The sequence below is a fragment of the Dromaius novaehollandiae genome, chromosome W, assembly GCF_036370855.1.
Source record: "Dromaius novaehollandiae isolate bDroNov1 chromosome W, bDroNov1.hap1, whole genome shotgun sequence".
Classification (NCBI taxonomy): domain Eukaryota; kingdom Metazoa; phylum Chordata; class Aves; order Casuariiformes; family Dromaiidae; genus Dromaius; species Dromaius novaehollandiae.
In genome coordinates this window covers 52,571,669-52,643,757 of record NC_088130.1, presented here as the reverse complement: position 1 = coordinate 52,643,757, position 72,089 = coordinate 52,571,669, and positions in this window count along the sequence as shown.

Genomic DNA, 72,089 nt, shown 5'->3' with positions numbered 1-72,089 from the left:
AAGGAGAAAAAGGTGGCTAATGGTCACCTGATGACCTAATGAGCTTGACAATAGATATTTCAAAGAAAGAAAAAAAAAAAAAAAGCAAGCAAACAAATTCTGTGATTGTAAGTTTTCCAGTCCAGCGTATCAAATTATTTGAAGGAATAGTTTTCTCCAGCTGTTTCTGCCTCATCTTAAAATGAGAAAAGAAACCTAAGAAAAAGAATTCAGTAACACTAACAGTATTTGAAATTCTGTGATATACTATGATCATAGCATAGTTCTCTTAGATATAACAATTGTGATCCCAAATGTTTCTCAGAAATAGAAAAACAGCGCTGCAAGCACTGAGTCTAGGCAAGTCTTCAACCTACTCCCTTCTTATTTCCCTGGACAAACCAGTTTATGCTGTTTTCCCTGGACAAACTAGTTCATGCTAGAAATGAATTAACATAATCAGATCTCCTATCGTTCCTTACATAACATCATTGTCACCTCTCAGAAGTCTGAACAAATGTAGAAAGAATGAGTAATTGAGCTGCTTCCAGGTTCTCATGGGTATTCCGTTCTTTGCTCTCAGCTACCAGTTTATCACCTTCAGGTAATGTTTTATCTGAGATGAACTCTCAGTTGATCTTCTGCACTCTGGTCTTAACCCAACAACAACAAAGTGTTTTGTACTGTTCCCTCACTCCTACAGTCCCTGTAAAAATACTCCGCTGTGATCAGTTTACTGCACACTCATCCAATATCAGGATTATAAGAGTCTTTCCAGGATTTCTGTCTCCTTCCATAGCCAATTAACTATTTATTGTCTTTATTTATGCTAATCTTTGTTCATTTGGGCTCCTTTCCTGATGTATTATTCATAAGCTGTACATTTCATTCACATAAACAACCAGGATAATCTCTGTCCTGCAGAAAGAATCTGGTGGCCTTTTCTACTTCCCTGAAATTAGCATTTACCTTGCCTGCAAGGTAAAAAAATGAGAAAGAAAACAACGCTAATTGTTTTTTAAAAAAATAGGTCAGAAAAGATTTGAATCTCCGGTGTTTAGAAAAGTTTACCTATCAGGTAGAAGACCTGTCCCTTCAGGAGTGTCAAGAAACCATAAAGGTATAAAGTATCTTGGATAAATAACTGAATTATTATCCAAATGGTAACAGAAAAGATAACATCCCCTCCAAAAATACACCTATTTTAAACTGCAAGCTCATGTTTAAGAATCCAGCTTTAATCAGGTTTGACACATAAATAAAAAATATTTAATTCTGCAAAGTTGGGGAAAACCCATCGTTTTTAATGTAAGAAATCAATCCCTGCAAATCTACAGTTGAAATAGAAGTGATTGAAGTCATGGGACCAACTTAAAAAAGGGGTAAAAATCATATAGAGAATAAAGCCAGAAAAAAATGTGAAAACCTATCTCTTTACATCAAAATAATATACTGGTCACATTTGTTGTTGATTTAGAATTACATTGTAACGGAAATAAATGGTATCTTACAAGCAGAGAGACGTATTTGATTTCTGTCCTTACCATTTGGAACACCACTCCTCTAAACATATACTTTTTGAATTAAAAGTGTCAATCCATTAGAAAGCTAATGGACTGACACTATTCATCCAAGTAAAAAAAAAGTGGCATTAAAATAAGCATATGGTTTTGCAAGTGCAAATGGGTTTGGAGCTAGAAGATAGCTATTCAGTGTGTAAATAGTACCATTAATGGACAGGTTCTATAACATCTTTGAAAGAAATTTCTACTTTGATAATTTGTTTCCACTATAAGTAATTTAACCAGATTTCTGAGGTTGGACCCTGGTCTGCTCCAGGTAAGAGCATTTCCAGGTGAAAACATTTCCTTTTCTTTAGTGATGAATTGCTGGCCAGTGAGGTCATGTCATCAGCTTAACTCGACAAAGTCCATGTACTGGGCATCTAAAGAAAGATGAGGGTCCTGTCAGAAAGATATAAACAAAACTTGAAGTTGTTTCAAAGCCAGGGGAAGTCTGATATGGTACTGAGGAAAGACAGAGAAATTGGTGTAATAATTCAGGATTAGGTAGGATGAGACCTTTCTTTCCCAGCAAAACTAGCAATCTTTCAAATGTGATTAAAAAAAATTCTTTTATTTCAAGCTCCAACCCTTAGACACTATATTTGCCTTCAGGAGCCCATCAGCTAAATGTTTGATTTCATTGTAGGAGCACAGATTAATGATGGCAAACCATACATACAATTTTATATAAATAAACATTCAAAGTTTAACTACCAAATGTTTACAGATTGCTAAATGTATCCCGGAAGATGTCATTCATATGAACTGCTCTCTCTTGTTCTCTCTTTTTTTAAAGGTTATATCAAGTTTAGTTAATGTTCTTTCTCCAAGTTCACAGATCTGTTTTATGTTGGCCTAACAAAATAATTCCTCCTTATTAAAACTAGTAAAAATCAGAAAACAGGTTCAATAAATTAAACGTGTTGTCTAAAAATATTATGAAAAATGCTACACAATCAATGAACAGCAAAAACAAAAGCCAAAAGTACAACTCGATTACAATTGACAACATCCTGCTTTGGTTATTTACATAAAATGCTTACATATTTTATATGGTACAACTGCTGATGTTTCTATTCAGCTTTAATAGTCTTTGCTTGTAATTTATATTTTGAATGATCTTTGAGTAAAGTTATATGTCAGCTATATTTGGGAAAGAAAACAGTTCTGAAAAGAACTAGATTTGTTCTTAGACAATTCTTGAAGGTAAAGAAAGGTCTTGAAAATACTGTGAATTATTTGTTCAGATTAGCTGTTATGAATGTATTTTCTGATGTTAATTATTTGAAATTTGATCCCCATCTACTAATTATTTTACATTCCTAATGGAGAAGCACTTAGTAGGTAGATATATTGACATGGACATTGCAAAAGCCTTAGGCTTATTCCATGGATGGAAATATCTGGGGAGTAGGGATGCTCAGTACAAAAATATAAATGATATTATATAATGTATAAGATAATACAAAAATAATTCACAGTGTAGAGTTAATTACATAAGTAGCTTTGTGGCCTTTTAAAGAGCATTATTGTCATCAAGCCTATTTCATTCACAGCGGGATCATGTCATACATCTCTTCTCAAGAAATGTAAAATTGGACATTTTTACATTCATAGGACTTTCAGAGGTGAATTCAAATAGCATGAGGGAATGGCAGACGATTGCCATACTCATGTGAATGCAGAGTAAATCTTTACTGAATAGCTGTATATCATTATGACTCAGGACAGAATTTAGGAATTGTGTATGTTCTATCTCACACAAAATTTCCTTAAAAAAAAAAGTAATTCTTTTCTACCTGCAATGTATTCTGATGATAACTCATACAGAAAAATGTATTCTGATCAGCCATTTGTCTTCTTATATTGTTAGGTTAAAACATTTTAATGTTAACACTGATATCTACATAATGATGAAATAGTTAAAGCAAAAAGTTTTAACCTCTTTCTCTGTGCATTCATAATTTATGCTGTTGTTCCAAAAATACATATATATTTCATGGTGTAATGCATTTAAGAAATAGATTGTTTGTGTAGCCAGTGCTCAAGAGTGATATGATCTGATAAACAGGCTTTAAAATGTCTGGTCCTGTAGCAATTTATTCCCGTTACTCCATAAATTGGACAAAGACATGAAATGAATAGTATAAATGTAGGAAAGAATAATTTGTCAGATAGGATAATTGTGTCATTAAACATTAAAATGTTAATAAGAAGGGCAATCAGCAGAGTGCAAATTCTTATACCACAGAGAGTGAACTCAGCTTACTTCCAAAAAAGCTTCTGAAATAATTCAGAGATTTGTCAGGACCAAATTTATATTGTTATTTTTCATTAAAAAGATTAAAGATTGGGGTCAAATTCAAGCCTACATTATACAATCATGTGGAAAAAACTTGCAGACATACCTGAACTTAAGAATGGCCTCCCTGAGTCCACTCCAGACCATGTCCAGTAGAATAATGAAGAAACAAGAATAAGAACAGGACAAGCAAAGTAGTCCCCTTCCCCTTCCCCTTTACTCCCTTTCCCTTCCCTTTTTTTCTCTTTCCTTTCCTTCTCTTTCCTTTCCTTTCCTTCTCTTTTTTTTCCCTATAATATAGTGAAGTTATTACCGTCCCAGCTACCAACACAGGCTGAATTTCTATCATAATATTTATCAGCTTTATATGCAGCTTTCTTCCATTAATTTGTCTAATTACTTTTTAAGCCTATTTATAATTCTGGCATGCAAGCAATTTGTGTCAATAAGGTCCACAATATAATTTTGCAGCTTATGAAAAAGTATTTCTTTTTGTTTATTTTAAACTTATGTGCCTGGCAATTTCAATACGTATCCCCTTTTTCTTGTTGCACAAAATTCAAGTTAATTATTTTCTGTTCAACTTCACTGATTTTATATTCTCTGTCATACTGTATCTGGATCCTAATTTTCCCCAACTTGAAGAACTTCATATTTAACCTTTCCAAATCTAGAAGCTGCCACATACCTCAGATCATCCAAGCCATTCTTCTTTTGAACTTTTTCTAGATTTAACATGTTATTTTGAGATTGTGAGGCAGAACTATATGAAACAGCCAATATGTAGACAGAAAATGGAGTAAAGTGATTTTTTTTTTTTTTGCTCTATGATCAGACTTCAAAGAAGTCCAGCAGATTTGCAAAGCATAATTTTACTCTACAAAAGCTTTGTGTTCCCTTTGCCATTATAGCACATTTCTATATGCATTTAGTAATCTTGTTTGTGGGGGAAATTTCTACTAATTTGCTCTGTATAGAACTCAGATTTTCTAGTTTGTAGTATCTTAAATCCTGCCTTAAACACTTACTGAAAATGCATACCATGTAGGACTATCTCTTTGATACTAGGCAATTATAAGAAATAGTTCATACTCTGTAGTATTTTATAAAACTCATAATTGAGTATTCATCATTTTTCATTCCATGGATTAGTTCTCAAGCTGGCACTTCAACTTCTGACAGTTAGATTCATAGGTCTCCTTAAGAGGGAACTTCCTTAAACTAATTAGTAATGAACTCATTTAGATTCTTTTGAAAGATTTTTCTGTATGCACATACACCCACATACTCACCACCCCTATTGGGCTGTGTGCCCCATACAAGACACAAAACAGAGTAGAGTTTTGGAATGTGTTATAAATAACCTCATGTTCAGATGACATAATTAATAGGAGTCCTGACAGGAAGGCAAAGAATTCAGGTTCACAGAAAACTTTTGTAATAATGAGGAAGAAGAAGGGGCAGAAAGTTAATGATATAGAAGAAAGTAGGAAAATGGGGGGTTTCAATTCCTTTTAACAGCAAAATTATGCAATGAATAAAGTTTGTAAAATGTTACTTTTCCACATGCTTGATATTAATGGAAAATATTATGTTAGCAGTGTTGAGAACAGTTCAACTTTATGTAAAAGATTGCCCACTTAGTTCTGTCAAAACTGGTATCTATGAAGATTATCTGATACTAATGCTGAGAGTCAGAAAAATAATTCTAACCAGATATGTAGTAGAAAAGCCTTAAGAATTTGTTTTATAAAGCAAATAAAACAAATAATGTTCTTATATTGTCTTTAGTACTCTATAACTTTTGACAACTGGAGGTTAATTAAAAAAAAGTCCTGTGGGGTGGGTATACAGTATCACTCTCATTTTCAGTGGCTGTGCCAGTAAATTATTTGGTCCAGCGACACACAGCAGGTCAGTAACAGAACTGAATGTAGAACCATCTCACAATTACCTAAACAAATGAAAAAGGCAAAAAGCCAGTTTTACAGAGGAAGTAAAACAATTGGATTAAAACATGGCTTACGGTTGATCACCTGTATCAAGTTGGTAGGCATGAAAAAAGATAGATAGGTGTTTTCTATATATGTAGTCTAACAACCAAGTTTTGTTATATTATTCATGCTTAACAGCAATCCATTCTACTGTGATTTCAGTTGTCCACCACACTGATGGGGTACAATACTATTCAACAGAAATAGGACTGTCATAATTTGTCCTTGGATATTAAACAATATACTTAATATATTAAGTAGTACACACAAATGTATTCATGAAGTATCCTGTGTGTATGTCACAGAATGTGTCTCTTCCTGCCTCTTCAAATTCCATGTGATAACAAGTTGCTCTACTAACTTAAAGCTCATCGCATATATATTCATTAAATGAGAATTCAGACTTTCTCCATGACATAGAAACATATAAACCCCAGATTTTTAGCTTAAAGTAAAAACGTTGCATCTATAGATCCTGAAAAATCTCTGGATTGGATACTGTAATCATTTGGGAAACTTGTAATAGCCAAGTAGCAAGCTATTTCCTCTCAATGTTTAGTGCTTGGTTGACCTCAGCATCTGAAGTGGTGCTAACAGCAATCTGTGATCTCACAGTTAGCCTTATTTTGCTTGAGTTTATCTGCATGATAAAGGTAATTCAGTTGCTTTAAAGGTCATTTGCATGTTTATAAATTATGACAGGAAACGTTGTGCCTTCTTTTGTTCTGTCGACACACTATGAATTTGTTTTAGAGAATAAGAGTTGCTGTTTGTTTCTCAGTACAAATACTAAGGTACAGTAAAACTTACAGTCTGCTGACTCATATTTCTGTGAATTTTGTATAGGATATAAAGTTTAACATTATAACATATTTAAAAATACATATATTCTTTTTTTAAAAAAATAATTATATAATTTTTCTTGCCTACCTTTTATGTCCTTTTCCATAGGACAGACAATGAAAATGAAGACCTTTTTCATTTAAAAGCATTATCTTTGTAATTCGCCTGCTTTTGCCAAAGTCATTACCTTGGAAGGATGATCTTTATGTGGCTGACAGGATTCTTTGTAGGGATTTGTGGCATGGCAGTTACTGGACAGGAGCCTTAAATGGTAGGAGATGAACTCTCCCAACTCCAGTAGCATCATCTCATCCTGCAGCCCAAGCTCACATTTTCCCTCTCCTCTTCTGTCCTATTCAGAATTCTAAACAAGCCAGTTAAGCACTTTCTAGTTATTTTATTGACAGACGTTCAATAACAAACTTAAACTCTGTGCAGTTTTGGTCCTCACTTTTGCTTCTATTTCACTGAACCTAGGTTTAACCAGTTAGTAAGAAACACCTGTCCACTTGGTTAGCTTTTGCGTAAAAGACAATTTTTGATATAGTATCTTTGGATGGACTATTGATCTCAAAGTAACAACGAGTAGTATTAATAGAGAGACCATAGGCCTTACATCCGTGGGTCTATCAAGAGTATCTTCCTAAAGACAATGAACCCGGGGATTACAGAGACACTATTTTAATAATTAAAGTATTATGCTATATGTAAATTCATTGCTACATCCACAGCTTATTCATCTGGCAATCCAAAGCCTACTACTTTCACATACAAATTTTTACTTTTTTTACTTTATGTGGTGGAGTTCCTGGCGTGCAATAAGACTGGTTGAAAGAAATGAGGTCTATTCTGTTGTTTTCTTGTTCTTATGTAATTTCGTTTGTCCTCTTCAGTGTGTAGTACCTAGTTGCTTGTAACGGGTGGGAAAGATTTCTCCTCATGACTTACACTTTACAGCACTATCACAGATACCTTTTTTTGCAAAAGGTGCGAAGTAAGTGATAACTATGGAAGTTCTCAGATTAAGACAAGACATATGCTGACAGGAGTCAAGGGATTCTTTGTCAGGTAAATGTCTTGAACTTCTGCCTCTACTCTCAATCTCTTTCTCTTATTCTTTTACTTTTGCAGGCAGCAGCTGGTACCTTTCATTCTACAGCTGAGTTACCAACTATTTAATGATTTTGCAGTCTATCAATTGTGGGCGATTCCATCTGCCTGCTGATTTTTCCTAATATTCCAGACCTCTCAGGACTGCCCTGTGACTATAGGACCATAAGAAATCTATCTGTCATCAGGTATAGAACTAACACACAAGTATATTTAAAAAATCTATAGATTTAAGGGTCAAATTCAATTCTAGTATAGGCAAGTATATTTACCACCAACTCTGCTGGGAACTTCATCTATTTCTGACAGGGTTGGGTACTACTATATTTTAATTATAGATATATTTGAAGATCTCTTAAACAGATCATGAAGTCAGGACTGGAAATGTCTCTCACTTATTTTCAGGAAAATTGTAGTTACTTAAAACACAAATTATTGAGAAAGAAGGGAAGAAAATTAGGATTTCAATTCCCACTGTTTAAAGACTCGTGCTTAAACACTTTTTTTAAAAAACTCTTTCCTTTCTATTTCCTTTTTCAGGGTTCCTTCCTGCCTAATCACTTTCTTAGTTACATCAAGTAGCTTCATCAGGCGGTCTGGTTCTGTTCCTTTGCATAAGATAGCATGCTTCTGTCATTGTTATCTGGACTGTCACAGCAACTCCAGCTTGTGTTTGAATTAGCCCATATATCTCTGATAGTAGCAGCACTTATTGGAAACAGCATCTCGAAGCACAGAAGAGAGTTTCATGGCCAAAACTTATTTTTGTTTTCTGTTAGATCTAATTGCACTTTTCTTGAAAAAATAAATCACAATTTTATTTACATAGCTACATGGATTTATCTTTCATATCAGAGGTCTGAAGAGCCCTGTTTTCATGAGGGTTAAGGAAATACCCATTAACCAAATTTTTACCTGTAAAAAGGGGCTACGGTGATAAAACATGTGGGTATCCAGAACCTTTTCAGGTTTATTTATTGCTGTATTGTTGTCAGTGAGAACAGTAGGTTCATGTTTAAGTGAGGCAGAGAATTCCCTGTGCTTTGAGAATGTGCTATGCTTCAGCATGAGAGTACAAGCAGGCTCATCCCTGCAATAGCTCCTTCTCTCTGTGAGAGGTTAGCCTAGAACATGACATAGTAACTGAAAGCGGATGTATCATATCTGTTTGGCCCATTATTCAGTTGGTGCCTTCTCCGCCAAGAAGGAAATAGACTGGAAAGGCGTCAGAAGTAGAAGGGAAAGTCAGGGTGCAGTTGCAGGAAGGTGAAAGAAAAGAAAGAAGGAAAGAATCTGGAGATATAATGTGGGGAGAGATTAATTCAGACAATTTTATTTCTAACTTTTCAGTGATTGAAGATTTTTCACCTCTAATTATTATTATTATTTATTATTAGCGTTACTTTGGTAGTGTGCACAGACTGAAATATTGCTAGTGCTCTTGATTTACCAATGGCAAAGTGTTTCATGAGAGCTTCATGCAGAAAATCTTTACTATAAAAACACGTGGGCTCTTTTATTAATATCACATTTCTTCCCTGTGACAGTCACTTATATTTTGCATATTTGAAGGGAGGCGCAGTTAGAACAGACTCTGGTGTGACTGTGCTGACAAGGTGGTATAACGGATTAAACAGATTCACCTCCCAGGTTTGTGGGGGTGGGAGATTCTTTGGGGGGAATTTTATATACATGACCTTCTACGTATTCTTAGAGACCACTATAAGCTTTTACATAGTCTGTGTATATGTGTCTGGATGTACGTACACAAATATTTAAACAACTAAATATCCAAACAACTAAAGAAATATCCAAACAACTAAAGAAATATGCTTATATTTATAGCTATGTGCACATACAAGTACACGTGCATTATCTATCTATCTATGCATTTGTTATTCATTATAACCGGTTGAAATTTAATTCTAAAAAAATAACGGCTTGTTGAAAGCCAGTGTAAAGTTAAGCAAGCAAACTACAGTCTAGAAAAAAGAAAGCAAGCAGAGTATCCATATCAGCCTTCTTCGGAGTCTGGCTCCTATTTCTTCTTCCATTTTGTTTTGCTACAATAATATCAGACCCTCAGGAAACAACAATTCTACTTAGCACAGTCCTTATTCAGAGAAATTCAGTCTGTGCTTTAGCTTTGAATGCTGTAATAGGAACGTTGGGATGAACTGTGGTCTTCTGTTCACCTTCTTTCAGTTCTTTAGCATTTTAACCTTTCCTTTTCCAAAGCCATTTTCTCAAATGTATCAGGCAATTAATGAGAGCAGCTTTTTCCAGCACCCAACAATCACGTGTTTCTCTTGCCCGTCTGTCCTTGCATAATTATTGTAGTGCTGCTCATGCCAATATTTAGGACTGTGTCAGCACTTCCATTACAAACCCCAATTTTCAGGGGTTTATAATAAGGCCGGTGCGCTTGGCATTTGGCTGGATTAAAGAGAGCTGAAAATCACACTAGTCAGGGCACTGAATCCAAAGTATGAGCAGTGATTTGTTTTGGGCTAGGCTCCATATTTGGCAAGAAAGAGTGGCTGACGGCAAGTGCAAGTGAAATAAAAGAGATCCAAGTGTCTGATAGTACAGCTGAGCTTTGCATAATGTCAGAGAACGGTGCAAGAGCAGGTCCAGCTAAGTAAGAAAGGCTTTCATAAGGCAGCCAAATAATATTCCATTTTTGGAAGGAGGCCAATGTGGAGAAAGAAAAAAGAAGAAGGACCCACAGCAGGGCTGAGTCTGTAGCTCTGTCAGGGCCAGCTCATTTATTCATGAAGAAATCCCTAACACAGAGCCATAAATACCTATGTACAGTTCTGCAAAGGAGGACAAATTAGTAGGGTATCTGAAGAAAAATGAGTACATTTTCAAAAGTGACTGGTGATTCTGAGAGCTGAACCTAAGACAGTGGAATAAGCTTGATTTTGTGTTGTGGTGTCTGGAACTTTCTAAAATCTAAGCTCCTTTGCACAGCTAGAGCTTGTCACTCAAACAGCACTTTGACTCTTAACAGTTGAAATCCAAATAACCCTAAGACACACTTTGTTATCCAGGATAACAATGAGTGGGGCAATCTAAATAAAGAAAGATACAGGTAAGGCAAAATATATGCAAATTAGACTGTAAGAGCATAGCATATTTAGTATTTTTTACCTTCAGAGAAGGAAGTTATGACATATAATGAGGGCAGAGACAAAGGAAAAAAGATCGATCTATATTAAAGAACTATCTACATGCTGAATAAAGTGCTCTTGGATAATCCAGAGCTGACTGCATAATAAACACAAAAAAAGAATTTCTAATCCCAAGTGCTTACAGAGATAGTTTGTATGTATTTTCATGGGTATAGGTGGTCACAAGTTTGTCTTTGCACAGAGTAGTTAATATTGTGCCACCTTTTGACTACTTGGCAGGGCTGAGGACTGATTACACTCCAAAATACCTCTGAGTATATACTAGTATAGCATCATTCTTTTTTTCTGTAGCAGTGACATTGGTAGGAAATCTGAGAAACAAATACAGTTTCACACCCATACAAAGCAGATCTATGCATGTGAACCAGCTAACAGTGAATAAAATACAGCCTGAAGTTACTATGTGTCAGCTGTTCCAATGGTGACTGCTTATGTTCACTATTCTTATTTTTTTGCCTGACACTTGCTGCATGTACAAGTAAAGAGTTACTGCGATCATCTGGTATTGTGTAATTTCTCCATGAGTTTATACTGTCATTCATTTTCATGTAGCAGCATATAGATCATAGACCATGATATTTTCTTGCATTTGAGCTACTGAATTTAAGTCCTGCTACAATGAATATTTACTTATACCAAACAAAACAGTTTTGCTCCATATTTTCAAATATAAATTAGGTTGATAGTCAAGTTTTATTCATTCTCTGGTGTAACAGAACTACCAAATGTAATAAATCCACCAAAACAGATTAATTTTTTTAATCAGTGAGAATATCAGTAAGCGTTTAGAAGCCCCCTTTATAGAAGTTTCACAATAAAGTAACTCTGTGTTTATCCATAGAATTTTTCTTGCTGTGCAGTGAGTCTGAGAGACCAAAGCCAGACTCTGTAAAGAGAATGGATGAGAGGGTAATTCTTCCCAACTAGAGTAATTCCTGAAGGAAGAAATAAATGGACACATAATTCTGTATCAGTGCTGCATACACAGGAGTATCTCCGCATTCTTGCATTCTTCAGTAAGCTTGAAGTAGTGGCACCAAGATCACCCTTGATAAAAATGGGAACATGGGTGTAAAATACGTGTTACACTGTCTGACGAGAAATAGGTTGAACCTTTGGACAAAACTGGCTTAAGGCACAGGAAGTGGGCATTAGCTTATGCCTGAGGAGGCTGGTTTCAGCTTTTCTAGGTGAAACCGACACCTGAAAAGCCTAAAGCACCCACTGTTGTTGTCAAGGAAGTCTTCTCACCTGTCCAAATCCCATGTCCTCTCATTTGCCTAGAAGCCTGCTGCTTCTGGACCTAGGAACCTGCTGGACCTGTTCCCAGGATCTCCCATGCCCCTCTTAGCCCCCATTCTCCTTCAGTCCTGCCACTGCCATGGAAAGTACTTTTGCAATCTAGAAGTCTCTTAGAGAACTTTGAATCTTTGAAGATTCAGAAAGGGCTGAAAATGACTTAAATTCTGGTTACAAAATACAAGTAAATTTTGAGTTTGCTTCTGTATTCTGGAAAATATACTTCCTACTGAACACATTTATGATGGAATTAAACTATACTTCAAAAGAAGGAAATAAGCAAGTCCTGAAATGTTTTGTGTAATTAGGAGTCCATGGCAAAAAAGAATTACTGATGTTTTCTCCATCAGTTTTATCACATCTTTATATAACTTTCATCTCATAATCATTATCAAAAGGCTACATTGTTCTCCTTATTTGAATATTTCCTTATTAATTGACTATTACTTCACAAAATCTCATGGAGATACACAAATCAGGAAGAGTTTGAATCTTACCTTCACCAAACCTTCCAAAGAGACATCCTTTAAGACCAGAAGTAGCACATATCAATGAAAAGTAGGCCCAACAGTTATATTACCAGAAATAATCTAGTCTTTGAATCACTAATACCACATGTGTTTTCTAAATTTCCCAAAGTCCTTGTTCTCCAGAATCATGTGCCAACATTTTAGTTGAACGCTTTGGAAGAAGTGGATTACAGTCTTTGTCCTTTATTCACAAAACAAAACAAAACAAACAAAAAACTGTAACCTGTTGAAAGAAAGAATAGGAATGGCTATTTACTCGTATAACCTGGTCTGACATCTGTTTATTGTCTACATTAATCGCTATTTCAGCATGTGAGTGCTTTCGTAGCCACAGAGAAACAAGTTGTATTACTAGGTTATAGCATTTCATCCCAGAAATGTAAGCTTTCTTACAAGCGGTCTGTGGGGAGCAGGCAGGAACTCTGAAGTCCACACTGTGTCAGCAGCATGATGTCCCATTGCTTTAGGATCGGGGAGCAGACAGCATTATGAAATGACCGTTTGGCTTTTGTTTTTCTCCTCTTGTAAACTGGCAAAAGCAGTCCTTTCAGGGATGACCTTACCTTTCCCTCTAGGGAATTTCGGCTACACTTCAGCTTCAGTTTTCCATCAGTCTCTTCCCTGATTCCCCACCTGGGATGGAGGAGGAGAAGGAGTGTTTTCTATGGAGCTTACCTGTGCAAAACTCCTTCTAACTCTATTTTGTAAAGCGAATGTGAGAGGGGAGACAGAAGAGGAAAAATGAGCACACTTGTTGCACTAGAAATGAAACTGAAATGAAGATAACGTAGAAAAACAGTGGTGAGAAATAGAAATAGCTTTTTTCCCTTCCAAATCTGCATGGTTTTAGAGAAGAGAATAGATTTTACTATAAATCAGGTGACTTTGTCATGTTGCTATATATTTTAATCCATTACTGTATAGTTGATGGGGTCTAAAAGGTTCTTTATTAAACCACTGAATGGAAGAAATAGAACTGGAAATGTCAATTTGCTATTCCAGTCTACGAGTGAATTACAACTATGCCAAAGTATTGTGATTTATTTATTTATTTTTAATTGGGTTTTTCTCCGCTCCCTTATTTAGAGGATATACATATGTTGAGTAACACTCTGTTTAACAAAACCACATGGCTAGGACCAGAACTTGAAAATGTAAACCTCCAAAATTAACAAAACTGAGAAGTCATTAACAACAGACTAGAGTGTTTTACTGTCATATGTTAAAAATGAAAAGATACCCTCTGATGGAAATTATTATTGTGGCTACAAATGATTATCTTTTCATTGCCTTGGCCATGAAAAGGTGCCACTTTACTGAAACAAAGCATCCAAGACTTTCCACAGTAACTTTATGTTTGCTGTGTCATTTTAATTATTTTACAAAATGCTTTAGAATAACAATACTATATCTAGGTAAACTGTTGTTACAGCAGCCAACAATTTTTCTGTTATGCAAATTAACAGACTAATAAAGCACTAGATTTTGGGATGGATCTCTGGATATATCATAATGATATTTAGTGCTCCAAAGTGGAGTGGTTAAAATAGCCCCAGCTATTTTATCACCTCTTTTTTGAACCATTTTGAAAGCCAGTTAATGCCTAATGACTTTTAAAGAGCTGTCCCAGAAATTATCATTACTATTTTCCTATGTGTTAGGCATTACACAGCCCAGAATATATTTACTGATGCTGAATGAACATAGATTCACTCTGGTTCAAATCATTACTTTCCCATTTACGCTGAGGAACAGCAGGAAGTCATCAGGTGTGGTTTTCAAGCGTATTTGCTATCTCCTGCCACTGTTTCAATGCCAAACTACAGACTTTGTGAAGAATCTTCCTCCTGATTTCTAACTGAGTTAATCTTTTTTTATTTAATGTTATTGACTAAAAGATATCATTCTGTAAGAAAAACATTATGCCAAAAAGAAATCCTTTCTACATGTTCCATGAATTGAATAAAGAATGTTTCTCCATCTTCCAGCTTTCCTTCTTTTTTCTTCAGGGACATTTTACATTGCTGGAGAGCACGTCTTGCTATCTGGAAACCTGAGAACATAGTTATAATCTGATGAAAGAGAAGGTGTGACACACACACTCATGCACAGATGCACATGTACGCATATTACTTTGTCATAATACTTCATTGGATGTGATCAGTTTCTCTGATTCTGAATTTAATGACCTTGCTTTCAGATTACTGGTGCCAAAATAAAATCCTTAGTATTCTGTGATCTCTGATCATGTTTTGTTAAAAATTCTAATCAACAAAAATCACAGAAATGCAGGTATCTCTCTAGAACTCCTTTGACTGAAGCTTACAGATAATCTTTATTGTTATTGTTGAACATCTGAACAGCTGAAATCCTATTACAAAGAGTAGTTCACATTATGAAATGACAAGCAGAAAAACTTACTACTTGTAGTCTGGATTCTTTACAGCAAGATGTGCCACCATGCATGCCCTGTGCCATGAGAAAATAGAGACTGCCCGTAAATAAGTGCACATACAAACCACACTGTGAACCATAATTTTCATTGCTTTTGTTTTCAGTGGAAGATTCTTTGTGCAGAAATTTCATTCTGCTTACTTCAAACATGAGATTTTTTAAAGGATATTTTGAACAGAAGAGAATGTTTTGAGTAAGATGAAACATTGGTTTATACTAGATATACATAAATAGCCTTACATAAAACAGCAATTATCACTCATACTATTATTATGTGAGCCCCTCCCAAGAAACAATTAGCAGTGATACTCAAATAATTACATTAGTTTGTAATTCTTTTTTTCCTGTGAGATTGGTTATGCTGCAGATTGGTTATTCTGGTGTTGCTGCTCACACTGATGATAAAGGGTAGCTGAAGGCACTTCTACTTTGGACCAGGGAGTCCAGTATTCTTCCACATTCAGCAGCAAAGTTTCAGTCATGTTTGCTTGCTGGCTTCTAAATCAGCCAGAAAAACGGAGCCATTGTAAATTAAGTTATGAAAGTTTCTAGTAGGTCTACCCTGGAAAATTCAGTTTTAATAGCGACAGGTTACTGCCAAGAATCAGTAGCCTGCCTTCAGGGACTCACATTGAATGGAATCTCCAAGGCTAAAGAGGGCTTTGGTTTGACAGCAAGAATATAGCTGCTCAAAAATAAATGATCGTTATAGACCATTAGTGAAAATAACCTGATTTTATTTTACTAGCTGCTGTAAATATTTACTTTGACAACCCGCTTTATCGAACTATGAGGATACAGTTCTGTGTATGATAAGACTGAAGGTCAATGCTTGTTTAATAAACTCCAAATAAAGAATTATGTGATACATTGTACACATTTCACATCCAGTGATGTATTAATGCATCCTTGCACTCTGTATAATCAGCTCAAATGACTTCCTTTAAGGAGACAGAGATTGTTTCACTTGCATCATTTTTTTAACAATTTAAATGCACTATTGGTCAAATGCCAGCAATACAGCTAACATTTAAGGTGAATATTATATTAGATCTATTGAATTTTGTAATTTTCAATGTCTTAAAGATAAACAAGAGATAAACAACTTCAGCTTATATTGCAACATAGCTTTTAAATAATTACCTGTTGATATTACAGTGAAATCCAGTGCCAGAATTGTCAAAGTCTCATACTTGGAATGCTGATACAGCTTCAGTGTTCAGTCCAAGCACACGTTTCATTATGACTACTCTGTTGTATTTTTCTGCTTGCCTATTTATCCTGCATAATATCACTGAATGTAGACCATGTTACTAGAAAGTGCAAAATATATAAATATATAAATACAAATGAATTTATAAAAGCCACTGAAAAAAAGCAGAACTGTAATACAAAGGTTAAAGTTGGATAGGAAATAGGACCTCTGATTTGCCCAGTTAGTTATAGACAGGGATATAGGCTAGACACTATTTCTTTCACTGCAGAGTTATACTCTCAGTCTGCTTAATGTTATTAGAATTCCAGCTACTGTAAAAGCAGATGTGAAGATATTAAAATGGCCACTTAGGCAGTCTACTCAGGCATATCCATTGGCTGATTCCAGATGTAAAGATTAATATCTGTATGGCTCCCAAAACAGTACCTGAATTACAAAAATCTTGCTAGAACTGTTTCATTGTTCTCTGTTCCCAGATCCATGACTGTCCCTGCATTTGCCCCTCCTGGTTTAAAGAATTCTATTCATTTTTTTCACTTATTGAAATCTTTCCTTTTTTCTTTTTTTGTAAAGAATTGTTCCAAATTATTGATCATAAACATGACTACGAGAAGCCAGCAAAGAAGTGTCCTTGATTTACTGTGAATACATTGAGCTTTAATGGATAGGGCAAAACATGAACTCTTGGCAATTGTTCTTGGCATACATTTTCTTTTTATTTTAACAAATGAAGCCTATATTCTCTGTGTATTTGTATGAATCCAGTTACTCTCTGAAATTAGTAGTAAACTACTATCCTTCAGTCTACCTAGGCTTGCAGAAAGACTACTGAGGAAAGAAGTAATTCAGAAGACTTTGAAATACTCAGGATTGTAACTTCACACTGTGTCCCTTTCCTAGAACACCCTTCCCTTTTCTGAAGAAATTTAAGTATGTTTACATTGCCTTCACGAGGTGTTAATGTGGAAACATCTGAGCTAGCTGTAAAGTAGGCAGTTTAGATACTGACATTAAGTAGTAGCATGGAGTTCAGGGTAGGTTGACCACCTAAGAGTACTGGCTATGTTTGCAGGTTGGATTGTGGCCCATAATGCCATCATCTGTGCTGTGCTCAGTTCCCTAAAAAGATAGTTTGGCTGAACATGTAGAGACCTGATTTGAAATGGTGACGTTACCACACTTCCTGAGTGATTGCTTGTTTGTTTACTCATGCCACAGTTAAGCTTGCTGTGGTCTAATTTTTTAATTATCCAGTCTTCTCTCAATTATCAGTTCTCCAAAGACAGTCAGATTTTAAGGTGATGCCTTTTTCTTTAGAAAAAGCTCTTTGGGAGTGCTAAAGCCACATGCATATACAGCTACCACTGCTCAACTTGTTGAGTGTTTGCAAAGCTGCAGTAATTCAATCACTTTGTAGTATGTTTCCACACCCAGCTCTACATAGTTTGCATTTGTAACTATCTATACATACCCAATACATCCTTTTCTACTGCCTCAGCATTTTTATCACATCATGCTCATAGGCAGCCCCAATTTCCAATTACCTGTCTTTCCATAATGAAGATAAAATAAAAATCCCAGTTCCTTGAGAGCTTAAATCTGCAGCTGCAGTCAAATATCAAATCTCCCACAGAATTCAGAGGGTTCAGAACCAATATCTAGAGATGGAGTATTTATCATGAGCTCTTTCCTCTGATCTTATTCATCTCTGGCTGCTAGTGCAGATCTCAGGTAGCTAACTATCATTATAACACTGTGGTCAAGAAAACTACATCAGTTCATGCCACTTAAGGATTGGCCAGCTGTATTTACTTTGTAGTCATCAGTAATCTTGATACAATCATATTGTATCAAGGATAAAAATCTAATTGTCAAATTCTTGTAATTACTAAAGTAATAGAAGGCAATAATAGAATATGAATCCATGTATTTGATGTCATTGCTAAAATGTTCTGCTGATGCATCATTAATGAAAATTGTTTACAGTGTTCACTGAGGATGTTCATACTGAACACTAAATAAGAAAAAAATGCATATATTTAGAAGTGGTACCCTTCTCTTGCTTCTAAGACAAGTTTCTGGCAGCCATATGGGGGGCAGGGGCAAGACAACTGAAAGACAGCAATAGCATTAGAGTTTCTTCAAAGATCAGTAGAAGTCTACTTCTCCCCTCCATCTTTCAAGAAATGGTGAGACAGAGTTCATTTCTCTATAGCTTGAAAAAAATGAACAAATATAACTTTTTTTGTAAGAAGTCTGAATCACTTAAAGCCAACTCGAGAGTTGTTCATGGGTTTACAATGGAACAAGTACAGTAGATGCCGAATACTTTTGTGGTGCTACACGAAGGAAGGGCCTCTTCAGAGTCTATTCACCTCTGCCTCTGTAGCTGTTCTCTGGCCTTGAGGTCTCTAGAATCTATGTATACCTTTACCTTTTCTTTTTTCTTTTTTTTTTTTTTTTTTTTTTTTTTGTCTGTGGATCATTGACTGTTTACTATAGTGCTGATGCAGGCTGAAGAGATGCAGGGCCTGAGATGTTTTATCTCTTGTCAGAGCTCGCTTCAATTAAATTAATGGATCCATTCAACTCCCTCTTTCCTCTTTCAGCTGCATCACTGCCGAATACATTAAAAAGATCTTAAGTCTCAAGATGGTACATCATGGCATTAGCCAGGGCACTCATTTCCCTCTGTCTTCTTTTTCTGTAAATCAAATAATTAATGAGATCTCTACCTCAATAGAGCACTTCATCAATATTTTGTAGCAATAGAAAAAAAGATGTGCTTTTTGCTCTTGGAGGAGCTTTTATCTCCATCTGTGTAGGACTTGGTGGGCAAATGTAGTAATTCTAAAATGACAAAATATTGACTGTTTTTTTCAGTTTGCTCTTAATTTCTGAGAAAAAATATTCAAAAGGCTTAGGTACTGACCAGTAGATAAGCAAGATATCTTGCCTGCTTCTGTACTAAAGAGGGGTGTTCTTTGAAGTTTAGTCTCAGAATAAAATTTAAGATGAAATTCAGTTCTTTGTAGAATATGGAATTGCAAGGGATCATAAAAGTAAGTGTCATAATTTAATGTTAATTGTTTTTATTAATAAGAATAATTATATGCAAATAATGTCATCTATTCTCTTTCATGAAATATTATTTGCATTTACAGTGTTAACTCCTTCATGGCAGAAAGGAAGAAAAAACATTAAAAAGTATCTAATTTAACCATTTCACACTTAGAATACAACAGACAATATATTATAATATAGATCAGAGGTTCAGGAAATTTAATAACTTGTCCAATGTTAAATAGCAGGTTTGCAACATACACAGGAGTTAGTTTACATTTTTTTCAGTTCTAGTCTTAATCATATTGTTCTTTTCTTAAAGTAATTTTGGTTAAAAGACATTAAACAGTCTTTATGATTCTGCTGTTGAACTGACACTGATTATTTAGTTGAATACCATGTCTCTTACTGAGAATCATGCACTGATTAGTAATTACTTTTTGCCTTGGGTTATGAAAGAGGAATATAGTAATTTTAATTTAATGATTTGGCTGCAAACTGCATGTGAGTGAATAGGGAACATTTGACCACAATGAAAGGGGAAGAGTCAAATATAGTCCAGCTGAGTTGTTAAAATATAATAGCAATTTTTACTGACATGAAAATTTCATTACATTATAATTAGAACAATACCTTTTAATGAAAAGTACAAATATGCAGTACTGGCCTTCAAAAGAATTCCATTAACTGTCACTACATTGCTGTGATAAAAATAGTCCATTCCTGCAGGATAGGCGTAATTGAAAACCCTAAAACTGTAAATGCACATAAATGCAAACAATGTTGCATCTGCATGGGGTTCCCTGCAGGAGGAGAGATCCTACAGGCTAGAATCTGTGAGCTACACAGCAATCAATTCTGGCCTCCAAGGCAAGCGTGCAGTGTGGTTGGTGTCCACTCTGCTCAGGGTTAGCCAACACTCTAGTGTGCACTGGCCAGATCCATACTGAACAGCAGCTGACCTGGGTCTCTTCTGTGGCTCTCCATGTGTTGCCTCTGGGACTCCAAGGCCTGCAAGTGCATGAACAAGCATGTGTAGGTTTTCAGCTTAAACTGGCTAAAACAACATGGCAAGACACGGCATAGCCTGTTACAATGGTGTATTTGCAACAGACGGCTGAAGTAATGTGTTATGTATTTTGCAGCATGTCTTTAAGAAGATTTGGGGCATTTGAGGATAAGAACTTTGAGGATAACCTTGAAGAACTGTGAGAGTAGATGTGGCCAAACCTGATGCAGTTTTGTATTTAATGCTTAGGGTAAGAAATCCCAAGATCAAACTACTTCAGATTCTCAGTAGGGGTTTGCCTCAGGGAGATGAAAAGAGAACCCAGGGATGAAATAGGGTTTGTGAAGTCTGGCCAGCTGGGCACCAGCACTAAGGAATAAACAGAGGAGCTAATTTATATGACAGTGGAGACACACATTGAGTCTTTAAATGAAGCTTGCTCACTCATGACAGCAATTTAAGTTTGTTTTTTATTTCAGATCTTTTACTGTTTCCTGCTTAGAGCTCTAAATGCTCAACTTTCCCCCCACATATATCCAATTCTGAAGCGAACACTGAAGCCAAATGATTTTAATCTATATGCAGGTAGAGATTTATGTTTTAGAAAATTGTTCTTTATCGCCTAGAAGCTTCTGCCTTTATCTGTATCTCCAAAATACTTAAAATCTCTGCTTTTTGTATCCCACCTTTGCATTTTTTGAAAAAAACAAGTTTAAGAAAAAAACATTATAGATCAAATGACATAGTACCATGTTCACTGACACAACTGATACTTGAACTTTGTGCATGGTGCAGTGTCTAGTTGATGCTTCAAACACAATTAATACTGTGAATAAGGTATAGTATCTAGTGGTGAGGAGAGAGTGAACTCCTGGCACAAATTTTTGGTGCAGGTTGTTTTATCCTTGGAGGCAAAACCTACTGACGTTGAGATAAGTTCCTTCTGGTTCTAGTTGTTTTGGTTTTAGTGAAATCTGGAGCATTGTGATTTTGCCTTTCAGTGACAAAATCAAACTCACCTGTGGTTTTGGCCTTACAGCCTGTGGAGATATTTTTGTAATATTTGTAATGTTGCTCAGTATACTGGATGTTGCATGCTAGTTAGCATCAGCTCCATGAGTTACAGGGATACTCAAAAGTCTCAATTTTTTTCTCTCTTTGAATATGTTTGTAGCTAGTGTCCTTGTGGTGAGAAACCTGTAAAATGTGACCCTACTACCTTCTTCATAATGATTTAAAAATACAGACAGCACTTAAAAGAAACGCAGCGTGCATTATATTTTAAAGTATCTCAGTTTGGGAGACAGGCTTATGATTAGGGCATGACTCATATATTTTGTGTGCTTGTATAAGCAATGATTTTCTTGTTTACTCTTTTGCATGCTAAAGTGGTATTTTCATGGTCCTATTGAAAAATAAACTTTTCAAGTTAAATATCTACTGAAAGAAGGAAGGACTTGTCTACAAATTCTTTGTTGCTGTGGAAACAGCAGAGAAGAAAGAAGAAAACTATAAAAAAGTAGAATTTTTTTAGTCCAAGACAAGACCTATACTTGTAGAAGTGGCTTCTGTATCAATGTAATAAATCCTGTTTCCGTTTACTTCTCAGATTCTCATTCAGAAAGCTGGCCAGAATCAGTTCCTTGATTGAATTGATGCCAATAGTCTGAATATTCAAAAATACAAATGTCTTTAATGGGATTTCTGATACTTGGCACCTTTGGAAAGCCTTCCAGGTCTGTTATTTCAACAGGAAGTAGACTGTTTGCTGCTTTATATGACAGAACTTTTCCCTGTGTTTCAAAGCAGGTGAAGCCCAAACTCGTGTGCTCTTGGTACTTCAAAATTGTCAAGATCTATGAATCCTACACAAAGCTTCCTAATTCTTGTTCTCCACAGCGAATAAAAAAGATCTTTTAAAAATCCTTGAGAATTTTTTTTTTATTTAGTGAACTGCTTTTTATTAATGAGCTGTTGAATTGAAATATTAATAAATAACATCAATATTTTTAAAGCAGAATAACATCATATAAAGTAACAATAGATAAATTCATTATTTACTCTGTTAAAAAAAGCCTTTGAAATAAATCTGCCAGGAGGGTGCTAAACTGTAACATCCTTCCATCTGTATATTTTAGAATGTCTAGATTTTTCCAGCTTTCTCAAACCTAGCTGTTCCCCATGCCGTCAGGACCAGGGTTGTCACACAGGAGGTTATCGATCAGTGACTTTAAATAGCATGACTAATGAACTCATTGTTTATATGGACTGTGTTAGTATCTTTAACTGGAACAGTAAATCCCAGACTGTGAGGCTTGGGCTAAACCACAATTTAAGTGCAGTTCCTGAAGCAGATTGAGCCCAGTGTGGCCTTTCCCAAAACTTTTACTATATACTGCTGTGTGTTTCCTGTTGCTATTTGGCTTGGAGCAGTATGTGGCAGTGCTGGCAGCTTGGAAGGCTGCCCGGTGTTTTTATTCCTAGCCTGTGCAAATGGGTGATTCACCATGTACTTGTTTTCCTTGGCAGCCATTTCAAGAAGTGCCACTTGTCTTCAGCCAGACACTTGCATATGTGCTGCTGAAGGTTTTCGTGTTGCTTTTGTATATTATATAATTTCTTAGTCTTGCTAATGCTAATAAATAAAAGCAGGGAAGGGAAAATATTGAAATAATGACGTGGATTGAGAAACAAGCTTTCTTTTGCCTCCTTCTTTCAGCCAATTGTCCACCCAAACTATTCATTTTCACATATTCATCCTTTGCCTTACTTCCCAATGTAAGCAGCCTGCTTTCCAACAAACGTTTTGTTAACTAAAACAACCTGATTGCTGGTTTATTTAATGAAAATCTTAGCATTCTACCATACAAATAATGCCACGTCTGTAAGATTTAGTGCATATTTAAAGAAAAGCAAAATATATTCTGCTGTGGATTTCTTAATACTCACCTCCTGCATCTAATGACTGGTTAACTGCCTAAAACAGACTAACATTCTATAAACATTTTCATGATGATTTTAGAGGGTTGGTTTGTTATTCTTGGATGACTTCTGTTGTCTAAGAACACTGATACAGACTCCCAAGCGGAGAGATTCTCTAAGAATTGATTGCTCAATAAACTATATCTTCTTTCTGGTGCTTTCTACTATTCTATTTATTCCTAAAAAAAACAATTTAAACTTAATTCCTTGTCCAAGTTCCTTGACACCACTAAATTGACATTGGGAAATCCACCAGCCACCTGCAGACATGTAGCACATTTATTGCACACTGAGGTCTCTTATTCCTTTGTATGAATTTGATACTGGTTTCTGGAAGGGGTTAAAAAGCTCAGAGAAGGAATTGGAGGTGGAATTCATTTTGCTTATTTATTTTTCTGGCTGGTCTAAAAGCAGTTAAAGCTTTGTGAACTTGAAATAACAAATGAAAAAGTTTTTTGCATCAGGGTAGAGCTCTGTATCAAGGACAAAAGAAATATGACTGGTGAATCAGCCTATTAAATTATTGTGTAAGGTGCCAAGTTTCTTATGGGATCCAATCCTAAGTGTGGTAGGAATCACAAGAAGGATTCTAGACCAGGCAAGTCCCTAAGGTGTAACCTGCAAATGGTACTATGCATTGTGATCTTGTACTCAGCCTAATTTTGTTGATTTATTTCTATAGTTTTTCTTCAGACTTGTTTTTAAAGGCCGTAGAGATGCAGAAAGTTTATACAGCATACAACTTTATGGATGTGTGTGTATACATATATATATATACACACATGTGTGTATACATATGTATTTTTATGTCTGTGCATATGTTTACCAGTTGTATTTTCACACTTTATTAAGCTTTTTCATACTCGATCAAGCTTTCTAAAAATATGGATTACCTTTTCATTTGGCATGTATTTTATACATAATTTCTATGACTATGTATAATCTCTCTCATGCGCACACACTACATATGATATAAATAAATTATACACACACAGACACAAAATTACGCATGACTTACTATGTAGAAAGTGTAAGATAATGTCCAGCTTTTCAGTTGGTGCAAATATTTATACAAATTAGCAATGTGTCAGCCACTTGAAACAACTGAGTATCTGGCCAGGTTTCTGCAGTGAACAGCTTATACTTACTAGACAAAACACTCGCCAGGATTGTGCTGTCATTCTGGAGATGACACTCTGGTTGGAATCCTTTTGCCTAAAATTAGATGCAAGTCCAGTGGCATTGCTGCAGAGTACCCAGAATCTCTGGAAGGGACTGGTAGGTATGGCACCGGCCCCCCAGGTTACCTACACGATCAGCCAGGCAACATAAGCATTATACAACTAGGTGTCTATTCAGGCATCCCTGCTGTCCCATTGCTATTTTCTTGCCATCTGAACTGTAATCAGTAATATGTGTGTAACATAGGGTTAACTGACTGTTCTTGTTCGATATAATTTTGCATCATTATTTTGCTACCACCCCATAATTTCCCTCATCTCCAAATCCAAATAGCCATAGCTCTTCTCATATTCTTTTCAGCTCCCTTTTCAGTCTCTTTCCTTAATGCAAAAGCAACTTCTTTGGATCTTGTGTTAGAAAATAAAATATGCTATTCTCTGACATGGTTAAAGCACAGCTTCACCTTGCACTGTAGGATAGGATCTCTGTTTTCTTTCCAATAAGAGCAAAAGTTTGGGTAGCTGCAAGTAAAAGTGGCTATAGAGACAAAAGGCTTGATCAAGCCTCACAGTTACAGCTCTGTCTATAATACGAGGTCTAATGTCTTCATGTGCTGCAGAGTCAGAGTGCTGATTGACCTAGTGTGGACACATATCTTTTTAGGATAGGTAGATCCTTTTTCATTCCTGCTACAAAGAATTTGCACTCAGGGCTCTGCTGCTTCACCTCAATACAAATAATGGATAATAAGAACCCAGACAGCTTGAACTGTGCTTTAACCGTGAGGGGTCACCTGGGTTGTAACGAGATCCCCTGCAATAGCTCTGTTTGTGGTGTAGAAAGGATTAGGATAGGAAAATGCAGTGGATCTGGAGTGAGACACATACAGCTGCACATATCTGGCACACAGGTGTTTGTGTTTTTATTTGACTGCTTGCCAATATCAAAGCCAGATTTATTAGAGGATCCACAGAGTTGTTTCAGAGAAAAATGACTTATCCTCTGGCACTAATATTAATAATCCTTTCTCCCATATCAGGCTCTGTGTTTGGGCTAGAGCCACTATTCCTTCTTTCCTGCAGACTGAGACAGTATCAAGTTATCCACCCTTTCAACAACTCAGTGGTAGAGGTATTGAATTAGAATGAGGTAGGTACAGGTGGTAGCAGCTGCTAAAATATAGGGGGGGGGGTTAATTTTGTTCTGGATCTACTCTATCTTTTTGTTCATGTGTTTTATTCAAGTAGTTTCCTGATGATAAAGTTTCATAGAATTGCAGAAGGATAGCTTCTGGGTTCTTTTGTTCCCAATAAGGGCTGGGTAGTCTTCCAATGTCAGTAATTTTTAACCTCGTTGGCAAAGCCCATTGGTATCTTTAAAAAATCAAAACACATAGCATTCTGGAAAAAAACCCCAACAATATTTAAAAATGAATCAGGTCCTTTCAAAGAGAAGGGTTTAAAGAAATATCAAGCGTGATGCAAAGAGAAGTCTATTGTGTATGAAATGCAAGCAAAATAAAAAGGACTGGAAGGAGGCCATTCAGATTTTGACAATCCTGCTGGGGCAAGTGCTTTTGAAAAGTACTGTAGGAAAATCAGGTGATATATAAACACACATCACCAGTAGGGACAGGTTGCTCAGGGAATTGCCTAAAGAACTTACTGGATTGGTAGCAGTCAGCTAGAAATCTCAAGAAGTACAAAAATTAATAGTAAAAGCTCAGCTCTGTTCCTGTCTTTTTTGGTTGGAATTGTGTGCATACTTAGTAGGTAGCCTGACACTTGCTTTGGGACTGAAAGACTATGTAAGAGAAGTGACTAAATATCTGTGGAGTGGGCATTTAAACATACCAGCAAACTTAATTATTTCTGCACAACATGGAAGAAACCAAAGTTATTAACTCTGGGGGTTTAGTACCAAAGTCTCAGTTTTGGATTCTCAGCCACAGTTTGGCATCTTAGAATCAGACATTATGGCAGCATTCTTAGAGATGCCTAACTTCTTCCCGTCATGGATCTGTTAATGATGTGCCAGGCATAATGACTAGCACTTTTAAACCCAATAAGCTTATTGGTGCTACTTCTCAGTCAAGGAATGCAAATAGTGTAGTCATAAATAGCTGCAAGAAAAGACAGAGCAATAGTAGATAAGCTCTAAGCAAAAATTCTTTGCCTTTTTTTTAATTTAATTTAATTTTATTTTATTTTATTTTATTGCATGTGGCATGTTAATAAAGATCTTTGAGCAAAGACATCTTTCTTTCCCATCTTTGGAGTTACAGCTGTCATGTTAAAGGCTAATGAGAATGTTCAGCACATATGGGGGATAATTTCTTGAGGTACTCTGAACACTTGACCTGTCAGGTTGTTTAACCTAAATACCTGCAGCTTTTTAAAGTTACACCTATGATTATCCTGCAAAGGAAGACAGCACATCTGTAATTATGTAATAATTATATATAATCTAACCGTAGCTGACAGAGAAAAGAGAAAATACTCATCCTTCTTTAGGAAAGTACAATATTACATAGAAACTATTAGGAACTGAAATAGTTAAAGCTGCTTTTCATAAAGTAATGTACTCCAGCACTATTAAGAGTCATTTTGTTGTTTCACAAATTCTAGGCCCAAAGAATGAAAAGCCTGACAGTCATAGTTATGTGAGGCCTGATGCTGGATCCTGTTACGAAATTCCTTTTAGAGGCTTAGAAAACCTGGAAGAAAATTAACATCTTATGCTGCTGTATCTTAATGGGTCGAAAGGAAATACACTTTGTTTAAAACATATGTGTATGTGACAAAGTATAAGGGACTGCCATGTAAAAGTCCTCCTTAGGAGGGAAAGTGTAAGGGATTAAATCCAATGGTAAATGACAACAGAAACTTTATATTTTCTAAATAGAGCATGTATTCAGATCGTCTGGTGTGAAACAGCATCCAACACAGGCCTGCTTTCACATGCTAAGTAACTAATCTCAGTTCAGTGGTGACAGGTGCAAACCTTATGGCTTTCACTGCCAGTTCAATCTGAAATGATGAGAGAGTGTTCCTTCATTTGTCACTAAGCAGTGAATATTCTGAATCTCAGCTGCATTTTACTTCCTCATCAGTTGTTATTTGCTAGAATTATTAGGTGAGTGAAAAGAAATGGGCAGATACCTTTAGTATCTCATTGGTGCTTACTTCTAAAAATTGGCATTACAAATATTTGTAAAGGCTGTTGCCTAGAATCCTATAGTAAAAACTTCATCAACACTGGGAGGTCTGAAAAGTGGATGAATGTTTACATTCACCTTTTTCCATTAGTAGCTATAAAAATGATATACTATATTTTCCTGTGTATATGACACTCTTTTTCTACCCTCAAAAAAAGGAGAGAGGGAGCTTTTAAGGTTTCTCTTATACTTCATAACTTACCTGCCACTGCCTTTGCTGCTGTTTCTATGATTATTCTCTAATGTTGTCACCGTGTCTCTCAAGATGGGAGGACCATCAGGGCAGCAGAAGAACGGGGAGGGTACAGCAACAACAGGCAAGTGATTCCTGTGACTCACTTTAGAGGAATAGTGATAGAAAGGTGTCTCTTGTATTCAGGGCTCTTATGTTTGTGAGCTTTAAAAATTAAACTTTCATTTCAGTGTGACAGTCTTTTCTTTCTTTCTCTCTCCCTTTTCCTTCCTAGAATTAGAAGATAAATGTTTGCTATTCATTGTTGCCTGTTTCTCGCTAAGAAATAATTGTTGCACTTGTAAGTACAATATGGGATTTTAGTGAAAAATCCCCAAAGATACATGGATGTCACAACACCAGGCCTAATTTTAAGGTGTCCTGTCATGCAGGAGAATTCAGAGCTCTGCACTAGGTGCCTGACTTCCACATGTAATTCAGGGGAGGGTTGTGCAACTGAGAACTAACACACACAACGAAGTCCTGCATATGTTGAGCTCAGGAGGTGAGGTAACTAACTTTAAAACTCTTTCTTATATTTGGCATTCCTATCCATGAACTCCATCACAGAAATAGGAAAATTATGCTAAGTGTATCCTTCCTCAGAGAAAACACAGCAAGATGGAAGCACTTCTATTTTGTGTATTTTTCTTTCTCCACTCCCACAACACTGAAAACACTACAGCATTTCATGCACTTCACCTGGGAAGGAGGCAACCCAAGTTCCTTCTCTCCCTGGCAGAACATCTTATCTCCAGCTTGTGACCTCATTTTGGATCCTCTCTGACTCTTCTTCAGAATTTTACACTAAACACTCATTACTTTCTGTAAAGTATATAAAAGTTAGCTGGGAATGGAAAAACTTTTGGAGAGATAAAATCTATGATTGGAAAGCCTGTTAGCATCCTTGCTTCAGTGAATATTTGGGTTTTTTACACCAAGTGAAGCAACTTCAGCTTACTGAGAAGCCTCTTTCTCTGAGTGTTTCTAGGCATGCTCAGTAATTAAACTAGTAATGTTAGTGCAAGCTCAATAGAAAGATCTGATGGAGAGAGAGTGGCTTTAATACCCCATATGGGCCAAAGGTGAGCAAGGTGAAAAAGGGTGTGCAGAACTCCTTCAGGGAGCCATGAGATGCTTCTCAGGAGAGCTTCATCTGGCTCAGCCCAAGTTCCCCTCCCTCTCTTCCCTGCTGAGCTCCTGCACTATGTAGGCAGCAGCTGAGAAACAGCAATCTGTTCTTGTTGGTAGCAGCGTGTTCTTCCCCTTTATAGAGTTTTCTTTGGATTCAATGCTTATCTAGGTAACAAGCTAATAATCTTACCTTGATCGAAGTGTAGTGTAAGCAAGCAGTACATAGGTTTCCTAAATACATGAAGTCTCAGCTCTTCCTCCAGCTAGTCCTTGCTAATCTGGGATGGAAAGTGTTGAAAATCAGATTCAGAGGTTCTGCTATCTCAGTGTTTCATATAAGCACGCAAACTTCTATTTTTGCCAGACCAAATCTAAATTAAGAAGATGATAGGGAAGCAGGACAGGATGAATGTATTTTAGAATACATACGCATACATGCACCCAACACAACCTTTTTGAATTCTCTCCTCTTGTATCTACGCTATCATTCAAATCAAGGCTTCCATGTGGCAATGCTTATTAAGCTAATAAAGAACTTATTTTTCTACAGATGTCAAATGTAGTCAGATTTTTCTTCTGGACACCTCAGTTCAGGGCTGGCAGGCCCTCTTCTGATTAAAAAATCATTTTTTCAATTGAAATTTCCAACTTACAGATTCTGTGATCTGCCTTTGAATTCATAAAGGGCCCTTGCCCTATGCGTATCTTTGATCATCACATCTAAAGATGGAGCAATCTGTAAATATTTAAATATATATCCAGTGCAACTATTCTGTTGGATATTATTTCTATTCTAGAAAAGGGGAATTAAAGCAACAAAGAGTTTGTCAGTCTCAGGTTTAAGACTGAAACCATATTTCTGGGTTTTCTCTCCAGTGCTTGACTTTGAACTCATCAGGAATTTACTTATACATAATATGGTAGGATCTGAAGAATAAAAACATGTTGAAATTTATTATTTGTATGGCATGAATACCTAATGACACTCTAATATTTAATTTGGAAAGCAATCTACTAGCCACTGAAGTTAGATGAAATTCAATAACCCTTCCATCAGACCTCAATCGAAAAATCAAGAGATGAAAAGTCCACCACTCTTGTGATTTTTCCAGTGGTTTAAGTGTTTTTTACCCACATTGCTGTCTTTCTACTTTGCATGTCTGGTTTCAGCTTCCAGCTACTGGTTCTTATTGTACTTGTACCGGCTGGGTTAAGAAATCTTAAATTTCTGGTTTACACCCTGTAATCAAGTTACTAGTCAATGTTCTTTTTGATAAACTAAACAGACCAAAATTTAAATTCCTTCTCTTCTACAGAATTCTCTCTGTTTACATAATTTTCTCTGTATCCTCTCTAATATTTCAAGATCTTTTAAAAATGTGACACCAGTCTAGACAGAGTATTCAAATAGAGTCTCATAAATGCCAGATACGGGGGTAACATCCCCTTCCTACTCCTATTCAGAACGCTTTCCATATAGGTATTAAGTCTTATTGTAGTCAGATTTAGGTTCCACATTGATTGCACAATAAAATCTAGATTTTCTTCCACAGCCACAGTTTTTCAGAACCTAAGTATCTTCTCCAGATACAGCCTGTATTCACTATTCATTGGCATATCATTTTATATTTGGTTGTATTAAAATACATTCTGGTTGAGTTTCCGCAGTTTACCTAGATGACTCATTGTGGCTGCCTGTCCTCATCAATGTTAAATGTTTATCCTTTTCATGTCACCTGTAAATTTTATCAGCAGTGATTTTACATTTACTTCCAGATCATTGGTTAAAGTGTTGAGTAGCACTGGGTCTTTGTGAAATCCCACTGCAAAAATCATCTTTTGACAGTGATTCTCCACTGACAATTACTCTTTAAAAACCATCTATTAACTAACATTTAACCTATTTAATGTGTTCTATTGATACTGTATGTTGCTAGTTTTTCAGACAGAATGTCATGTGATATTAACACAAACACTGTTAAAAGTCTAGACCTGTTACATCTCTGTGGTTATCTTTATCAACCAATCTGGAATCTTATGAACAGAGTGTATCATATTTGTTTGACAGGTCTTATTTAAAGAAAAAAAAAAAACCACTGTCATGTTAACTAGCGCTAATTGTATGACATTTCTTCAATTCTTCATTAATTGAACCCCTCTTCAACTTTTTATGTCACTAAATCTAACATACTGATACCCTGTCAACTCTGAGGTATCACTGCAGGGAGGTTCACTGAAATGTATCAAGTAATGAACACAGCAAAACTTAGACCTTTAGTCCTAGGAATAACCTAGCAATATTTTCTGATAAATAGGCATTAGAATAATTATATATTCTCTAAATATCTATTATATCCTCTAATATTTTCTAAATCATCTTTTCCCTGCATACTTCATCTCTTCAGCCTAGGGTAAGATCATGTGCCAACTGGAATTTCAAGCAGTGACAAACCCAGTGACTGGTTTGTCATTCATTTGTCAATATTACTTTCACTTGCTTGGGATGTTTCTTAAATAAGAGTCAGTAGGATGTTAAGAATTAAGAAAAAATCTCAAATCTGAATGTGCCAATGATAAATATGTAGTGTGTTGTATTATTATGATTCAAAGATAGTTCTTAAGAATTCTACTTCTTCTGATAGTAGGAACAGAAACAGTTACAATAAATGAAAAGGGAAACATAATTTTCACTTGTTATGACATGTTGTCTTAGATACAAACTGCTGTGCTAAATAGCAGTTTGTAGTCTGGATACAGCTCCCATAATACTTAATCTTGCCCTTGGTGTATTTGCTGCTAGTGCAGTGCTTCTGTAGTTGCCCTGGACAATCCCCAGAGACGTTTGCATTCCTTTCAGGGGACTGGAAAGAGGGAACAGAATGGATATATTTCAGGGATTATTTCTACTGAGACCTTGTAGCAAAAGGAGCAGCGATAGTGAATGCAAGGCACCACGGAAGGTATGAAGAGGAGGTTAAGGCTGGATTTGCACCCAGAAAGAAGCCCTGTGTATACACTTAGAGCTTTGCAGGATGTAAGGAGAGTGGGGAGCAAGAGAAGCAGCAATAGGAATGGAAGTAATTTCCCCAAGAGGACAAAAATATAGTGGATTTTCTCTTGTAAGAAGGGAATGGGGAACTGAGGGAATGGTAAGGTTGTACTATGCAACTTCTGGATCCTGTGTCAGAAACATACAGGAAATAAGAAGCTCCCCAGGTGTGGCTGCTCTTCTTACATATCTCTGGGGTTGCCTGGACAATTTTTAAGCATTTCAGTCTTTCCCCTCAGCATGAACTAAGGACCAAAATATTATAGTAAATGAGATTGAAAATGTCATTCATTTTGTGTGTGAGGGAAAACTCCAGTCATGGATCAGGAAGTGGAGCCTTCCCACCTGCCACAGTAACAATGCTTAGAATTACTAGCTGAAAAGATCTATAAATATCTGTATTGCTATTCAACCTGTTACTTTTCTTTATCTTGCTTATTGCATTTTTCTTGAGCAAGTTTCCAGTATTTACCTCTGCAAAAATCACTCTGAATGTCAGAGTAACTAAAGCTGCTGTAAAGTAAGTTTTCATTGGATGTAACATATAGATACAGAATATTCAATCTGAAGTCTTTCTGCAGCAGATTTTGAAAGAACAAGTGCAACCAGTCAATTGCACAATTTTGCCAATCTCCAGAATATGATCAGGCTTTTAGTTTCCAAAGGTAAAAACAACAATGAAAAAGCCAGATCAGAAGCGAAATGTGAATTTTGTAGGGATTTTTTTCTTTTTTTGTGTGTCTTTGGCCTAATATTGCACTTATAATACCAAATGACAGCTTGCAATGAACAAATCAATCAGGTAAATGGACTGAAGTCCAGCCCTGGGAATCTTTGTACTGGAACTGGAGTTAGAATCAGTGCAGCTACATCCACATGCTGCAGGTCACTTCGTGGGAGGGCTGTATGCTGTGGAGTCAGGTAACTGTCCATTTGTTAGCTCAAAAATATGGTGCAATGGAAACATGGCCCTAAGTCTCTTTCAGAGATCCAGCTTCATACAACCTGTTTCCCTCTCTAAGTGGGTGGGAATGTCTAGACTGCTGACTCCCCCAACATACTGTCCAATTTGACTGCCTCACAGTATAAATTAGCATGCTTAGCATCAGATATAGATAGTGGGTGTGGAGAAGTATTCCTGTGCTGCAAAAATTAACAAGATTTCTAAAAGAGTCAGGACATGACCAAAACTTTCAAAATATTTCGTACAAAGCCAGGGAGACACAGATAGACTGAACAAGTGTCCAAGTGTCAAGGCACTATACATAAGACTTAAGTCTTCTATCAAGATCAGGTAAAACAGTATCTGAAGAATAATTCTTTCAAATAAATTATTTGTATTCCTTATGTTTTTGATTTGATAGAGGTTTCTGGGAAAATGATCTGCTCATTCCATGGAAATTGCTTAAATTATGAACATTCCATTTCATCATGAATCTAAAAAAATGTAATCTCAACTTTTTTTTCATGGAGTGACCAGATGAAAGCAATTAAGATCAGGTCATAATATATTCAGCAATTTCAAAATACTGTTTTTTGAATCCTAAAGTTTTGAGTAATTTCCTTTGCCCCTCCCCTAAAATTTCCTAAAATTGCTTAACAGAACACTATTTTGAAACACAGCAAGAAGCCTCATTTGCTTTGGAAATGTGCAAGCCATTCCAAAATTGTTTTAAGTGAACAGTCAATAAAATAGACTCATCACCATGAACTATTTCAGTTTGATGAATTAACATTTTCACAAGAAATGTGGAAACTGTCAGACGATTTCCAACCCACTCTAGTGAATATGTGATTGTTATCTATTATGAATAGATAAATGTAATAGTAAATGAAAGAACTTCAGAAAAGTGCTACAATTCCTTCCAGTGTTTGAAAGAGTAAGACACTTTTATATCACTGAGAATGTGAAAGTATTTAAGAATTCATTTTCCACTAAGGAGAGGAAAAGACCATGATGTATGTGAGAAAAGACCAAATTTCTTTTGAGAGTTTACATTAAGTACCTTCAAATATATATTTCATTGCAAGGACTTTTTAAGGCCCACTGTGAATTTAATAATAATGCAGAACAGTATAAAAATAAGACTGAAAAAAACCTCCAAAACCTGACAATAGAAAGAAATCATAGTAGGAGAAAATAGATGCAAATTAAAACTATATTATTTGAAAAGAACTTCTGTCTTAAGAGGCCTAATCTGACATGTCTAAATAATTAAACACAAGGTACTTTCCAGGGCTTTAATGATGCATTTCATGTCAGTTCACAAAGCAGCTGAAACTTCTATAGAGTATGATAGAAAAAAAATGGTGGTTCGTACAGAAAAAGATCCATGTAACCCTGCTTAATGTTTATGTCATCAGTTAAATTAAATGTGACAAGATCAGTAAGTCTGGAGATCTTCAGTATTAGTGAGGTTGCCTTGAAATATGTTGTCTCTTTAGGATCTTTTCGGCTCCATTACCTAAGGAAGCTGACTCCATGTTAATCCAGCTTGCTTTTTAACAACAGTTTTGATATAGGCCTTGTTCAGCCTATATATATATCACCTTCCTACAGGGAAGGTAACGCTTCTGTGTCATGATCTGCTTCTTATCCTCTCAATTCAGGAAAGAAATGCCAATTAGGACATGGGAATGCCATGTTCTTAACACGGGGATAGCTGGAGGAGTAAATTACCTATTTGGGGAATCATGTTAGATTAAAGATCATGCCCTTCTGAAGGGCTTTGAGTTGGGAAGTGCCTTACTCACACACAAAGTGTGTAAAAAGACAGGAAGGGGAACATAATTTTTTGGCAGAAAGGAACAATTGGATAATAACAACAAAAATGTGTAATGTTTATGACGGTGAAATATTTTTTGAGATGACAAGCCAGTTCGTATTGGCTGTGGTAAAACAAATCATGATCCATACTAACATCTCAAAACAAAAGCATTCTAGGCACTTAATTTTATTACTGTAAACACATATACATTATTATATATTTCATTTAAATTTAATTTATTTATTTAATATTATTATATTATATTATTTAAATTATTATATAAGTATTCCTCACAGGTTGAGATCAATTTACTTTTTATTATTATTATTATGTCAGTGGTGTCATTGTGCTAGGCCTGGAGAAGAGGTGGGGGCATTTAGCTGTCCTTCCCTCTCTCCAGCTCCTTCCCCATTCTCTGCTGCCATGCTGGCAGCTCACATATCCCATCGCCTTGCTGCAGCAGGTCTCTATCAGCCTGTTCTAGTAAAGTAAATAAGGGTTGGGCACGGGCTCAGCCCAGACCCATACGAGTTAACTGCCAGCAAACCCTCTGGCAGGGTTTTAGTTGCCCAGCTGCTGCTCTAGTCATACCTGAGCCTGTTCTCTTTAATGACAAACCATCTTATTCCCCTGGCATCATGGGCAAAGTCTCCTGTTTTATGAGGCAAGAGACTGTAGGTGTATAGATACAAGCTGTGCCATTTTTTTCTGGACCAGAAAACAGGTGTTGACCCCACTATTTATTAGTATAACCATAATCTCCTGTTGCCTGCTCCCAAGAGTCAATGCAAAGGTCCAGAGAGATGCAGTGGGCCTGTGCAGTGTGCCCTCCCCTGATGCACCCAGCCCAGCACCGCAGTCTCACCCTCTCTGCCAGCTGACGTACCTGACCTGATGTAGGGCTGAGTGTACGCGTGTGCCTGGGCTCTGGCGCTGCGTGGTGCAAACACAGCTATGCCACTGCCCAGTCACCTTCTCCGAGGGGCAATCACTGGCCCAAGGTGAGGCACAGCACAAATGCAGAGTTCAGAAACAGTCTGTTTCAGCTTGAAAATTTTCAGATATTCACAAAGAAAAGCACATCAAAACAGACCACAGAAGTGAAGCCAATTGCAGCAATGATGACGAGACAGACACAAAAATTGGAAAAAGACAACCCCCAAAAGCACCCAAACAGAAGGCACAGACACTGACACATTTGCTCAGGGTCACACAAGAGCTCTATGGCAGAAAATTCTGGGAATAGAACCTAGATTCTGGGAATTAGGCCCTGTAATCATCATAAACCATCCCTCCTCTGCATAATCCCTATTAATATAAGACCAAATGCGAAATATTTGAAAAACATGTGAAATATTCTTAAAAGGAATATGTCAATCAATAGTGTATGTATACTTCACTACATAACCTAATCTTAAAAATAGGAATGCAGTAAACCATAAGCAAACGTATTAAAATCATTCACTCTTCAAGTTGCCCAAGTGCATTAGAAAATTGAACAAAATTCATTGCTGCTGCAAGTACCTTTGCAACACAACACAATTTTCTCTTTGTAGATGTCTAAACCTCCACCTTCTCTCTAACATATACATTAAAAAAGATGGAATACCACACACGCTTCTTTCAGTTAAATGGCCCATTAATCCCCCAAGAAAAAATACACCATATAACTTTTTATTTCAAGGATGTTTTTTTCCTTCTTCAATGAAAGTCTAATAATAGATCATTTTCTGAATGGCACTATATGAAAGACCATCTGAAATGACCTATGATTCTACAACCATTTATTTCATAGCAGTGAAGCTAAAATTAGGTGGTTTTAAATATTTTAAAATAAAACTTCAATACTAAAGTTTTCTCTCAAATATAGTAGCACTTAATTTATATCTTCCTAATGTGTTTGCAATCCATTTAAGAAGAAAGTATGAAATTTATGGGCATATATCTAATAACCAGATTAAAGTCTGAGTATGGGAGAACTGTCATATATAATAGCTATAAAACTACAGTTATGCAGCAAATGCATTGTATGTAATAACCCTGGCCAAGCCTCAACTGTGGGGTCTTGAAGTAGATCTGAGTAGATCTTCCTGAGCAGATCTTCCTCACTTTCCAGACCCCACTTGTGTGTGTTTCCTGAAGAAGAGCTCCAGCCAAAATCCAGCCAGGTCTCTGATCTGGAGAACCAGTGGACCAGAGCTCCCAGATGGACTACAGTTCACAGTACTGCCTAGCTGAGCCATATACTAGCATCCTTCAGCACTTTTGCACATGTATACTAATATTCAGGGAATATGTCTAGGTATGTGCGTTTGCAACCAGGCCTTTAACAAGGTCTAGAACAGGTTCTGTTACTGACTACCTTATCCTTGTTATTTGGTTAGCAAAATAACCTAAATAATGGCTGGAGGAATAAAAGCTGTTATTCTTGGAAGTCTGAGCATCTTCCCAGCTCTTTGGAAATTTAAATTGGTTCATTCACATTGCACCCAAACTGGGCAGGAGCAGTCCCAATATGTTTTTCCTTGCAGTTCCTGTGATACTAGTACCACAGTACCCCCTAGACCAAATATGCTAGAGGCAGAACCCCAGAGGGCATCTGACTTAGAGGCTTTGGCCTCCTTCTATCCCATCGCAACAGAGGAGAGAGCCACTTAACCCATTCTCTAAACACCTTATAGCTGAAAGTGCACCTACTCTTCAGACTAGCTTAGTGCCTTATATTAATACAAGGAATGTAGTCCCATATTTAGTGCCCCCCCCAAATAAAGTCCACAGAATCATGTTCCCACTTATCTCCCCTCAAACACTATAACTTGTCTTCCTGCCTGCACAGTGCACCAGTTCCAAATGAGTCTAAAGGGTCCCCTCTGCCTAAACTCCACCACAGCATGGTGACTACATCATTTTCATGGCAGATATGAGTTTGAATATGTTCAGAAATATTCGGTAAATTCAAGCGTAATCAGGGAATTAAGCCCCTGTCTTCCATTCCTGGGTGCATGCTCTGTCTACTGCACTACGAAACAAAAGGTGGGCTCTCTTCCTTTGACTGTGTTTCAAGGAGAGCCCTGTGGAGTTAGGTGTTTGCCTTTGGGCAGGGTACTGCTCTGCTCAAGGATTGGCAGCCCCAGTGTCCCGAGCACATGGGGATCCAGATATCTCCCATGCAGAGAATTTGGGAAGCTCCTCATGATACTGCCGGCTCCTTCTAAAGCATCCCAGGCTCTGATCCCAGGCACCCTGCTTATAAATTGTGAATCACCCCTGTACAGCCAGACAGTTGCACTGAAGGTGGTGCTATCCCTGTGTTGGATATGTTCCAGATCTTGCCATTTCTTGGAAGAAAAGTGTAGTGATTATTTAAGGCAAACAGTAATGTATGAGAGTCCTTAGTCACTGATCAGTGACAACATCTCTGTATTGACATTGTCAGAGTCGTTCCCACTATGTATTAATCTTTCATCAGAAATTATTCCCCTTTCATCGCTAATTGTAGTGCTCTATTAAGAAGCACTCATAGAAGGTATCAATACAAGCACTTCTGGAAAGAGCACGCTCAGAAAGGAGTTGTTCACAAGTTAGACTAAACTGTTTGTTGAATAAAGTATAAGATGATATCACCAACACCTAAACAAAAGAGCAATTTGAGACACCTTTGGTGAATTCCACAATTCCCATTGGCCTTAATTAGAACAACTGAAAGAAACTGTTAATTTCAGTCAGCTGGTGAAAGGCACTGCTGTCACAGGCAGGCTTTTGGAGTTCATTTTCCAAGTTTTTAAGTAATATATTGTTTCCCTGGAAAAAATATATGTGCATTTGTTTTTTCATTAGATAGTATTTGAAGTGTCATGAGCCCAGAGCATGTGTTGAAACTTACTTGTTTCTAGATGAAGTTTATTTATTTTATCAAGCAGAACTGAAATTTAATGACAAGAAATGTAGAAAATAATTTTTGTTTGTTTATTTTCTAAGAAAATCTACTAAGAATTTGACCAATAATAGACAGTATTAGACATCTATTTCCTGGGTGCCTAATTACTGTAAAAAAAGAGCCTAAAATCCTTCAAGAATCTTTTATGCACATTTTGATGTTCCAGGAACTTCTTTCTGAGACCTTGAAATGTATGTTGCTTGAGGTTTTGGGAGTTTGTGTTTTTGTGTTTTTTTTTTTTTTTCTTCCTCAGTTAAAGCATTTGATTTTTCATTTAACTGCATTTTTTCCCGAGATGTAGTGCTACATGAAGTAAAATGTGCTGTATTTTAACCGTCAGTTTACAGTCAGTTGAACAGAATGGGTTCAGTGGAGTGACCTATGTTTGGAATAATGAGAAAGGTTAAGTCAGTGCAAATGTAATGTGCATCATTCCCACAATTTCTTTGTTCAAACAGCTAAGTACTTATATTCAAGTGACAGATAGAAACTTTAAAAAATAAACATTTCAGAAAAAAAAAATCCAGTTTCAAGCAACATGCAACTCTTAATAAATACAACTGAAACTCAGAGGAGCCAGGATGCTTATCTGAAATATGGGAGACCCCAGGTTCTAATCTCTTTCTTCTTTCATTCACGGTTCAGAGCAGAAATTGAAAAACAAAAGCTGCCTTTCTAGAGTCAAGATACTCTTCCCCTTTTAGAAATAGTTATGTGTCCAGTGAGGGTCAGAATAGCAGCTAAGGGACATGGGAGAAGGTATTTGCACCCTTGATGCTCTGAGTAGCTTTGAAAATAGTGGCTAAATCATGGGTAGGGAACACTTTCTAAGACAGACAGTCTATAAGCAAAAGCTTGCACTGGTGTAATCAGAGGAAAGCCTTAAGACTGAATTCCCTGCATCTTGGGAGCTTAATCATAAATAGCTGGAAGACTGCTGTTCCTGGCTTTTATATGTTGTCATCTAGGGAATTTCAGTAGCTACTTTTACTACTGTTTTAATTCCAAAATAAAATGAATAAAAAAATTTGCTCCTCATCGGTTTTTATGGTTATCCCACCCTTTACTAGGCAGCATTTTAATATACATTAAAAAAATCTGTGTTCTCTTACCATCATCTTCCTTCAGATCTGGTCAAATAAATGTATCAAATTAGGGATTCCTTCTTTTTTTTTTTTTTTTTTTTGTTATTATTATTTTGAAATGTCACATTCACTTTGTATGTATTCAGGGACCAAATGCTAGTTACTCCCTCAAATTCAAAGAATCTTCTCCATGTTTTCTCTCTACATTTCTCTTCATTTCCCCTTCCACACACACAAATCAGCTTCTATAATACAGCCTTAAATTGAATAACCAGGAGCAGAAAACATTGTGAAATGTTCTTTACAGAACTTCCACTGAATAAATATTCAGATAAGTAAGCCATGAAAGGGCAGGAAGTTTAACCTTCAGTATTACACACATCTTCACCAGAGGATGAAAAGATGGTATGTGAGATTTATGCAGTACCTTCTTCGAATATCTTGTAGAGAGCATTCCCTTGGCACAAGAAAGATGTACAATACAAAGGTCAATACAGTAGGAGAAATTTCTCAGCATCCTTCAGTGAGTCAAGACCAAAAGCCAGTCTTTAACAGAATTTCCCTCTGCCTTGGCTGTAGCCACACTTTTATGCAGTTGAGAAGAAATTTCACATACATACACTGGAGATCATGTGCACACAGTTTGCATTATCCCCTTGTTTCTCAGCAGGAATAAATAAGTGACCAAAACAGCAAGAGGAGCATGATTTTTTGCCTATGGCCCAGAGGGATACAGATGAGAAAAGGCACTGTAAGAAATAAAAAGAACAAAAAGAAGAATGAAATGGAACTAGTGGAATTGCCTAAGTCGGATATGTCCTGCTTGAAATGTTTTTACAAGGGCATCCTTGTTACCAGAGGAAAAAAAAAGTCCTAAATGCTAACTAGAAATCACTTTCCTTCATCCCACATCTTTCCCCTCAGTAAATGAAGACAGGATGAACAGCTAAAATTACTAATTGGTTTACTGATCAGTTGTACTTTGTTCGATTGATTTGCAATTAATTCTGGTTTGTGGTGCATAGAGGAGGAAGGTTGGCGCCAAGCTTTGAGGCAGCTGATACTCAATATCCACCAAGAGAGCTGTGGGCCAGAATATCAATAATCTGTTTTGAAGCAGCTCTGAAGGTACTGTGTCTTGTGCATTTGTAAGAGCTCCAGGGAATAGAAAGAAATACAGATCTTTTATTAAATATATCTTTCTGCTAAGGAGGAGATCAGACTTTTTTAACCTTAGAACTAGCATTTAATGACATTCTAATTTCAGAAAAGTGTAAATATTATTCATTATGATACTACTAGCAATGCCTGGTGGTAATGATATTTGTTTATATCATGCCATTCAATGTTCCAGGCCCTTTATAGCTAAACAGTGACTTTAAATTTAAATACTAAAGATGCTTTTCTACAAAACAAATAATGTAAAGGAAATGTGCTTAACTTTACCCTGAGGACAACTCCCATGGACTTGAGACAAAAATGTATGTGGATGCGTGGGAAGATTACAGAATCAGACAGCATTCCCTGTGGTCACTGAAGCTGGCTCTTGAGAGGGTGGTCATAGTTTTCCCTGTGCACTGACTGGCAAGACAGTAGATAAACTTCTCTAAACAAAACTGTTTTAATGCTGAAGCTGGTAAACACCAGTTTTGTAGAGTTTTTGCTCCATTAAAAGCACACAGAAAAAAACCCTGATAAAAATACAAGTAGCTGACCAGCGGTTGAGAGAGATGTCATTTATTTTGAGATGTAGAGGGCCAAATTTAGGGCTTGTACATATGATTTGCTTCAGATATATAATAAAGTGCCCTTAATTAGAAGAAAGAATGAAATTAGAAGAAAAAGAAATATATCTGAAAACAAAGAGAATCAGAATCTAAGCACAGTTTAGGAAAATGAAGATAAGAATCAACTCGTTCAAAATTAATGTCTCTTTCTCGTCTATATTTGTTAGGATTTGCAATGTGACATCAGGTATTTTCTCTCAGGAACATGACTGAAATGTTACTTCCATATTCACCTGGTGAAAGAATTCCTTTCTGGATGCATTAATGTTGTTGTATCACTTCCTTCTTGGAGTGACTTGTCCAATAGGAAATAATGACATTTCTTTACTTTGACACTGTAGATAGCTTATTTGTGTCCTATTATTAGTGTATGTGAGCTATTCCTTGATTCATTGTGTAACTTTTTCTTTCTTGATGTTCACTGATTCAGTATAAAAATGCCTAAAACCTTTTTTATAAAGTGGGTCCTTTTCCTACCTTTCCAAGAATTTTTGATGGCTGCTTAGTACATTCTTACATTCCCTCAAAATAGAGTAAGAGTCTTCTGAAATGAGATTTTTATTTTCTTTTTCTTTCCAGAGATAAGAACAGAGAAGAATCTCTAGTGATTCCATTTTCTAGAGAACGCATATTAGAAAATGATATTTGATCCCTTCTAATTGTAATATACATACATTTTAATGCATGAAAAGCTTAATTTTATATACTCACAACTTTGAATTTGTGTAATTTGTTGTAATTGTTGTATTTATAGCACAAAAGCATAATATATTTTTTATTCAGAAAAGTTCTTTTTCTTAACCTCTGTTTGATGACATGTTGTAGACGTCTATGTAGCATAAAAAGTAACAAAATGGATAGAGATGACAGAAATGAAAGGCCATTCATTGAGACTGTGTTTGAACCTCTAATAAATAAAACACCTGATTAAAACTATAAAAGAGAAGTGATAAGGAGAACTGAACTCAGTTTCCACGCTACTTAAGACTTTGGCTTTTCACTGTAAATGTGATCTTGTTTCAGGCTGTGAATGAGTCTAAAACTACATGTTAGTAGCTGCATTAGAGGTACTGTAATAGTGGTGGATCATTCCCGTGAGAAAGGCAAGCAAGGCTTAGTGACTCCAGTGTAAGAGAGCTATCTGTCACAGATGTCAGTTTATCTGATTGAGACTCCTTAGCTGCTGCTATACTTGCACCCTTCTCTATATCAAGACCTTTTGCATCTACAAGCTGCCAGCAGGGGAGAAAAAATAAACCCTTCCTCTGATGAGATAGCATAGGGATCTTTGTGGCTTTTTGTCTCAACAGCTAAACAGTGGGTTTAATTGGTTGACATTTGAACTTTGAAAGAATCTGAATTCTTATGGGATGTGTTTTTTACTGTATTTCATAATCCTTCCACCATTTCAAGTTCCTTGTACCATCAGTCCTGTATGCTGCCAGTCTGTCTAAGTAATCCTTAGATCTTTTATCTGATACTCTGGCAGAACACTTGTATATTTTTATTCATCATAGTCAAAGCTCTGGTGATCATTTTGATGAGAAAAACAGTGGTGATCTACAGAAGGACCGTCCAAATCATTAAAATGCAGAATTACAGCAAAGGCTTTTCAGACTTTCAGCCCACTTCTTTATCCAAATGTTTGATTTTGATCTCGATAGAGATTTAATTATAAAATGAAGCTTTTTTTTTAACCTTGAAAGCAATTCAAGATGAGAAACACGCAATTCATTACTGAATAAAATGACCTTCAGTAAAGACAGTTTGTGGGCCACGTGCACACTTGGGAAAATACAAAATGTACTAATGCTTACAAAGCAGATTCTGAACAGGTTTTGCTCTATATCTCCAATACACATATGTGCACACACCACCAGAAATTACAATTTCTTGGTCCAGACAGCTGTCCAAAATAATTTTTTTAAACTTACTTCTAATATCAGAGTAGATGTAAGTGGCTTCATTGCCTTCACTGATTTATAGGAGAAGTGGGAATTTGTTTTCACTCGTGTATCTCTCACCAGTCCACAAATTCAGAAAGTAATGAAGTTACCCTCATTTATTGATCTGTATGAATGTGCATGGTTTTATGGTGAGAATAATGGGATAAGACAAGAAAGCAACCTGAAGAAGAAAGAAGAAATTGGGGTTTTTACAGACACCAGCTCCATTGTTTATGATTGTGTGTGCAAAATTTATAGATTTACCACTTCTTTGTAATGTATTTACTCAAGGAAGCTCTGTTATAAATCATTTGTTTTCCAATAGGAACCTACATTTTTCACCTAATCTCCAGTTGAGTTCACTGAGGCAAGAAAGGGTCGAATGACTAGCCCAGTGTTGCCTGATGAGTCATTGAATGAACCAACAGCACTAGGATCCTCCTTGCCCCTAGCCCTTTATATCAACAGGCCACAGGGGCTTTGTGTTGCTCCTTTCAGCTGCCTTTAAATCCAAAGTGTTAGTAAGAATCACCTTCCATTAAATCTTAGCCTGGATCAGACAGTGCAAGCAAATACCGTCTTTGAGATCCTCTGTTCATGTGTACGATATGTTTCTCTGTTTTTCCGAGACACCCTTTGTGCTGGGGAGATTTGTTTACTGATCTCCATAAATCAGCATTCTCATCAGATGTGGTAATGAAGTCCTACGAGAGTCAGCCAATATTTCCACAGTCATTAAGCAGTTATCTAAAGATTTCTTTCTTTTTGGGTTTGATTCACCACTGGGTTTCTTCAGGTTTATGCTGGCGTAAGTCTAATGGGTTCAAATTGCTTGCAGTAAATCAACTCAGAGAACTAGTCCCTGAGCTGGTGTAAATCAGCATAGCTCCACTGCTTTCAGATGCAGCAATCCTTATTTATGCCAGCTGAAGGTCTATGCCATAAAGTTCAGACAAGTCTACTGTACATGCTGCAAGGCCAGGTTCAGCTTTGATAACCAGGTATTCCCTGGTGGAGTGTTAGAGTTACTCTTTCAAAAATTAAAATCAGGTTTGATTAGAATTACAAAGAAGAGACATTTTTGTGTATGCTAGTTTTGTTGTCATCTATTTCTTTTTTCTCTGCAAAAACAGCACTCCCTTTCAGAGCTACTCTTCTGAGGTTTCGTCTGCAGTAGGAGTAAAACCCCTGACTGCAGACTAACAGAATGGCAGATGTAAAAAAATCCTTTGGAACACATTTATGCATGTGAAAAGAAGAAACAAGAAACCAAATCTACACAAATTAAACACAGTGGGAAAGTCCATCTGTATTCCTTCTACATGTTATCAATTAGGCTATAAGCAGACAAAACCTTAGAGCCTTACTCTTGACTGTGTAGGTCCACTAAAGTCTGATTAACACATCAGGTATTAAACTTTCTTCCTGTAAATTCTTGCCAGAGATGTCAATCTCTTTGGCTTGAAATAAATATTCCATTTTCACTTCAAGTGTTTTAATTTTTTTTTTTTATAGCTAAAGTTGATAGAAACTTTGAAGTGAACAGTTTAGTAGAAAAATGCATTTTGAGATTTAAAAATGATCTTTTTTAATTTTAAATTTGTTCTTTTCAATTTATAAGAACAGATCTACAGAATGGACATGTATTCACAGATATGGTATTCCTATAGCCACCTTTCACTATGAAAAGTTTCAGCAAAGTAATGCTTTTGCCCACTTCTGTTCTAGATAGGTTTTTGAATCTGTACATTTACAGAAGAGGATATTGCAGTTGGAGTCCAGATCTTCTGAAATTTCCAGTGTCACCAAATGAGAAAAAAAAGCATATTTATTACATTATTAAAGCCTCTGTTTATCACAATGGCACCAGATGATACAGATGAAAAACAGATAATTCTCTACTCATAGACATTTCCCAGAGCATTCAAATTTTACAAATATCTTAAGACAATAACAAAAGCACGAATGGGGTCCCTTTGTATGTGCTTTCAGCACATACAGTATGTTGATTACACTTTATGCCTTTGTGTATCTTCTACCTTCTGAAAACCTATAGTGAACTAGAGTATTTTAAAGGTAGGTGAGGGCACAAATATAAAATCTCCCTATCTAAGGATTGTTTTACACTTTCTTTAAAGCCCAGTCACTATTTCCATGGTCTCTGTGTATTATTTCATTTCTGTATTTATTATGGATTAAAGTGGAAAACATGAGCTTAAATTTAATTTTAATGGAGAAAATTAAGCAGCCCAAGAAATACTAAGTGTTCTGTATCTGTCAGTGGAAAGCCAAGTTTTTGTTTTGCTGTGTAAATGACTGCAAACATAGTGGAGAAAAATTCAATTTACTTGTATCGCAAAAAGCAAAACACACACAAAAAACATGTCTCCAATGATAGTCCTGAGCTTAAGTAGTGGTTATTCTTAGGTACCCTTTTCATTTAACTTATGTGTTCCCTTTATAATGTAGCATAAATCCCTTTGTGCACTATGACAAAAACTTTCATGAGTCAGATTTTCTGATTTATGGCTTGTATTTATTTGGTAGCCATTTGTTCAGATCTTAAAGTGAACTATAGAGCCTTAAGCTATGTGTATTACTCTAAAAACAGGCAAGATGATAATGCTGTTTTAAACTTGAGTCAATTTTTTTGGACTGAGGGACTGATGTGACTAAACATACACAAAAAGGCAAAGAAAACTGGTTTAAAAGTGACCCAAGTCCATCTTCAGTAAAACCATTTCACATGTGCTAATAATGCCTTCATTTTTAGTACCTACTTTCACTGCTTTGCTGAATAAGGAAACAAGTCTAAGTTCCTCAGTTTACTTCCTATAACCATGTTCCCTAGTTTCTGTGTAGAATCCTTTACACAAGAGCTCTAAAATAACATAAAGACTTGATTAAAACTTATTTTCTTGCATCAGTCAAACATTGTTTTATATGAAACTTTAAAAATTAAATGTCAATGCTTTTCTAATATTTTTATTTTATCCTACTTTTGGAGAGAATCTTCCTTTTTTAAAATGGGATAACATAAGCAAAAGTGATTGTCTCAATGAAATGAAGCATAGCAGGAATAAATTTTGAATTTCATGTAAAATTCAAATATATACTCAGAGATATACATGGAAATAAACAAAATGACGTAACAAAGCATTTTATTCCATTTGAGTATTTCCATGAAGAGGATTTTCTCTTGTAATAGCTGTACAAACAGAAAACCTATATTTAAAAGGGGCACATGTACAGGGAGTGGAATCTACTTTAAGCAAATGGAAAGACAAAAACAATTACATCTAATTTCTAATACATACACACACACACACACACACGTGCACACACTTCATTACATCTAAGTTCCAATTTCTAATATCTAAAGCCCAGTATTGTCTTTTCTTTATTTGAAATGTTGAGCTGCTTCAGGGTGAATTAATTCTTGGATAACTTTTATACAAGCAGTAAAAGTACATAACAAACATTAGAAGCACCTGATAATTATGAAACAAAAATAAAAAGGAAGACAGTTATTGCAATATTTGTTATATATCGAAAATGTCATTGCTACACAATGATTCTTTTTCATGAACAAAAATCATTTATATATTCCTAACCCTATATCATTTGCAGGGTTAAACTATTGTACAAAAAGATGTTCAGTACTTTCTAAAAATGCGGAATTTGTTTTCAATTTAACAAATACTATGCTTTTGAACTGCATCATTTCACAGATTCACAGGGATAATATCTTCATCATTTTGCCTAAATTCACAAAGGACAAGTACTTTCATGTGGATTTTTTGAATAAAAAGATGGGCTTAGTATTTAACATTTAAAAAGTAAGCAAAGATTCTTCTATAAAGTATGTATGGAACAGCAAGAAAAAATAAATCAGGGTCTGAAGATTACTTTAGAGATGATATAGGTTCTCTGAGTCCACATATTTTATAAAATGAAATTTATAATGATTGGTAAACAAATTGCCTGATTGAAGTCATCAGCTGAAGCTGTCCTGCGCAGATTTACTGTTCAAAGCTCCAATGACCTGTTTAATGACCCTAAACCTTAGTGTCAGAAGTTCTTTATAATCCTTAACTATCCACGTCTAATAAATCCAGAAGGCTAATAAAAGGACTTTATTTTTTGTATTGATATAAGTATGGATTTATTTATTCTAAATTACTCACTAGAGAGAGACATTTCATTGAAAAATACCCCTGGAAAGTGATTCATAAAAACCAAGGTGTCATCTTTAAACAAATTGCTCGAAATTGTATCATCAGAGGTAACTGACAATATATCTTTTCAATTTCATTTATGATCTCTTTACTTTCTTTCTTTTGAGGTCATTTTTTAACTAAAAATATATATATATATATATTTTTTTTAATGCTGAGTAGAGTATATACAACTGCCTTTTGCTACAGCAGCTATTGCATGTGCCTTGCATTCTGACAGTATAAACAGACAAATAAATGAAAAATAATATATTTATTGGGAATATAGCTGCATTAACAGGGAGTTAAAATTGAAGATATGTATTAGAAACATGTACGGATTTAAGCTGAAAAACTATTCAGTGGTTTTTTTTCAAAACAAATGTCAAAGCATAGGTCATTCTGGTGAAAATTGTACTTTTAAAAAAACCCCAAACATTAAGATATGGAAATGAATACTTAAAATGTATTATCAGCTTTAATTATGTGCAGCTGCAAAATCATGCAGTAGCTAAAATGACTGTGAATTCACAGCATTCAATATTTTTCTCTTGCTTTCCCTATTCTGATTGCAGAATTATAGTTCTTCAGATTGCAAGGTATATTTGCACAGGAACTTTATTTAGTGCAAAGACTCAACTTTAAAACATTTGTGATTTGATGCCTAAATATGAAGTTAAAAAATTCCTAATCAGTGGAGTTATATCTCCACTGATAGAAGTAATTTCCTTCCCAATAGCTGGGAATAGCAACAGCACAAAGCAAGTCCCAAGCCCCAAAGTCAGATCAAGACTGGTGGAAATCTGTGGCTAAGCAGAGTTCTCTCCCATGGGCCTTGGCAAATGTATCCCCACCCAGATCCAACAGCAGGATCCATGCTTTTCAAACAGGTTAGCTTCTTCTATTTAAACACCAGTGTCCACAACACCAAATAGCGAGAACAATTGACCAGCCTCTCAGTATCAAACCAATTCATAAGATAAAATTCCTATTTCAAATGCATCCCAGACCCCATGTCTTTGAGCATACATGTAGCCCTCTGAAAGCAGCTAGCTAATTAAGTCATCTCTTAGCATTATGATGAGAATTGTTAAACAATTACTGCATTTTTGAGCAAAGATAGGAGATTTTGTAAGAAATTCTTTTCCCAGAAGGAATGTTCATGCTTTGTCTAATTCACCCGTTATTTATGGACAAAGAGGAAACTACTCTTAAGCACTTTCCCCCATGAAACCCTAGGAAGTAGCAGGCAAAATATCCCTCAGATGTCACTTGCTCAGTGCTTTAGGTCTCTCAGTAACTATACTGCCTTTAAATAACCCAAATAACATTTAAATCCTTGTCAAGTCCCACACAAGGCCTAGTCACCTCACAGTAATGGCTGCAGGGGACACGGCTGTAGTGTTGGCCTTCCATTATGGAGGAACTAGCACTAGCAATATTCTTTACAAAGTTGGTCGGGGGAACCAAACTTCAGAGGGTAAACTTTTTTAGCCTAGTCTCTTTGGTGCTATTTTTTTGCAAAGTATAAAATAGGGCATTGATCACTGAGGAAAACATTCTTTTGTAGAAGTTATCTGCTAGGGCTAGGCCCCTGGGTCTAAGTTCTGTGCTCGAACAGTTGCATATGGCTGTCTCTAGTTAGGTTTAAACAGTGCTATAGAAATGGGTAACCAAGCCAGCTGGGGAAACAGTATGGCATAGTATCTTGGGAAGTTCTGAAAATTCTGGAATTCCAAATTTCAATAATTGATTTTATTTTAAGCCATGAATACATGATGCAAACCTTCATCAAACCTTTATTTTATAATCACAAAATACAGTGCTGGATAATCTCTGCGTGCAAAGAGTGTATCATCCATAGCCTAACCTTGGGGATAAAATTCCTTTCTAAGCTAAAATCATAAATAAAAATATCATTACCTGTGCAAACAAAGATATACTACATTTATCTTTTAACTCTTTAGAAAAACCTTTTAGAAATATCCTGTAACCAAGAGCATAGTTGAGCCAGCTGGCTTGGTGAAGCACATTTAGCAATGGGATCTTTGATAAAAAACCTAAGATAATTTGTTTTTCCATTGAAGCTAACACCAGTTTTGTTATTGATTTCAGTGGATGGAAATGTCTGGTCCAGCTTCCCCTTTCCGACTCTTTCGCCAGTCAGCTGTGTGAACATGGGGAGGTGAATGCTGTTAAGTTCCTACCTCTCCATCAAATATTATGTCTGCCCAGGCTGCCAGCTCTCTTATATTGTACTGGGACCTTCTCTGACGATGAGTTTGAGAAGCGGAAAGCAAAACAGGACCCTGTCCAGCAAAAGCTTCAGGTACCACTGTGGTCAGAACTGTCTTTCATTGCCAAGAGATGGTTTAATTAAGGAAACACTGCAAATGAAAACATTATGTTTTTGCAATTTCTCAGCTTATGTCTTCCCATTCTTAATAATCCTATTCTTTTATTCCAGAATTTGTAATAGTTAAGCATTAATTTATGCCTTTCTTTATCTGATTAAATAAGGATTCAAACTGTAGCTTGCCAGATCACATTTACTGTATTTAATCACTTTTGAATCTCTTCCACTCTGAATGACACCAAATAGAGGTGTGAGGTCTTTCTTTGCAGTGGGTCTTCTGACTGACAAGTTACCGAAGAACAGGAGGCAGGAGAAAGTTAGTGTTATTTGTCTGATTGATAGCTAATAAGGCCCTTTTGCAAAGACACTTGGAGTGTTGTTGCAGCCTGCTGTCCAATTAGCAGATCCCTTTTAGCACAGCTCTCCTGGCTCATCCACCTCTGTGCTATATTAGCCTACTGTGAAAAAAAATATAGATAAGCTTTTATACTAGTCTTTAAAAAGCTCTGTGGAGAAAATATAAGATTTATTACCTATTAATACATATGTCTATATATTCACAGAGAGGCACATATACGTCCATATGAAAATGCTTAAAGACCTTATTATAATCTGCCTGTGAAATGGTTAACAGGGAAATAAATCGACATTCCTTTCTATGTGTGTTACAAACATTATTATCTCCAAGTCACATTTTAATTTCATACTTGATGCTTCAGCTCATGCCATGTTTTTAGTTAGCGATGGCCTATTAAGCTGCTAATTTATATACTGTTGTGAAGGCCTCTGTAAATGCTGCTCTATAAATAATAGAGCAGTGATCCATAACCACCTTCCATGTTACAGCACAGAGTCCACTGCAGCTAATATGAAAGAACTGCTGGTTGCTAGGTGCCAAAATGCTGCCTGCCTATTTAGGAACTGCTATAGTTTTGTCTCCCTGCTAAGATGACAAAAGTGTAATTAGAGATTAATCAAGAACTACATTAGTGCCACAGTTTCCTGCAGACTGACTTTTGTTGCTCACCAGCAGTTAAGTGCATCTGCCTATATTTACCAGTTCTCTGGAGATTTAAAAATTTATTGTCATATTTATAGGGACAGCTACAGTAAGAGTTATCAAATCATGGAGGAAACTTGGCAAAATGCATATAATTTGCAATTGCAGATATGACTCTCTGTATTTATTTTTTAAACATTCCCCATATGAAAAAGGTTTTAAATTTCCTGCTATTACATATTTACTTCATTGGGATAGGGGGAAGAGGACTTTGACCCAGACTGTATCTTCTATTGAACCCCCATTAACGTAAAACTTTACCTCACTTTTAATATTCTTATTTAATTCTAAGTCTTTTTAAGCTTCATTTAATATCATATAGACCCTTTGTCCTTTTAGACAGTAAGCAACTTCTAGAGTTATTAAAATCTTTAAATACTTTCATGCGTTTATAATTTCACTTATTACTTAACTATATATTTAGATTCCTGAGATATGACCTTGAATATATGACTTCTTACATATTTATCAATGGCAAATTAGCACTTACTAGGAAACAGTTGTGTAGGGTTCTCTATGTCAGATCGCTGCATCATGTAGTAAAAGCCACAGAAGGCTTTTTTCAGAAACATATTACAATCAAAAGAAATCCTGTTTTTAATTTATTGTTGCCAAATTAGGTCTTTTTAAAATAATCCAGATTTTTCATAGGAAAATTTCCTGCCTAGCTCTAATACTAATATAAAGAGGATAGACAGGAAAACAGATGGAAAGATTATGGGACTTACCCAAGGTTGCATAACACATCATAGGTATCTGAGAATAGATCTCAGTCATTCTGCATATTGTGGATTGACCAGTACTCTCTTTAAATGAGAAAGTGAAGATAATATTACTTGGTGTCTGCTCCAAAACCTGCCTAAGAGTCTGAGCAGTCAGTGTTGAGCTCTGTGTTACCAGGCCGTCAAGCCCAAGTATAGATTGGTTTGGGTAAGTCCACACAGTATTGCAGCATGATGATGCCAGCCACGTTCCTCACTGCCAAGTAGGAGAATAAGTCCAGGACTGCAGTAAAAATCTGTGGTGTTTCCAACATGTGAAGAAGGAAACTTCTCAAGGAAACTGAGAATAACCCACTTCCATTAAAGAGATCAATTCTTACAATCTAACAAGCCAATAAAAAACACAAAGAAGACAGTAAAAACACGCAAGTTGGGCTCTGAATAATTTCATTTAAGCCGAGCAGTCAGAAACTGAATACAGGAAATAATACAAAATGCTAGATAAACAATTGCAGAAGGATTAAAAATCTAAAACTGTGGTCCAACTTTCATTCCATAGCAATCTGCTTCAACATGGGAAAACTCAGCCCTCTGCATATGTTAGGTGTTACCTAGTTAACTGAGGATTCAGCTATAAAAAAACCCTTGTTTCTTATGTACATATATATGTATATACGCATATGAATATATATACATATGACTTCTGTAGAGTCACAGACAGAGGATTATGGTACTGGGGCAATCGAACAAGAATTCTGTGACAGAAACTTCCTAGAAAATGTTATATTTCAGCATAAACTGGAAATTGAGGAAAAAACTGCATACTGTGGCCTATGACTCCATGGATTTATTCATAATTCATTTCTTCAGGGGAAAAGCAGAAACTCTGGTATTTTCAAAGGGAAAGGAGAATCACGCAAATCCACCTACTTTTTAGAGATTCTTCCAGGGTATATGTCTCCTTTGATTTACACAAGAACAAAAGATTGCAGACAATAGACTTAACAATGAGCTTCTCCTTTGGTACTTCCTAATCTTTTTGTTTCCTCCTCCTTTTGTAAAGGTCTTAACTATATTTACAAAGATAACATTTTGATAAATTGGGCTCTTTTTCCACAGCATCTGAAACTGAAATCCAGCATTTTTGAAGGTAATATTTTCTGCCTTCTTAATAGCTGCCATTAATAACAGCATAAAAGCTTTATTGGCTCTGCACAAAGAGTATGAACCTCTAAAACAAATGGTGAACCTCCAAAGTTTTGAAAAAATCCATTTATTGATCCAGTTTTATATCTCTTGTGCCTAAGAACATGACACCTGAGTTCAGTCTCAATATATGTTCTGTATACCAAATGCTAATTTTTCCTCTGTTCCTGTTTTATTTTTCATGGAAGAAAAAAAGTTCAAAACTACAAGACATTTTTTTTGTTAAAGAGTCTAACTCCTTTTTCCCTTCAAGAGAGAAATAGAGGAGGCTGTTTCTTTTAAATGCAATTAGAAAAGTCTTCTGTTGTCCATAAAATATGCAACTTTTAATCTTACAAAAATAGGAGAGTCGTGTTATAATATAGGAAAAAGTAAAGTTTTGTAAGATCAAGTCGATTTGTCAAGCCATAAGCATCCTTTAGGCACTGTAACAAACCAGATTCAGACCATTCAGATCAGATAGTTCGTCAGAGGTCATGCCTAATTTTTAGGGGTGTGTGCTAGAGAATAGACAAGATAGAAGGTCCATGTTGCCTAATCTAGACTAGTAAAACCTAAAATTTAGGCATTTAGCTCCTGCAGGGCAAACCCACATTTGCTTGTTATATTGTTTCTTATTATTTCATATTGACTAGCACTGGACAGACATTAATAAAAATGGTTGTCCAAGAAGTGGATAAAAGCTTAAAGGCAAAAATAGGGCTCATCTTTCCTGTCCTCATGACCATTGCCTTCCTGGACTCAGTGATTAATTTCAAAACACTGAATATCTGCCAGAGCTCAGATATCACTATAACAATATTCTGCAACATGGGGATTGCTCCCTGAAACACCCTCAGGCTGGGAAAGCTGAATAAACCATACCTCCCATTTCCAGGAAAGTGTCCAGACTCTTCAGATATTTGCAAAACCGGGTGACAGCTGTACAACTGGCTGTGTTCTTAAAATTGTTCGGTGCTATTGGGGGGTTTTTGACTTTTTTTTCTCTAAATACAGCTCTTGGGGCTGATGTTGAATCATACTTCCTTCTTACATCTACAAGGAGCAAAAAATAGGAAAGACACCTACTTTCTCACTGTATGCAATTTAGTATGGACAGAGTCTAACTTTAACTGCAAAGGGGACATTAAGATTGACCAAGGAAGTAGCTGTTAATATGTCGCACAGGTGTTGGAGAGCAGGCAGTCTAGAGCACTGTCTCAGATTTTGGTAACCTCAATTCTACCTACCCTTCATTAAAGAACTGTGGGTCATACCAAAGAAAAATTATAAAAGAAACCATGAATTAAGTTATATGCAAGACTGGATATATTGTACTCACAGACTTGAGTTTTAAAGCAGTGTTTGTGTACTAAAATAAGGATTAAGGATTCAGGATTAAGAAAGAACATATGTATAACTCAGTCACTTGGGATCAAACACTAGATCCAAAAGGCAGCTGCAAAGCACAGATGAACAATTTCATTCAACACAATTAGCTTGATTGCAGCTAATCTGATTTGGACTGCTGTACTGCTGTATGTGTATGTATGTGTATCTAATCTTACATAAGGGTTGATGCCTTTGCTGGCTGAATTAGGTCAAAATACAAAAGACAAAATAGCTAATAAGTAAGGAACATTATCAAAATTTTAAATCCACAATTGTATTCTTTTTCCACAAACCCAGTGCTTTGATGAAAATTGTTTATTACATGGCTAAGTTCTTAGCTAGAAGGCATCTTCTGGGCTTTGAAGATTTTACTATAGTCTTAGAAATAAAAAAATTGAACAAATTGCTGTGCTTTTCTGTAATTTTGTAAAACAGGGTGTTTCAAGATAAATTATACTAGCGGACGGTATCTGTCTTGTACCACAAAACACATGTAAAATACCTGTAATTTAGTCATTTCAAGGCATGCATGGAAAAAGGTAATAAACACAAACACAGCCATACTAGTTTGTAGACATGCAGACTTCACAAGTTAGAAAGATCTCAGGCTTGCTAAATATCAAAGATGGGATCTGTACCGCACAACAAACTACCTAAAATTGCCTTCAAATTTAAGGTGCAATTTATTTCAAATGGCATAAAGTTGTAGATAGCAGCACTAACATACACAGACACATTGGTTGTCTGTGTGTGTCAGTGACTGAGTTGAAATAGAACTCATTTCTGGGTTATAGATACGGTTGTATTTAGATAGAATGTACAAAATACATAGGTAGATAAAAATACACAGTATAATATATGCTTATAATGTTCTGATTTCAATTCCAGTTTTGCTTTTTCATAATATTTTAAAGTGTACAATTCTGTAAAATATTTTTCCTTCCAAACATATCTTTCTAAATTCACACATTGTATTTCAAAATGTTAATTTACGTTCAGTGTGGCTTCCTGTGATTTTTTGCTCCTTTCCCTATTCAGGAAGCACTTACTGGACCTGTGTATATTTTCCTTTCTAATATTTGGAAAAGTGAAAAATAAGGTGCTTCCATTGCCTCTTGTGTTTACCCAAAAACTGTGGCAGGAAGGAAAAGGGGACTTGTGCAGGAGGAGGATGGCAAACTTTAAATTGCCTGTTAATACATTGAATTTTATGAGGCAGCATTTATTCCCTTGAACTCACACTACCCTGAAACATGAACATGTTTCCAGGAAAGACCTTTTCATAATGGATGAAGATACTTAACATTTTACTACCATTTTTTCTGTTTTACTAATAGATTGTAACACTAATGTTATAGTCCGCATGATAGTTGATTACTTTTTAACATAGGATATAATACAATGACTTTTGAAGGCTGTTTAAATTTCCTAGAGGCTGTCACAATTTTTGTCTCAAAAGCACTTTCCACAATGGGAGTCATGCACGTCATGCCTTTTGAAAATCCCAGTAAGCTCCTGTTTGCATTGCAGGGCTCTTGCATATCATACAGTGGTAGGCACCTTACAGAGTCAACCCCAGGCCTATAACAGAGAATAGGAGTTACTCTATCAACTTGAATTACACTTTCAAAATTTTAATACATGACAGAAAATTTAATATGTTTGCAAAAACAATCACAAAGATTTCCTTGAAATCTGAAATTGCAGTTGATGCATCTCAGAGTTAAGGAGTTTCAATAACCTTGTATTTTGTGAGCTCAGAAGATTGTGGTAAATTAAATAGGGTGAATCATTAGATTATGCCTTTGAGATGGATGTGCAAAACCTACCATACAGGCACAGAGCAAAATAGGAAGCTTCTCACAGAGCTCAAGTTTTGCAAAATCTATACCATTCCCAGTGTAAGCAATGAGTCTTCTCCCCAACAGCTAAGTTAAATAAATAGTTCCATGAGCCAGAACTAATGATGCTCCATTTTCTACAGATTTGTCTCTCATGATTGATTGAAGGCTCTGATTGAGGCCTTCCCCCTAATTAGGGTATCTGCAAGACCCCCCTTGCATGTATGTTCTGCTGTCCATAAACACGTGTTTACAGGAAAGCTTTTTTTATCATTTTGTGCTTCTCTGCTTTTTTTATTCTGCCTACTGTTGTATATAAGGAAAATTGTATGAACTTAGTTACTTTAAAAATTCTTATTCCACTGTTAAATTAAATAGTTGGTAGCTCATGCTTCAAAAATGAGGATGGAAAGGATAGACACACAATGTGATTGCAGAAGCTTCACTTTCTTCAAATGCGAGACTAAGGGTGGTAGCATGAAAACAATCTTTGGATGGCCAGGAACCACAAAATACAGGACTGAATATATCCAGAAGAAATAAACATCACAGAAACCCCTGCAAAGACTGAACATCATCCCTTGAGCGGAGGTCATGCTCAAGGAGTATGTACAGACTTCAAGCAGACACAAAGTCATAGTGTGCCCAATTATCTTGTCACAGTGGAGGCTAATAATTGTCTTTTTAAACAGATAAATCCCCTGGCACCTGTGAATTTTCCTGTATACATGTTAACCTATGGGTTTAGAAGCTTACACCTCCCCACCATCAGCTACCTCTCCGAACAAGTGCTGCACTGCGAAACTCTGTTGATTGCTGTTTCGGGGAATATTGCTGTTTCACGAGCAGGAATCCAGAAATGGCATTTCAGTGTTGGCTGGGCCGATTCACTGGCTCTAATGTGTCATTTCCAGAAGCACTACCTCTCTCAGACATATCAGCATGGCAGACCAGTGGGTCGGAGGGTAAAAGCAGGTTACCCAAGGGGTGGAAGCAGATAATGGGCATTTTATTACAAACACATCTCTCTTTTTAAAGCTGTTATTCTCAAGGATTATTCAGGTGACCTTAGTCATGATTTTGATTTCATAAAATGAAATTGCAGCGCTGTTCATTTCCACAACTGATTATGTATATAGCCAGTATTAACAGATTTAACAGATTAACCTCTTAACTGCTGGGCTTCTCTGAATAAAAGGGTAATCTCTTTTATGCTGTTCATCCTGATTACAGAAATAAACTATTAAATTGACACGAAATGTGGTTCATAGTTCTGACACATTGAAACTCCAGGACTTCAGGCAAGTACTTTCATATTTACATCAAGTTCCGCTTGCCGCTCACAGCAATTAACTTTGCTTTGTAAACGCCAGTATTGCACCTTCCTCTTCACCTCCACGGTTCCATAACCAATTGAAGAAAGGGCAAGGTGCTTGGAAATGGTTGCATATATCACCATTTCCAGTACACCTTTTCTTTATGGATTTGTGGTGGAAGTGGACAAATCAGCAGATTGTCATGCGATTGGGATTCACTGGCATAGGATGCTGTTATGTTTAGAGTGCTCACTGTCAGTCCCTAAACATTTAAGCTCCATGGATAGCTGCATTCATGTTATTACCTGTGAGCTCTCCTTATAGCACAAAATGTCGAATGATGCTGTTTTGGCTTTCTTCTTCAAAACCCAGACATTGTTGTCAGCATAAATTATTTACCTTGGAGGGGAAGAAAAGCCTGGTAGGTTCACAGTTTAAAATGGTTGCCTGTGCCAGATGCTTTTGGAAGCAAGGAATAATACTGCTCAGAATAGTCCTGTTGCAGTCTCTCTCGATGCCTGTCACTCTCTGATTGCTTATGTTCAAGTTCATTTAATTAAATAAGCTGCAAAAGCTCAAACAAGTTAGAAAAGTCTTCAAAATTTCTATACTATAGTCATCGTGTGTTTTGTCTTCTGTCTTACTCCTTACAGATGTGTTAGGTGGGTTGGCAGAAAATAATTTCTTGAACCTCTCTGCATGATTGTGATATAAATGGGAAGTCAGTTTAATGCAACTGTTGCCAGTGTTCCTAACTGCCTAAGAAAACAGCATTGTTTTAAATATCCTAATTATTCATTAGCTGAATAAATGTTTTTTTCACGTGGGAATGTTTATCACTTTTTGAAGATGAAATATTAGCTTCTTCCTCCTTCTATGATTTCCTTTCATTTGTGTTGATAGTCTCCAACTTACTATCTGTCCTGTCTGCAATCTGTCAATGGATACTTCCCAGATCAGAATAAATATTGCTTCACTTCCATTGCTGCACAATGTTTGGCCAAATAATGACCATATGGCCATTTTGTCCCTAAAAACCCCTACACACCCTGGAAGCTAACAGCTCTGCTCTAACACTCCGTGGCCCTGATTTTCTTGAGCTTCAGTCTGAAATTCAACCTGAGATTAGAGAGCAAAAACACAACTGTCACCTCCCATGTCACTTATAGCTTTGTTCAAGGACACATTTCTTACAAGTAAATTCACAGAAAATCAATTCTATCATATTCCCAATAATGCTCAACAGTCAGACTGAGGGTGGGAGGAGGATAGATCCCAAGCCTCTTGTTCACTAACCAGTGCAACAGCTTTCAAAAAGGTTTGTGAAAAAACGATGTTAGTAATAATACTGCCTCTTCCTATTATGGTGGTCAAATAAAAAGTATTTTAATGAGTACACTAATACATCATGTGCTTTATTAACTTGTTTAAAAAATCATAAGACTGTTATCTGCCTCATAAATGTGTCTTTAAACAGTGCTTAGTTGTTATAATGAGTGCAGCTGAGTGATAGCCTACAGCACAGATAAATGAACAGAAAAAATTTAGTACTGTTTATTAATAAAATAACAAAAAGCTGTTCTGTGCCATGTTAAACTATATATGCACATTTTGCTGCATTTTTTGCATTTTTTGGAATATACCAGCTGAAGCCCATCTTGTGACTTATTTCCATCTTGGAACAATTGGTGAGAGCACTTGGGTGAATAATCTTTCACTGATTGTTACAGTCTGTAGAGTAGTATGATGGTCATCAACGGTGACAAATATTTACATTCCCAGGCTATTCTCACACAAGAACAAACTTCATTGTCTATATCCATGTCCTGTAAAACAAAGTGATGAATAAACTTTCCAAAAAAACAACAACAATCCTGGATTCTATTTTTAGAAAATAGACATTAAGGATAGATGGATTATACTGTACCAGAATACCTTGTGACTGCCTAATAAACTACATTCTCTATCACCAAGTACATTTTCGATAGTCATTTACATGTACTTTTCACTTGTGAAAGACTTTATATAAAACATTCCAAATTCAGTTTTATTTTTGTCCTATTTGCTCCATGTGCAATTCTTGATTCCTAAGTTCTGCCAGTCTGGGAGTGCTAGGGATTGTGATATTTTATATTATTGTTTATATTTGCCAGCTAAGATTAAAAAAATGGGCTGAAATATCTCTGATAGATATACCCATGACATTTAGAAATAGCTATATATAATAAATATCATTTCAGCAGTTAGGAAGCATCTACTAATAAATAACTTTGAAGGGTGAATATCCTACTATATGTTTTCTTCTAACATACAAATTCTATGCCCAGAACAAGGACTTATTTCCCTTGCAAAACTTGCTCTTACATGAGAAAGATGATCTTTAGGTTTTAAGTAGGAAAGAAAATGTGGTAGATAGAGTATGTTGGCTCAGTAAATTGATGCCAACTATAAGGAAAAAATGCTATTGAGGTCTTTCAGGGCAAGAAAATAGGTAATCTAAAAAGAAATGCCATAGTTTCCTAGAAGTTCTGCAAGTTTGCTGCATGATGTGTCTACTGCATGGGAGTGGAAGGATTGCAAGCTCCAGCGTGACAATCTACCTTTGAAACTTAAGAATTTAGATGTGTTCATTAATAGCTGGGATAATCTCCAAGTCCAAATCCTGTACAGTCTATTCATCTCTTTGTGTCAAATGTGAGGAAGCTGATATTTCTATTGCACTGACAGGAACAGGAGGACTATTTTTAGCACTGGATTAGATTAGATGGAAGAAATGTGACATGGCATTGTGTATTATTTCCCTTCAGACTTATAATAAACAGGCATACCCTGAAAAGACAATAGTGTAACAGACTGCAGGGAATGTGTGTATGTTTGGAATTTGTGTACTAGTAGTACGAGCCGGTGCCTGCCTACCTTCCTGTGTGTTGAGTTCCTCGAGTCTAAGAGTTTCCAGAACACATATAACCAATATACATACAACCAATTCAAAATCTTGGCAAAATAAACACTTTCAGTCTCTAATCTACCCATGTTCACAACGGCTTCTTTGGCTTGCATTTGAAAGTCTGTCCTTCCAGAACACGACCGTCAGGGAAGTCTGAAGAAACAACCTGAATTCTGGGTGCTCCTTTCTGTGTGCTTACTGGAAAAAAGTTTTGCCAGGGGACAGAGGAGCATAGTCTCTACAAGCAAACTGCCATTGCCTTACTCCTTTGCCATTCCCCTCTTTTCCTAAAATATTAACAAAAATAGTGAAAGGATCTGAAAGAACAAACAGGAAACATTAATATGCTTCTGCTTCTCTTGTTAGGTCTTATTATGCTAATCTTCCTTTTCCTCTCCTTTCTGATTGTTTGTGCCTTAAAACCATGCTTGGTCTTTTGGAGTTTTGGAACAGAGCTATTTTGGTGCCAGAATCATTGCATAAAAATGGCAGTTTTAGCAAACCAAGCCAACAAAACTATGTCCAAGAAAACATGAATATTTGAATATGTTTGCCAATTTTGGTCAATTATGACAGAGATACCACTTTCACAAAAATGGACAGTTGGTTAGAAGGAAAAGACACAAATCAGTCCCTGCTGAGGGAGACTCTGCAGCTTGAGTTCAAACATAGATTAGATACCAGACAATCAATCATGGAGAAAGCCGTGGGGAACCAGCCCTCAGAAGCTTCAGCTGCTCATGGAGTTATTTGTTTAAAGAGAGAATAAGACTGAGCCAGTAGCAGCAGTCAACTTCACAGACTGTATGACAGCACCAGTGCTCTTGGGTCTCAGAGGCCCATATGCCAGGTTAGAAAGATTGAAGGGAAACAAGTCCTTATCAGTGGTTTGCTGAAAAAGGACTTTATTTTATTCCTTTTATTTTATTCCTTTCATCAAAGTCAATTCCATCCATACTGCACCATCAAGCTGGGCTATATATACTGCAGAAAACAAAAATCACTCATAGATGTAACACTAGCTCACAAACAGCAGCCATGAGCTCCATTTTAATCTCTGTAATCATTTATGCCAAGAGAAAAGGGAAGCCTAAGTGAATATCAAAGGCTCCTGTTGTGCTTTGCTATCACCAACTGAGAATACAGTGCATTGTTTTAAGTGACAACTTGCCTTCCTGAACTTTTGTAGGAGTATTTAAATTAATCCATGTCTCTAGAGTTAGTTCAACAGCTAATACGAGCTATTACAGACATTCCTGATGTCATTTACAAAATTATTGCAACACTTCTCTTCCTCTTTCTCTCCCTCCTTTTTTTAAACTATGATTGGAAATAATTTGACCAGGCCTAAGTAAATCTTTCTATTTATACACTAATAATTCAGAAGGTTTTAAGAGGCTGATTTTTAATGTTTTTTCTCCTTCTTATCTTTGGGAATCAATCTGACAATTTCTGATTTACTCCCTACTGTGATTTCCTAACAGGCAAGTAAGTGCCAGAAAGGAAGATCCTTGGAGTAGAAATCATCTTTGGTTCTCTCTGCACCACTGGAGTCTTACAGGGCCCCTGGTGCGCTGATATGTAGGTGGCAAGCAGCTGAGTTTGTGTAGGTGTGCTAAATCCATCTGTCCTTCTGATTTTCTCAATTCAAGTAGTATTTCCACTTATGACACACATCGCCACCACAATATCCTTCATCTGGTGGTTGATGCAGACGGTTAGAATCCATCTTTAATTGAAGGTTACTACCTGGTAGCTGGACATGAGCAAAAACAGGGGTATGTAGATTTCTCAGACAAATAAGACATTATGACCATTTAGTCTATATGTAATTCAGAATAAATATTCATCAGATGTCTCTTACACCTAACCAGATGACTGATAGACAAATAAAACATTTTTAAGCCACTAATCCATATTCTAAAAAAAGCTTCACGTGCTTTGCAATTGACGTTGCAAATCTATCTAGAGCCTGGGCTAAGGCCCTTAGCCCACCAAGTTTCCTAATCTTTTTCCTGTTCTGCCAGAATGAGTGCTTGAGGGACCATACACAGTCACACAGTCTGAGGAATTATTTTGACCTAGCCAGTCCTTGTATGTGCTGTCTGGTAAGAAAAAGATTTTCTAACAGTCATACCAGTAATATGAAATTCTACTAGTCTCCTTGTCTAGAAACTTCATTTCCCTAAAGAAAATACCACAGGACAGGCAGCTACTTAAGAACTGACAAGACTTAAACTATTCCTTGAGGTCTCTTCTCTTAGCTCCTCTCTCTTCTGCTGCATAATTATGCCAATGGGACATTCCCAGACTGTTTTAATACAAATTTAAATTGTAAAATGTTCAGACAGATGAGCAAATTTTAAAACCGATTCAGACTATTCATCAGGTTTCTGTCTTTGGAGGATGCTTAACCAGAATAGAAGTTGTTCCTCTGTTACTGTTCACATATTTAGTTTCTGTATATGGGTTTACAGCCTTCTATGTGTGAAATATCCTTCAACTTGAATATACTTCAGACAGTTATAACTTCTTGAAAAACAGCTGTAAAATACAGCTTAAACTTATTTCTTTAAGCAGGGCCATGTTTTGAATAACTAATTCTGTACATTTCAGTTCAGAGAGAATTTTACACTTAATTTATAGATTTCTGAAACTGGATGCCTGCAATAGAAACACTAGCAGCCAGTTAATTTCTGTGCCATGAACAGCACTACAATTAATTCAGGCAAATTCACATAAGTAAACAACACCAGAGAAACAGGTGTTTAGTAAAGACTCACTGTGTTGGTCCCGCTAAATAACCCCATGCTTCATTCTCTGGGATTCCTCCAAGAGGGGCTACTAAACATAAAAGCTGCAGAAGATATGTTCAATTACATCCCTAGCATCCCCCTGTATTACGGCAACCCCAGGCAGAGCAAAAATAAAAAGGGCAGCTAGTGTCGCAACATAAATTAGATTTTTAATTAGCTCCATAGATGGGAAAAAAAATATTGCTGTGGTAGTTTATTGTATTAATCATCTCTCTTTTACCTGCAGGATACAAATAACCTTGGAGGGTCACGCTAAAAAGCAGCAAACAAACAGTCTTCTGCTCTCAGCTAGGCTTGCAGACAAGGGAGCATCATTTGCAAAGTAGCATAGAATTAATTTTTTTCCACCTTAAGAAAGCAACCTATTTTGAAAGTCAGAATAGGCAGCTTTAAGTTTCAACCTCTATAAACCTCTCCAGTAAACTGTAGGATCTACAAAGTTTGTAAGACTAGTTCCAAGCAAAGAGATTAAGAGGAAACAAAACTGTATACCTGGTATAGATGTTGCCTCTGTTTTTCCATTACAGTTATTCTTTTCTTTTAGCTGATGTTTGTCTCTCATTGTCTTTGGTGCTGCATTCACTGGTAATGTCTTTTCTTTTCCACGTTTTTTCTCTTTGCTTTATCTTTGTGGTATTGGGGTGGGGAGGCTTTTCTTGTATGCAATATGAACTTAATAAGTGACTTCATTATTGGTGTAATAGTTTACAATACATGAGTTGTGTGATTGAACTATTGTTGTATTAATATACATAGATTAGTTTTTTCCTAAAAACAACAGATATTCTTATTTTCCCTGTACTTACTTTCTGGAGATTATTAAGATTAATAGATTAAAATCTCCACAGAATGTGAACTTCAGAATCTAGGGCTGAAGAAATATTTTTTATGAGTTTGCATGTACTGATCACTTTTCACTGACCCACTTATATTAACTAATTATTAACTAATTAACAGCTTAATTAGAAAGCTATTAACTAATTAAAGGCTATTTAAACTGATTTATAGGGCCAAATCAGAAATACTCACCTGCACTTTAGGTAGGGAGTATTAAGATTGTGTATGCTCTTTTACAATACATGGAGGAAAAAAAATACAAACTGAGCTGCTGAACAGTTTTTAATAGAAAATCTAAGAAAATTGCTTTAATTCCTCTCTAGATATTCTACAATGAGGAAAAACAAAACAAAACAAAAACTGGGGTCTAAATCCTCAGCCAGCATTCAACTCATGTTGCTTCAATGACTGCTGTGGAGCTGTGATGATTTACATCATTTAGGAGCTTGGCCCTAAATCTCTCAAATTACAATTTTCCTTTGTATTGGTTACTCAGCTCTAATCTGTATAATTTTGCCAAACTCAAAATAGAACAGATTTCTGGGGGGAAAGGAGGGAGGAGGAAGAAGGCAGAAACAGACTACAGTTAAAAGGGTTTGCCAAGTTGAGAACAGATTTATTGAGGGGTGGGAAATGTCAGTAACTCAAACAAGCAAAAGAACAACCCTGAAGGTGTTACTGCACAAATTAAACTATCATTGTATACCTGAAAGTTGAATGTCCCTTCCTGGCTTTTTTTTTTTTCTTTAACTGTAAAACAGTTAAGACATAAAAAGAACAACATTTTCCCTGTAAACAGACTGTTTGTGATTAAGTAACTTGGACTAACTCCTATTTCCTTTATTTAAGAGATTAGTCATATCTCTTTACTGGAATCAATTCAGCAAGTAAATGTGGGCATAAATCCTATTGATTTCAATGGGATTTACACATATGCTTAAAATTAAGCACATGCTTAAATTCACTGCTAAATTGGGAATAAGATCAATTAAAGTGTATTCCTAATCCCATACTGTGGTTTGGCTAATCCAGTAACATTTTGCCATAGCAGCATGCAACATCAAGCAAACCAAAGGTTGTTATGATGAGCAAAATGAGACCAGGTGGGCCTGAAAACTTGAAGATTACTTTTCTTGGAGTAGAAACTATGGACTTTCCTCCAGGCAGCAAGTAGCACTTCTTGGGTGCTAGAATAAACAAACCCAACATAGAATTGGTGTCTCTGAAAGCCATCAGCTATCAAGATTGCATAGCAGAAGATCTGTATAAATAAATATATTACTGATTGCATGTTTCCCTTCCTACCCACCAAGACCTTATTTTGTTACTACTATTTCTGCAGTTTGCAGTATTTTATTGTGTGGACATATTTTTATTGTGTGGACATATTCTCTAAGCAGACTGTCTAGGAGATAAACAGACAGTGTATAAGATTTTCTGTTGTTCTTACAGTATCTGGAATCTTGCATCTCCAAAACATTTTAGTAAAACTTAATTAATTAATCTCTCTGCAATTATGAGTGCTCACAAGAAAAGGTCAGTGATGACATACTGCCAAGTCTCCAAGTGGTTATCACAATTTCAAAGAATTGTAAATGCGTGTTTTCAGAACTCTCTCTTTGGATGATGTTAGGAACACTTAGTTTCACCTTTGGAAAAGAATACAACCTTTCAAAAGCTTGACATTCTTGTGAATCAAAATTATCAGCAGTGTAGGAGACAGAAAAATACAGGCAAAGCTTTCTGAGAAATGATGGATATAAAAAGTTGCTTTTGTTCATCAGAGAAAGGTCTGGGATGTAAGCCTTTTTGTCCACTACTTCTAGATCTTTAGAAGGGTGTGGTGCATTCTTTTTGAATCAAATGGCAAACTAGTTTTTTGCTTTAAATTAACTATTCTAGCTAGAGTCTAGTAAGCTATTAGAATAGCAGTGGATCTCTTTTTTCATATGATTCTGAAATGTATTCTGCTCAGCTGATACACAATATTTTAGTAACTTTCTGCAGTGGAACATATTTACCCTTATGTGCCTTTATCCCTGTTATTCAAATCTAGCTGTGATTATATTTATTTACATGGTAAGTTTTGTGTATGTAACCATTGTTGTGTTAACGAGTTACAGTATGGCATTTTTATTGAATATCCAGTTCCAAGGACCAAATTGCTACTTTGCCAAAGAATTATCAGAAGGTTTTTCTCTCTTTTACACAAAAAAAGCGTCACAAATTCTAAAGACCTTTCCAGCTAAGGCCTTCTATACAAAAGCTCCCAGCGTGCTTCCTGATCTCAATGGCACAGCATGGCTCCCCTTGCTACCAACAGCTCATCAAAATCTTTGTCCAGTGGATTTGTACATGGAGAAGGGGTGTGACTTGACATTCCCGGTGACATAGTGATTTCCACCAGAACTCCTCACACTGAGGCTTTGCGGCAGCCAGTGGACGATGGGCACTCACTCCTGATCCCACGACGAGCAGTCACAGGGCTACGTGACACTGTCACTGCAGGTACCCAACCACTGCGCTTTCCACAGTTGTGGGATGCTGCCTCGTTTCCTCTCAGTTCTCACCTGACTCACTTCAAGCAGCTGGGCACAAAGAGAGGGTTTTCTGAATTCCAAATTCTGTACCTCTTTTGGCTAGATTATTGTGCAACACATACAACAGACTTTCAAGAGCAATACAGTGTGAAAAATGGGGTGTTGTGTAGTGATGCTGCAGAATTGTATTCTAAATCTCTCTGTGCACTTCATGTGTCTTCTGTAAATCAGCTAACCCCACAAGGCTGAGCAGGAAAAAAACATATCAAATGGCAATAAAATATCTTAGAAGTCTCTTTTAACGTAAACAATGTCAGTTCATTTCTTTCCCTAGTTATTTTATTCTTCCTTCAGTGTATCTAATGAAGTTAGGGGTGATCTTTTTGTTCCTTTCTTAGGTAGCGCAGTCTTGAACAAGCTGAGGTAACACCACCCCCTTCTGTTCACAGTGATACTGAGCTCAATCAGCTGCATTTCCAGCAAAACATTGGTACCTGAGTACTGCATACACAGCAGAGTAGGAAGAATGGATTTTAGTGCTACAATTTTAATCATGTTCACTGAACTACATATTTTCAATTAAATTAATTGTTATTTAAAGCTTATTGCAAGAATTTCTGGATAGCAAATTATTAAAATAGCTACAGCAGATTGTAATATTGCTTTAACTCTCTAGCACAAATAAATGCAGCATTTAATTAATAAAAAATGCATTTGTGTGTTAGACAGCATTTTTTGTTACTCACAGATCATTTTTATCTTAGTGTGTTTTTTCTGTCTGTCAGGGAAGCATCTTTCTTCTGGCTTGATACTGAGAGGGTTTCTCAGTTTATGAGACAGAAAAAAATTATCTCATATCCCTTCGTGCTTTGTCCTGGTACACAGAAAATGCCCAATACTAATACATTATACTAAGGTAGGCATCTCAGCATTACTTGATTAGTTCTTCGAGTTGATTAGTAGCCTAGTACCTCAGCTGTCTGGCAAAATAACTCACTTTGACACAACTAAATCTGATGCTGAGCTTGTGGTTTCATGATCACTTCTTTAGTTGGAAGCAGCAGCTAAAGCAGTATGGTTGCCTCTGTCCCTCGACGTTCATTTTCATGTAATGAGCCAGAGTAGCGATCTGAACTGGGGGCTGAGCTGAGCTAAACATAACTTAGCTAAAAACAACCCTGTGGCAGTCACTTTAGGGAAGCAGTCCAGTTCATCGCACAGCTGCACGAGCAACACAAGCTGAGGGAGCAGCCCTGGGGCAGGTATGAAGAGGGAGAGGGATATGGAGGGGGCTGGTTAGATTTGTATTGTCTGCTGAAGGAAATTGTCACAAAACTCAGTCTTAAGTAAAGGTTTGAGTGTGTTTTCTCCCCACACAGAACATTACTGTTTTAAATGGTAAAGCACAATAAAGACTATTCTGGAAGTTTTTAGCAAATCACAGAAGAAAATCACCACTGCAGGTGTTTCAAGTGCTAATGTTTTTGAAATCTTCTTGCACATATGTTGCAAAGCCTGGCCACTATGAGTGTCAATAGTGTATTTTCTACAATCCACAAATGAGATCTAAGAAAGAATTGGGATAAGTACCTCTGCTGTGTTTGGAAAACTCTCACTGTTCTAGTGAAAGACATGTTTGTTTGCTCATTTACTCTGCCTGTGAAGCCAGGGAACTGTGTTATCTAGGGTGAATAGTCCCATCTATGAGTGAACCGAGGAATTTAATGAAGGAGAAGACTGTTTAACAGTCTGGAGAAAGATACTGGCTATTTTCCAATACAAAGCTCTTATTTTAGTCCCAAGGCTACCAACACGATACACAAAAATCATGGAAGATGATTTTCACCTGGAGAAGAGATGTTTTGGAAAGACTGATCACACTATAGATGCTATATCTGAACGAATCTGAAATTAGCATTCTGCAAATAGTCACCCAACTGTCCTTGGGCCTTGGGCCATAATAAGAAGTGTCGGGATGCTCAGAGAGTTGGGCAGGGGAGGTCAGCAGACTTACAGGGAAGTCTCTGCTGCTTGGTTGGACCACTAGAAACTCAGGATAAAACATGCAGCTTAGCAATGTGTTTCCTTTCTACCCCCACTCTCAGAAACCTTTTAAACTACTGAATTATTAAAAATTTAGCATGAAACCCAAAACTTTTGCAGATTCCTGTAGAAAACGTACTACTGGCGAGAGTGATATTTCACAGCTTTCTGTCTTTCAGACATATACCATGAAACCCAGTGATTATGACAGCACTGTGAGACAGCTGAACAAGCAGAGGCAGAGCGCAAGCAAAAGTCAAAGATGTACTCAGCCGCACTTTCAAGCACAGCAAAAAAGGAGTCCCAGGCTAAGAAAACTGGATGGTACAGGGACTATACTGCATGGGTAGAAGTGCACTGAGTGGAGATGACAGAGTAAAAAGTAGGGTAAAAAAAGTATTAACAAGAGAGAAAGAATGAAGTAGAACAAAGAGGAGGAGAGACCATCTTAGAAAAGGAGAAAGCTAGAAACTTCAGGGGAAGAATTCAGAAGAATTATGACTTGTGTGGTAATTTTCAGAACGGGTCTCATTCCAATCTTTGGCACTAGCACAAAGGAGTTTCTTAGTCGTTTCGCTCTATGCTATACATAACATCATAGCCACTCACCTCTTGCTTCTCTCAGGTGAATCATTTCTGCTATCAGGAGACCATCTGTACCTGTAGGACACTAGTCATACCTTTTCCTGTGAAATAGATATAGAAGAAGAGTGAGAAAATTGTAGCTAAAAATACATATATGTGGTCCACTAACATAATCAACCTCTTCAAACTGGAACTCTTTTTTCTATTAGTTGAAGGGAAATTATCCTGAACTTCACACAGATGTTAATCTGTCGTGAATTGGGAACATGATCCTCAGAAAGGATTTAGAGGTGTTTCCACATTTCTGTAGTGACTCAGGAAAAAATTGTGTGCATTCTTCTTTTTTCCCTTGTTTTTGGATGATTGTGGGGCTAGAAATTTTCTTCCTTTAAATTTAAATTTTTAAAAAGCTGAGTCCAAACTTTTCAAGTGCTCAAAAGCTCCAGTTTGCAGTACATTTCCAGAAGTCCTCTCTTGCCTGAAAGCAAGGCAGGTTTTTTCTTGAAGTTCAGTGCTCAGTAACTGTCTTTCTGGACAGATTTTCAGAAATACAGGTCTTCGAACATCTGTGAGTGTATGACAGAGCATGCCAGACAGTGTGCTGGGGGTGTTACCTCCATCCCGTGAGCTTCCAGTGTGCCCCTGCAGGTATTTTAGTCAGTTTATTCCACAAGACTATGTATGGCACATGCTTTAGGGCCACAGACCTATATTCTCTGCCTCAGTGTTCTTACACCTTCAAACTCTCTTTGACAGTAGCATAAATAGATTGCAAGCCCTATCATTCATAATAAATAATGACAGTCCTGTATGGTCACTCTAGTTCTCCTAACCCAAGATGACCAAAGGTCAGCATCATATTTTCATCAAGTTCTGGAAATGGAACCTCTCTGGGAAGATTGCTGGCAAGCTGTCTTGCACAGTTATAGTCAAAGCAAACAGCAAGGGTCAAAGAAGTTGTGGCTGATTATTAGGTTAAGGGGAGAGACTTCTTCTCGAGTGAGACCAGGAAAAAAGGAGAAACTTTTGGCTTGGACATAGAATGACCTAAGAAATCCTTGTCAGGGTTGTCACTCATGGTGGAGGACACAGTCCCATCCAGGCTAGACTTCATCACTTATTCAAGAGAAAGTATAGTAGAAGACTACCCAGAAAACCAACCAGTACAAGAAAGAGGATATTTAACTTCATTTGCATCAACTGCATAGGAACAAGGATATTTGTCCAAATGAAACGAAAAAAAAAATCAGAAAAAGGTATGAAATGCATTCGGGTGACACAGATTTTTTTTCTCTTAAATACACCATATTAGACACTTCAAGTAATTGTCAGAGTATGTTCTATTACCCTCCAAAAAGATGTTAGAAGAACCAAAAAGAGCTGACATGTTTAAAGCAGCCTGAAGGAGATAGTTAGTAATTAAAATTATAAAAATCTTCGAAAAGCAGGAATCATGTCAAAACAAGAAAAAAGGTGGAGCATTAATTCTGGTGAGTTAAACACGAAACTGTAATAAGATAAGCCAAAAAAAAGATTTTTTGGAACAACTTGAGCACTTTTTCAAATATTTGAGAAGTAGGAAGCCTACCAGAGAGTCTGTAGAGTCAGTAGATGATTAAGATGATCAGGGAAGGTAGGCCATTTTCATAGCTGAAAATGAATTCCAGAAAGCTTTTGAATCTCCAAGAGGCTTTTGACAAGGTCCCACATCAAAGACTCTTAAAACATTATATTTTCACAGGTTCTTACAGACTAAGAGTTTGCTAAAAGACAGGAAAGAGAGAGCAAAAATAGTTGGTCAGTTTTCAAGAAAAGGTTACAGAAAAAGGTTATCAGCAGTTCCACAGGGTTCCTGTGATATAATGTGTGCTGCATGACAATAATAAGTGTACTGGAAAAGTACACAGTTCTGAATTTCCCTAAAAAGATCACAGCAAATGATCAATTTGCAAATACCCAACTGCTACGTCATGAGTAACTGTGCCATGGGTGTTGTGTCCAGCATCCAGAGGGTGAGTGGCATTCAGTTCTGTTCTGGGAACCAGTAATCTAAGTTTTCAAAATATGTTGGCACATGCTTTCCCAGCACGCGCAAACAAAAACTTATCTTTGAACCTGAAATTACATTACATTAAGTGAATCTCTGCAAGAACATGCAGTCTCTACAGTGGGTTCTCGTAATGCGAAAAATATGATGAGCCTGAATTTGATTGCAAGGTTCCCAACCATCTTGCGGTGGGCTGGCCCTTGATCACTGCTGGATAGTGCACCGTTGCTCCTGTGACAGCAGCTTAGTTTCAGAGCCTACATGATGCTTTTCAGCAGTCTCTCTCATATATTGCCACAAGCCTT